General features: G+C 33.6%; 1 pseudogene; it reads left to right on the top strand.

Moving 5' to 3' along the window:
- Window positions 1-9,894: 9,894 nt before the first annotated feature.
- LOC149542252 (homoserine kinase pseudogene) lies at window positions 9,895-37,271 on the top strand (annotated as a pseudogene).
- The last annotated feature ends 34,818 nt before the right edge of the window (window positions 37,272-72,089 follow it).

The raw sequence follows: 72,089 nt of genomic DNA on the forward strand, positions 1-72,089 counted from the left end.
TTTCATGCATTAATTTCTGAGACATCATACCAATGGCTTTCACAAAGATCAAAATTCTTAATGTATCAAACTTCCAAGAGTCATAACTTTTGACTCAGGCCTGGATTTTCTCTCAAAGTTTTATAGTGGTTAAAAAAGGGGGAGTTTGATGGCTTGAAAATTGAGCGTTGCTCCATTGTGTCTAGAAGAATTTATCTTTTAGATCCTAGTAAATCTATTTAGACCCCAAAACTCAGTTTTCATAATTTTTGTCTATTTTCTAGAGTTTATTTTTTGTAATAACTTTGAATGGACATTTCCAAATTTGAAGTTTAATTGGCAGGTCAAGTTATCATATCTTAAGGAAAGTCCAATTTTATTTTTTGTTTTTTAGGAGTTAATTTCAAAGGTTACCTAAAATGGCAATATTCAAGATTTTTTAAAATCTACCAAAAAGGTAATTTTCTATTTTTTTGAATTGATCAGGTTTTTCATTTATTTAAGATGCACCAAAGCATTGTAGAGGGAGGTTGGTTAATGCAAGAGATTTGAGTTTCAAAATTTGATTATTGCTTCTATATTGTTTTGTATGTTTTCCTTTTGTAGAATGCATTATTGTAAATATGTACTTGGGTACTACATTATTTGGTATCAAAGTAGGAAGATGGGTGGAAGAGGAAGAGGGAGTGGAGGTGTCACTCCAATGCAAAGATTATTGTTGGATATGCAGAGCTGGATTGAATGACTGAATGAGTGAATCGATAATCAAGGAATATCAATAGTAGAAGGAGAGAACAAATCAGATGAAGACAAAAACAAAAGGGGTGCTAATCAAAATGAAGAAGAATGGTTGGAAGAGTTGTTCTATGAAGATAGAGCACTTTGATCTTTAGAAGGTAAAAATGAAGGGATCAAGATCAAAGTTTTTAACTATGCTAGTAGTCTTAAGCTAGAAGAATTGATTGATTGGCTAAATAAGATAGGGAAATTTTTTGAATGGAAGCCTATGGAGGAGGAAAATAAGATGAAGATTGCATGCACAAAATTAAAAATAAAAGCAACGATATGGTGGTATCTCCTCCAAAAGGAATGAACTAGAAAATAAGAGCAAATGATCAAAATGTGGAGCAAGATGGAGAAAAAGCTACTAGAAAAGTTCTTACCTCTAGACTACTCACAAAACCTCTTTCATAAGATCCAAAATTTGAAAAAGAATTTTTTCCTTGTAGAAGAGTAGACAAATGAGTTTTATAAGTTATCCATGAGTATAAAGCACAAAGAAGATGATAAGAAGATAGTTGTTAGGTACATAAATGGGCTAAAATTTTCTATCCAAGATGAGTTGAGCATGCATCGTAATAGCAGTATGGAAAAAACTAGCCCTGAAGGATGAAGAAAAGTAGAATCAGTAGTATAATCAGAGGAATAGAGGAGGAAGAAGGGGTCCCTCAACACCATTTCAAGGAGGTTCTAATTATGGCTGAGGAGAATTCTCCCAAGGATTTGCAAGAAATATAGATTCTAGACAAGATCCTACAAAAAAAGAAAGAGGAATAGGATTTTAGTGAGGATGAGGTTATGGTAGCAGAAGAGATTAGGAAAATCAATGGTGACCCTTTACCTATTTTAGATGTGGAAAAGGATATAGAGCCATTGAATGCTCAAATTATAACATGCCAAAAATAAATCAAGGAATACATGATACAATGAACCTAGTTCAAATAGAAGAGAAGGAGCAAGAAGTTCCACTAAATGTGGGAGAAACCCTTATAATGAGAAGATCAATGATTAGTCTAGAAAAGAGATGAAGTTCCTGCAAAGAGCTCTGAGGATTTGTGGCTCTGGACTAACATCTTTAGAACTAGATGCACTTCTGGTGGAAAGGTATGTCAAGTTATTATTGATGGGGGTAGTTGTGAAAACATAGTATCGAGAGAAATGGTAGAGAAATTAAATGTACAATGTGAAAAGCATCTTCATCCTTACTGTATTGCATGGTTTAAGAAAGGAAATGAAGTAACAGTCGATAAAAGATGTTTAGTCAAATTTACCATATGAAAATTTAATAAGGATGAAATATAGTGTGATGTTATCCATATGGATGCTTGTCATATGTTGTTGGGAAGGCCATGGAATCATGATAGGAAGGTCATAAATGATGGGGAGAAAAAAACTTACACATTTTGGAAGGATGGATCTAAAGTGGTTCTCATGCTTCTTAAGGGTGAAAAGAAGAATGAAATCATGTTGTCTGCAAAAGAAGTTGTCAAAGAAATGAAAGTAACAGAATGTTTTTATGCACTAGTACTAAAAAGAGGAGAAGAACAAAAAAAATAGATACCATCCAAGGAAATGAAGGTGTTGGATGAGGTTGATGATGTCGCTCCTAATGACCTACCTAATGGTCTCCCACCAAAAGATATATTCAACATCATATTGATCTTATTCCTAGAGAAAATCTACCTAATCAAGTAGCCTAATGGTTGAATCCAATACAATATGCAAAGTTGAATAAATAGGTGACATAGTTGATTGAAAAGGATCTAATCAAAGAAAGTATGAGCCCATGTGTAGTACTTGCATTGTTGACTCCAAAGAAGGATGATACATGGATGATGTGCAGTAATAGTTGAGCAATTAATAATATTACCATTAAGTACCAATAGATGAATTAGTGGGGGCTAAGTATTTTAGCAAGATTGATCTCCAAAGTGGCTGCCACTAGATCCACATTCAAGAGGGAGATGGATGGAAGACAAAATTTAAGACAAGAGATGGTTTTTACAAATGGATGTTTATGTTTTTTGGGCTTTCGAGCACACCTAGCACATTTACATAGTTGATGAATACAATGTTGTGAGCTTACATTAGTAAGTTTATTATTGTTTACTTTGATGATATTCTGATATATAGTAAAAGAAAGGAAGAAACCTTACAACACTTGAGGATCATCTTGAGTGTAATAAGGAAGGAGAAGCTCTTTGTAAACATGAAGAAGTGTAGGTTCATGCAAACTATTTTTCCCTTTGTAGGATTTTTCATTTCTCAAGCTTGTGTTCAGATGGATCCAGAAAAGGTAAAAGTAATCCTAGAATGGCCCATTCCTTCTAGTATAATAGGAATACAAAGTTTTCATGGTTGGAAAATTTCTACTGAAAGTTTATCCAAAACTTTAGCAGTATTGTAGCACCCATAAAAAATAGTACCAAAGGAAGGGAGTTCACATGGACAACGAATGCTGAAGAGAGATTTAAATTCTTGAAGAAAATGGTAACTAAATCTCCTATATTGACACTTACAAATTTTTTGAAGTAGAATGTAATGCTTTACATGTTGGGATAGGCATTGTTTTTAGCCAAGCAGATAAGCATGCATCCTTCTTTAGCAAGAAATTAAATCAAGTAAGAAATAAATTTTCCAATTTTTCAATCATGAAGACACTAGAGGCACTATCTAATCTCACATAATTTTGTGTTATTTATTGATCATATTGCTCTGAAATATCTCAACACACAAAAGAAGTTTTCAATTCAAGTTCATTTTTGCCACCATTTTTCTTCAAACTCAACTTAAGTTCAATTATTTTTAGTTCATGTTTCAAAATATCATTTTCTTAGTTCATGTTTCAAAATATCATTTTCTTTTAGGAGATTTCCTACTTCATCATTGTCACCAGTCTATGCAATTTATTCCTTTCCATATTTCAGATCATCAATCTTGTCTTTCAGTTTAGTAATGAATTTTTTTTCATCTTCATATCTATCTTTCATGTCAATCTGCTCAAGAGCTTCTTCAAGGTTTTTCTTCACCTATTCCATACCTTTATGGATCTTACTCAAGATGTTAAAATTCTTTTGAGTAACCTGGCTCTGATACCAATTGTTAGAATTAGATAATATTAAGAAGTTTGGAGGCAATGAATCAGTATTGTACAAATTTTCTCCCATAACTGAATATTGTTAATTACTTTATAACTTGCATATAAAAGTAAACCAATAATGTTGAATAGTAAATATAACCATGCACATAAAGAACTCATAACACCATTATTTGTTAACTAGGGAAACCCTGGCAAAGGGAAAACCATAGTGGGGATGATACCGACTAGATGATTCACTAAACAATAGGATCCTATTAAGGATATTGACCCTGTTAGGAGTTTGTGAAGTACATATAGTGTCTTGAGTCATTGGTAGAGGACTAGGCCTTGTTAGAAGCCTCAAACTTGTTAGTAGTTTCTTCAAACCTATTAGGAGTAGGTAGAAAAAACACAATCTATGCAAAAAGATCCCACTACGGTAACATGCAATTATACAATTTAATTCTTCACAAGAATAGATATACATACAATACTTTCTATCTATTGTATTTCTCACTTTCTCTAATCGTATATCAAATGTAGTTCACATATCATCAATCAAAAATCTCACATAGATCATATGTCACATAGTACACCATATATTGCACACTATTTTCTCTTGCACAACATATTTATCTTCACAAGATCAGATCTTTACTTATACCTCCCATTTTCATAATTCTTTTCTCAGTCAGATTTTATGTCTTGACATGCTTGACATAATATAAAATAACTTATGGAATAATATTCACATAGTTGGCTCATCATAACCTAGTAATCATTTTGTAACCAAAATAGTTCCTCAAGTTGTACAATCCAATTCTCTACTATTCTATTATGTTAAGTACCCACATTGGTATTTTAGTTATAACTCACATTTTATGATTCATACACACCTGCACACTAGTACACATCATCATGACAATTTCATAGATCTTTCTTTAATTGTGCATAAGCTAACTCTCAATGATTCATCTATACACATCACATCCATTCTTTGTGTTGTTGTAAATTGTCTAACACTTAGGTAATTTTCTATCTCTAAACTCATAAATGAGATGTCGAGAACTACACATGTTTCCATAATTTTTTTTAAAAAAATACATTTATCTGACCATATTTCCAAAAATTTTCCCCTTTGGAATTGATGGCAACATTTGGGAAAATTGACTAAGTCAAAAAATTAAGGCATACATGGTTTTAAAAAAAAAAAGTAAGTACACAAAATTGCTTTCAAAATATAACAACTTTGTTCATGTTTTGATGGATCATTACATTCCTTATATCTCATTTACATTGATACATAAGCACAATAGTGTACTCCCCCTTACTTATACAATACATACAATTTTCCTTTAATATAATACCCTCCCTTTGACGTCAATGGAAAAGGTGTCAAAAATAAAATTGTATCAACAAAATCTAGGTGGCTTGCTACTGATCAACTTGATATTCTGGAAAAGCAATCTACACATACAAGTTTCACTCTTTCCATTTCCTTCTTCATGTTCTCCTCCACTATATCTGAAATATTAATTAGTGTGCATAGTGCATAAGATGCCACTATAACTATGCTCAAGTCAATATAGGAAAATTTTTCATAGGAAGTCTTAGCTATAAGACATTCATCCAATTGCCTTTGCAAAATGTTGATCTTTGCTGACAAAATTTCTCTAAGACTAGAGAATATCTTTGCTACCTTCTCCTTATTAGATTCTAGGTCTCTGATAAAATTGTGTATCTTCTCAACTTCTTCTTTACAATCTTCAATACTGGTCTCTGGAATATGTAACTTGGCATTGAGTGTTTCAAGTTCACTCAACTTTTCCTTTATTTGGTTCTCAAAATTAGTTAGGTACTTGTATGATAGTGTACATTGTCCATATAATCTCTTCCCTTCATAATTATTCTTTTTTAGTTCATTGATGCTTACATCAAGTGCTTTCAAATCATTTCTCACATTGGTTCATACTATATCAAATAGTGATGCATCATGCTTCGGCTGTGCTTGTATTGAAGCTACTTCTGCTAGAGTTATGAAGTATTCATCAAAGATCTTCACCAACTCTTTGGCCTTTGACTACAAGTTTTGATTTGCTACAATTGTGGTAACTATCTTCTACATTATGTCCAAGACTTAAATTAATGTCTTCTCTAATGACTTTATTTATTTTTTCTTCTCAAACAACTTGCTCGATGAGCTCATCAATCCTTGCTGGTCTTCACCATCTAATGACACTGATATTTTTTGTTGTTGCTACTACTACTAGAGTGACTGTAACATCAATTGCTTTATGTTTTTCCTTCTCCTTCTCTTCCTCATCTCTCTTCTTCTCTTATTCCAATCTTTCTTCTTCTTTCCTTGCATCTTCTTCAACTTTCTTCCTTTCTTCTTTAATTCTTTTTTCTTCTTCCTTTTACTTTTCCTCTTCTGCTTCTAATTTCTTTTTCTTTTATTCCTTTGTCTTTTTCTTTTCTTCTTGTATCCTTTATTCCTCTACTAACCATTCTATTTCTTTCTTCTTCTCTTCTTATTTCTTCTTCTTCTCCTCTTCTCCATCATCATCTGAACTAGAGTAAGTTCTAATGTTACCAACAATAGTTTGGCCATAAGAAGCAAATTGGTTTCCTTTTACATCTATAGCTATGTGCATACTATACACTTGCATGGATAAAGTACCCATAACAATATACGATCATGAAATTACCTATTGCATCTCCTTTGCTTCTTCCTCTTTGCTAGAGGGTGTACTTGCTTGGACATAGACTAGGTTGTCAGGCTTTGACTGTGCACTCACCTTTGACATTGTGGTCATGCACTTTACAATTTCTTCCTTTGTTTCCCTCCTTTCATCCTGATAAAATCCTCTCATCAAAATAATTTCTCTTCTTTTCTTCCTTAGCAAGGGCTTAATACCCTTCAAAATTTTGTCTAAGAACTCTTCATCATCCTGTGTATGTCATTATCTCTAGCATCTACTAACTTTGATCTGTAGCATTAAGTCACCATCTTCATTGAGCACTTGTCGCTATCCCAAATTCTCATTCCTAGAAACTTCTTTGTAGCATAGAAGAATAGATGAGTAAGTAGGGACTCAAATCTAAAAATATCACTCTTTGTTTTCTTCAACTTTGCAATGTTGTCCAACAATTACAATCTGATAATCTTGCACAAATTGACTTTTCTTCCTTGCATTGCAATTACATAAGTTGCATGAAAAAACCTAGCTCATACTATGTTAACTCTTGATCCATGTTTGAACTTGTACCCTAATATTTTGCTTAATAGCTCTACTCCTTTGTCTTGAATGGATTCTACCATGATGTTTCTTCCATCAAACCTAGTATTTAGATTCATCTCCACAATCTTCCTTACATTCTTCTCATTAATAAGATTGCATCCTTCATTACTCAATCTTGTGACCTTATGAATTAGGTCATTGTCAATAGCAATCTATGCATAACCTAACTACAACATATCATCATGTACCCTACTCAAAATAATTTGGTTTTAGTCATGATTGTCAAATTCTATATATAAAAAATACTTTTCTAGATTTAATCCATCTAGGTGCACATACTCAAACTTCAAGGATAAGTCATTGTCACCCAATTTTCCTAAATCCTGATGAATATCTTCATCACCAATACTTTCTATCTTGTAGTGGATATAACTTCTGATATCCTCAACATGTAAAACATTTTTTGGGACTTGCAAAAATGCACCCATTGGGTCATCCAATAGTGATACAAGCATATGCTTCTTGAAAATATACCATGGTCTATCATTCACATCATACATATTCCAACTAGCCATTGAATTACAATGCTAAACACAAAATAGCTAGATTCAAACTCTGTAGAATACCTTAAAATCATTATTTAGGGCTTCTGCAACTTTTCGCTTCACAACCTTCACTTGACACTTCAATTCATTTTCAAAACACTCTTCAATTCTCTCAAGACACTTCATATGAAAAAATAGTACACACAATCTTTCTTCTAATCCTTAAATCATTTCAAATTGCACTGCACATTAAATGTCTATCTACCACAAATTCAAATACTATCTTTGTTTACTAGTAAGCTTGATATTTCAATTATTTCTCATTGCAATCATATCAAGATGTGTGAACTTGACCATAGCCTTCTCTCTATGTCCTCAACTCTCTCTCTAACTTCAATTCTAGCCAACTGATGCATTGCCGCTACTGAAACTATTTAATTTAGGTAGGACGAGTCACAAAAAATCTATGACTTCAATGTCTTATTAGGTGCATCAAAATATTATTCCTCCAAAACTATATAAGGGTTTTCTAGATCTTTAGTTGTCACAAATGCTTCTTTGAATTCATCAACTTGTTCCTTAATTGCTTTGTTCTGACTATTGTCACTGCTATTATAATTCCTTCTATCAATTCTGCAATATCTTGGTGCATTAAATTCTACTACCTTATGTCCATAACCATGACATTTATTGTTAGATTAGGTGAAAAAGTAATCTCCCAAGAACACCTGCATGCATAACCCTGTCAAATGGATGAAGCAAAGAACAGAGGCAAGGAAAAATCATGAAGGCCAAAAATCTAGATCCATCTTATGGACATGCAAAGAGCAATATCTCATATAATCCAATAAGTTAATGAATAAAATGCAAAGAGGTGAATCCTTATAAAGGAATCATGAAACCTGAAAGGGGAAACTAAATCCTAAAAAAAGCTAGGGTTGCACAATATAATTAATAGAATATTAATTATATGCACCTACAAGATAGCTTAAGCAAACCAGGGTAATAGGCAACTTAATTAATTAAGTCAAAGTGATTTAATTAATAAGTTAGAACAAATAATTACTCTAACACCCCCCTTTAAGCGAAACTCAAGAGGTAAGCTAACCTAGCACAACTATGAAAAAGAATTGGGTCCCGACAACAAGGCCAAATCAGGTACCCAATCACAAAAAAATCTCTATAAAGAGGAGAAATAGAGAAAACCACATGGGAAAAACCCTACTCCAAAAAAAGATAGCAAAGAATTTTCTAGAAGAAGGAACAAAGAGATCAGAAGAGAATCATTGAAGCATGAAGAACCACAAAACTCTGTCAAAATGCTGATCTGTAGAACCTCCATGGAAATAGAAGGCACGAACCATCAACCAAAGGAACCTCCATGGAAATAGAAGGCATGAACCATCAACCAAAGAAGCATAGAATAGCAATATAACCTCCCCTTAAGGCAAGTGAGGTGACAGGCAGCTGAAAAGATGGGCCAAAAATATCCTACAACATAGGAGTCAAACACATTGAGAGTGAGGTACAAACACAAATAAAGGCATGTGTCATCAACAATGCATGAGAAAATAGAGAAAGAGGGCTATAAGTAGCAAACAACTATCACCCCCCATGGCACTTTATAAAATATTGCGAGTACAACGAATGACAATGATGAAAAGGATCCCGAAACACAAGAGTGGCACTTTATCTCAGTACGTTGCATAAAGATGCTTACAATGAATATAAATAATGATAAAAAAAACATAAGGCTGAAACAACAGAAGGTAGAGCCCAAAACGAAGCAACTGAAGCAACAAAATCGATCTCCAGACCTAAAACAAACAAGATATCCACCAAAATGCTTAAATGCAAAAGACTGAATAGGATGTGCCTAGAATAGAATCTGGAACAAAAACCAGCATCGCTAGGAAGAGCACAAAAAGAGCTTTCCATCAATATAAAGAAGTCCAAAATCAGAGATTGGAAGCTCAAGAATCACCTCCCGGAGTGCAAAACAAAATATCTGGCTTTGACTGCCAAAATAGGCAACCAAAATGCATCCAAACCCAAAAACACCTATACCAACATCTCCCTCTAGGAACCAGCTTTCTGACACATTTTTTAGATTGAAAGAATACGTCCGTATGCTCAAGTTATGGAGAAAAAAACCTCCAAGGCCTCCGGATGCAAGAAAAAATTATTTTTTTAATAAAAAAAATAAAAAAATAAAAAACTTGTAAAAAATTGCACCACCATAGGGGTGGTGGCAGAGCGGTGCTGGGCGATGAAGCTATGGTCGCGGAGGGTGGAGGTCCGCTTCGGCAAAGCCACAGCAAAACCACAGGCGGAGCCGCTAGCGGTGGCCGCTAAGCAGGCCACCAGTGGTGACCGTTGCGGTAACTGCAGTAGAGCCGCTAGTGGCCAGATAACCACAACAGAAAAAAACAAGCTGCAAATATATTTTTGCATTTTTTTTTGAAATTTTTGCCTCATAACGCGTGCAAGGGGTCGTATGGCCCTGTCGAATAAATTTTTTTGGCCTCCCAAACCAATGGTGTCCAAAATGGACAAATTTTATATGGATTTTGGGGTTTTTGGGTGCTCTGAGTGCAACGGTGATCTCTGTTTGAGCCCAAAGTGACCAAAAAAAAAGGTCCCCCCTAAATCCACATAAAAAGCTTCTGAAACCCTTGAAAAAAGAAGCTTCTGAAATGCTTCAACAAACCATGAACAGCGAGTGGCAAGCTTGCTCTAATACCATGTTAGATTAGGTGAAAAACTAATCTCCCAAGAACACCTGCATGCATAACCTTGTCACATGAATAAAGAAAAGAACAGAGGGAAGGAAAAATCACAGAGGCCAAAAAGCCAGATCCATCTTATGGACATGCAAAGAGCAATATCTCATATAATCCAATAAGTGAATGAATAAAATACAAAGAGGTGAATCCTTATAAATGAATCACGAAACTCGAAAAGGGAAACTAAATCCTAAAAAAGCTAGGCTTGCACAATATAATTAATAGAATATTAATTATATGCACCTACAAGATAGCTTAAACAAACTAGAGTAATAGGCAACTTAATTAATTAAATCAAAGTAATTTAATTAATGAGTTAGAACAAATAATTACTCTAACATTTATAACAATAGAAATTAGTAATAAGTTTAAAATACTTACCTATGTAATCTCTTTTCATGTGTCTAACCTCAATACATTTGAAGCATCTACCTCTGGACACACATATTACTTCCTCAGGTGGTTCGTCTTGCCTAGATTTATCAACTTTCTCTATTTTCTGAGGTTCATCATGTTTTGCTGACAAATCAATTAGTTCTAATTCCTTTGATACTTTAGAAGATGTGCTTGATTCTACCTCACTCAAATTAGATTCCTTAGGGGATTCAATATTTGAATCTTGTTCCCTGCTTATTTCAACTTTTTTAGTTGATTTCTCTCTAATCAGATATCCAATTCTTGTCTTGTCGTAAGGTTTTTGGTGAAATATCTGTTGATCTATCTTCTCACTACTAGAATAAAGTTTCTCTAATTGTTACTAGGCTTGTGTTAATTCTCCTTTCAAAATGATATTATACTTTTGTAATTCTTCATGTTCAATCTTGATAATATCTAGTTCAGATGTAACTTGACTTAAATAGGATCTAAGTTCTGCATTCTTAGTTTTTAGTTTAGGTTCACTTTTTCCACCAGTTTTCTTAAGACTCAAGTTCAATGATTTTTAGTTCATGTTTCAAAATCTCATTTTCTTTCAAGAGATTTCCTACTTCATCATTTTCACTAGTCTATGCAATTTATTCCTTGTCAAATTTTAGATCATCAATCTTTTCTTTTAGTTTCGCAATGAAAACTTTTGAATCTTCATATCTATCTTCTAGGTTATCTCTTATTTCATTAAGACGTAAGTTTTCTCAAGAGCTTCTTCAAGTTTTTTCTTCGACTATTCCATACCTTTAGGGATCTTACTTAAGATTTTAAACTTCTTCTGAGAAACCTTTCTTTGTACCAATTGTTAGAAATAGATAATACTAAGAAATGGGGGAGGGGGTGGTGATGAATTAATATTCTACAAAATTTTTCCCACAGCTAAATATTTTAAATTTCTTTATAGCTTGCATATGAAAGTAAACCAACAACGCTAAATATTAAATATAACCATACACAAAGAGAACTCATAACACCATTATTTGTTAGCTAGGGAAACCCTAGCCAATGGAAAAATTTGGTGGGAATGATACCCACTAGATGATTCACTAAACAATATGATCCTATTAAGGATATTGAACCTATTAGGAGTCTATGAAGTACTTATAGTGTCTCAAGTCCTTCTTAGAGGACTAGACCTTGTTAGGAGTTGGTAGAACAAATTCAATTTATACAAGAAGAGCCCACTGCCCTAACATATAATTATACAATTCAATTCTTCACAAGAGTAGATGTACATACAATACTTTTTGTCTATTTTATTTTACACTTGCTCTGATCATATATTAGATGTAGTTTGTATATCATCAACCAAAACTATTGTATAGATCATATGTTGCATAGTACATCATATATCACACACTTCTTTCTATTGCACAACACACTTATCTTCACAAGATAAGATCTTTACTTATACCTTACATTTTCATAATTCTTTGCTTAGTTAGCCTTCATGTATTCACATGCTTGACATAGTATAAAATAACTTATGGAATAATATCCACATAGTCTTCTCATAACAACTTAGTAGTTATTTTTTAATCAAAATAATTCCTTAAGTCATACAATCCAATTCTCTACTATGCTATGTTTGGTAATGTTAATACCTAAACTAGTATTTCAATCATAACTCACATTGTATTGTTTGTACACACCTCAGCATTGGTACACATCATCATGAAAATTTTATGGATTTTCCATTAACCATAAATAAGATAACTCTCAATGATTTATTCTTACACATCACATATGTTCTTTATGCTGTTGAAAGTCGTCTAACACTTAGACAATTTTCTATCTTTAAATGCATAAATGAAATGTTGAGACATGTTTCCATAAATGGTAAAAATCAATACATCTATCTGACCATATTTCCAACATATATTTTTGACCAAGATATACCTTTTTTTTGAAACATAAGTGTGGAAAATAAAATTAGGTTCTTGATGCCTTGAGGCAGTGTGCTACACTATTAACCACAATGGAAACATAGGTCACTAGTTTTGATGCTACTAAATTGATGATGATTTTTGGGAAATTGTAGAATCCCTAAAGGCTTCATCTTATAATAAGTTGGATCATGTGAAAGGTGACTATTTTATGAAAGTAAACAACTATGTATACTAGAAGGATCTATGCGGGAAAACATTATTAGGGAATTTCACAATGGTGGACTAGATGGACACATTGGAAAGGAAAAAATAATAAACTTGGTTAAAGAAAAGTTTTATTGGCCAAAGATAAAGAGGTAAATCACTAAATATGTGGAAATGTGTAGAATCTATCAAGTTTCTAGAGGACATTCACAAAATACCGGATTCTACATCCTTTTACCAATACCCATTAAATTGTGGACTGACTTGAGTATGGCTTTTTCATTGGCCTCCTGCACACTCAGTGAGGTAATGATTCTATTTTTTTGTTTGTTGATTGATTTTTAAAAAATTTCAACTTTATTTCTTGTAGAAAGAACAATGATGCAACTAGAATATAAAAACTATTCTTCTTAGAAGTTGTCTGTTTACATGGTCTTCCAAAGACCATTACCTCTAATAGAGATACTAAGTTGTTGGGTTATTTTTTGAGGACTTTGTGGAGAAAATTAGGAACAATTTTACATTTTAGTAGTGCCTATCATCCTCAAACTAATAGGAAAAAAAATGTATTCAATCATAGTTTGGTGATCTATTACATTGCATTGTGGGTGAGAAGCCTAAATAGTGGGACTTGGCATTACCCCAAGAATTTTTTTCCTACAATAGTTTTGTTAACAGATCCACTATTAAAGCTTTGTTTAAAATTATCTATGGTGAAAGCCCTCAAGGTGTTATAGATCTTGTGTCACTTCCCTTGGGATACAATATTAGTGATGATGGAGTTGCCTTTGTTGAACACCTTCACTAGCTCCAACAAGATGTCAAATAAAAGTTAGAACATAGTAATGCGAGTTACAAGATTTCTACAGATGCTACTCAAAGACAAAAAAAAAATTCTATAGGTGACTTGGTGATGGTTCACTTGAGGTGTGAATGGTTTCCTACAGGAACATATCATAAATTGAAGTCTAAAAGAGATTAGGCCTTGCAAAATCATCAAAAAGCTTAATGATAATGCTTATGAGGTTAGCTTAACAGAAAATATTGACATCTCCCATATTTTTAGTGTTTTTGATTTATACACATTCCATGGATATGTTCCAAATACAAATGATGTATGGGGACTAGATTGGCAACATCACCTTCCCAATAAGAAGGAAAAGATTGCCAAAATTCTTGACAAGCAGTAACTTTTGACTCAGACCTAGATTTTCTCTCAAATTTTTATAGTGGTTTCAGAAGGAGGATTTTAATAGGCCAACAATCAAGATTTTCTCCAATATGTCTAGAATAATTTACTTTTTAGATCCTAGAAAATCTGTTTAGACCCCCAAAACTCCATTTTCATAATTTTTATCTTTTTCTAAGGAAAAAAAAAAATTAATAACTTCGAATGGACATTTCCAAATTTGAATTTTAGTTGGCATGTCAAGTTGTCATACCTTAAGGAAAGCCCAATTTTATTTTCATCTTTTTAGGAGTTAATTTCAAAGGTTACCTAAAATGACAAAATAGAAGATTTGTTATAATCTCTGAAAAAAGGTAATTTTCTATTTTTTTCAAATTTAGAGAGTTTTTAAGTTGTTTAAGAAGTAGAAAAGAATTTTAGAAGGAGTTTGGTTAACGGAAGAGATTCAAGCTTCAAAATATGATTATTGCTTTTGTATTTTTCTATATGTTTTCCTTCTATAGAATGCATTATTGTAAATAAGTACTTAGGTACTACATCAATTCTCCAACATATCAATCTCCCTTCCAATAGGTTAACTAGAGAGGTCCTAAAGGGATGATATTTTTCAATACTCGATGCCTCAAAAATTATGGCAAATCTTAGCCTACATGGTGATAAATAAACTTAGTGCCATGCTATTATTCCAATCACAAGCAACCATCAATCCCAAAAAGTTGATTATTCCTATTTTTGTAGTATGGCCTCCAAATATTTCATACGAGGAACTTGTAGATGGAACTAGTGGATCTAGTGATGAAAATCTTTTAGGAACTAGTAGCTTTGTGCCAATTTATAAAGGGATTCTAAAGAATGCTACAAATCTTGTTGCTATCTCAATTCAAAATATGAAAATGCTCATCACAGTTTCAACTAAGAATGGAATTTATTAAAGAGGGTTTGACACCACAATCTAACTAAAATTATTTCAATATGCTCCAATCTTGATTTTAAAGCCTCAATTCTTGCATTCATTTCAAATGGAAATTTAGAGAGATGACTATATAATTCAAAAGGTGTTGGATGTAGATTGAATTTGAGTGATTTTATAAGGACATAAATAGATATGCAAAGGACATGACATATCTACATCATTATTTCTGTGTTCAAGTGATTCACTGTGAGCTCAGGCCCAATAATGTCTTATTGGGAGATGACATGACTACATATATAGCTAATTTTGGCATTTCTAGTATTATTTTTGGCAAAATAATAGATTCTTTGACTTCTAAAGATGCACTTAAAGGGTCTATAAGCTATATTTCTCCACTTGTATAGATTTCTCATTATTGTATTATGCATTTTGTTAGTTTACTTGATCTTATAAACTATCAAATGCTACAAATAAATTAACCCTCTTCAATATGATTTATCTATTCTTATAGAGTACATAATAGGAGAAAAGCCTACTACAAAGGGATATGTATATAGTTATGGAGTTCTAATTCTAGAACTATTGATAAGGAGGAGATCAACAAATGATATGTTAATCGAAGGACTCAATCTAAACAAATGGATAGAAATACATTTTCTTAATAAAATATTACATGTGGAGGACAATTATTTTATTATAGATGCCCATGATATAGAAACATCAATCATAATAGAATGCCTTACCTTATTTATACAAATTGGGTTGTTTTGCATGAGGAAGTCACCTGCACAACAACCTAATATGATTGAGATACTTGAAAAACTACATAAAATTAGAGGTTCCTTTCTTCATACCTCTAATTATCCTCAATTACTAATAGACATCTCACCTTTTATTGACAATACAAGAGGTACAAATATGGCTGGTTCAAGGAACAACAAAGGATTTTCTATATCTACTTCCTAGGTTTTTCTATATATATTTTTAATTTCTTGTCTAGCCAAATAGATAACAATAATGTTTATGTGTGATATTTTGTAGCAAATACTATATTGCAAGGCCAAAAAATAATTTTCATATTGTGATACCTATTGTGATTTCACAATGCATGCTCCATTTCAGTTAGAAATGGCGACCCCCTACTTTATTTTGGGCTTTCTAGATCCCTAATCAAGGGTCTGAGTCCTTTTTAGGGTTTTATCTAGTATTTTTGGTCAAATCCAGGTCTTAGATCAAAAACCTAGATCATAGAAATCATTATTCTAGGGGATAAGTCATATTCGTAAAGAAAAATGACACACCAATGCACCTCATTAGGTGCTCTAGTGCACCAAACATTGATAAAAGTATTCCCCCTTGGTAATGTGCACCTACATAGCTACACAACACCAAAGGGTGCACTGGGACCTAGGTCTATAAAACCTAGGGATCCCCTACCCTCTTCACTCTTCATTTTCTTCTTCTAACTCCTATACCCACACAAGAAAAACTCTAGTAGGTGTGTTGTTGTGCCATCTCACCCCCTTTCACTTGCACTCACTCATATAAAATATTAAAACACCAACTTAAGGTGTGCAGCTACACACCTTTTACCATGTAATAAAGCCTTAAAAACTAAAAAATTTAAGAAACTTTAAAAAATATAAACAAAACACCAATTTAAGACACACAATAGTGCACCTAATTAGGTGCGCTACTGCACACCCTTAAATGAAAAACATGACTCACATAGGTAAATGCACCCCCCATAAGGTGCACTAAATGCACACCCTTTTGTGCCAAAGTGTATATAGGGTGTGCATCTATGCACCCCATATTTAAAAAAAAGCTTAATCAAGGGACAAGTGCACTTCAAAGGTGTGACAAGTGTGCCCTTTTCTACATATAAGGGATAAAATTAGGTTTTTTAGATTTTTTGAGCAATTAGGTCCTATAAGTTTTGTTTGTGTTTGTATTAGAGTTTGATTTATCAATTTTTCTTCAACTCCAAAAAAATAGACATTATTTTTGTGCAAATTCAATGGCTTCTTCATCATCCTCCCTTGCTACAAAGATGGTCCCAAAAATCATGGTGTTCAAGCTTCAAGGCATTCTAACCAAGTCATGCTTTCAAGACAATTATTCAGAGATTTGGGACACTGAATTGGGTCATACAAATTGGAATGCATTCTTGGTATTGTGAAACAAGCCTATGAATAGGTCATCATTAATATTCACTCTAATCTAATTAGGACTTGTCAATGTAGCATCACACCCAACATCGATACAGTCCTCAGAGATGATTATGAAACTCATTAAGAATTATGTTTCTGAAGAAATGGTCATGAAGATCATAATGGGAGAAATCATCCTACATCTTTAACCCAAGAACATAGAAAAGGTGTTCCATCTTTTGAGGGCAGATCAGTTCATCAGATTAACCTATCACTAAGAAAAAAGATGGTACAAGGAACATGTAGATGATGCATTTGAAATCATTTAGTTCTCATACCTTATTGAGAAGATTCCTCTAGGACATCAAGTAGGAAAAGTGGACATGACAAGGGGCTACATGAAAGAAGATATTGGATATTCTATAATACTCTTGAGTAGAGTCATGGGTTTGCTAGCATTAGGACACTTGAACATATGGATAGTGCATTTTATTGAAACTATCAAGATGACAAAGATGCCAATTGATTGGGATTCCATTCTTAGTGAGAACTAGTACTGAAGAAGCTTCCAGAACATAGGAAGGAATATAGTATAGTGAATGATGCATTTATATTAATAATCATCTAGTTCATTGAGCAAGATTATGTTAAGAGGATGTTAGAGGAGGCAGCGAAAAAGATTTCAGAGGTTGGAGCCTGTTACATCTAGTATCAAACATTCACCTATTTGATGGTAGCAGGTATAATGATCAATCCCAAGAAACTCCCTAGGTACCCAAGTGATAGACTTATATTGTTTGAGTTTGCTCGAAAACTCTTGTCTGCATAAGACAAAGTACAAAAGCAACACAAAATAGCATGGGTATGGCCTATCACTATAGGACTATTCAATGTGGTCCAAAAACAAGATATTCTATCATTTGAGCTTGAGTGGGATTAATATCCTTTGGAGAAATATAGATCTCCTCCCCCTTATTTTGATAACTTTGGGAGAGTGCAACATCTAGTTGGAAAGACATTTTAGCATGAAGATGCAATTGAGGATCACTAGATGAACGTAGTAGATGAGTATGATATCTATATAAGTGGTTGTTGTAGGATGAATCTCTATCTCGAAGGGATTTCTTTGAGGATAAAGGTTCCTTTGAAGATAGCACAAGAGAATATTGAGGATGTTCTTGTTCCATTATTTAATAGGGACAAGATTGGTGATCGAATTATTATGAATGCTAAGATTAACAAAGAGGAATACTTAGATATGAATCATAGGGCAGGGCACATTATCAAACTGACAAACGATTGGATCAAAAAACATTTCAATTTGCATCCAATTTCTCAAGTAGTAGTCTTCCATGCTCAAGCACTCCTAGCAAGAGGTTGAGGATTTAAGGTTACAATGCTTATATTTATAGCTTAGTCCCATGTGACGCCAGAAATAGTGCACCAACTTGACAAAAAATTTGGATATTATAGGGCTTAGAAAGCTATAGGTAAGAGGAAGATAAATTTTCCTCAACAAGCTAAGCCAAATAAGGAAGAAACTCAAGCACCTCCATAGCCAGGGGAAGAAAATGTACAAGGGTTATAAAATATTGAAGCTACATAGACCTAGGACAAACCCTAAGTACTGCTAACTGAACAAGGCCAAGGAGAATTTGAAGCTAAAGTGCAATTGGTGTCTCCACCTCAATAAGAGGTACAAGCCCCCTCTTCCTCTCCTAAGAGAAGAAAGACTAAGAATCTAATCAAGAGGAGACAAAAGGTGATTAGGAGATTTATTCCTTTCCCATCAGTCTCAGAAGTTATCCCAAAAGAAGGGGAGGAAGAAGATGATGATGCAGATAAGGAAGATAACCTTCCTCTGAACTAGAGGACCCATCTTGCTAGAGCCATAGAGTCAAAATGGAGAAGAAGCTCCACAATTACACCACCATCAATTCCTAGGTAGCCCATTCAATCTACAACCTTTGAGGATGAAATGAAAAAATGGATAGATGAGCAGGAGGGTGAAGGGATTGATGTCTTCAAGATATCAAATTTTGATTTTATGCCAATTGCAACTGAATTGGTGGAAGAAAAAAGAGATAATCCAACTAATCAACCTCACTAGGAGCATTGGAGTCAGTTGCCTCCTGAGCCACAAGGGCCTGAAGTAGCTCCATCATCACCCATTCAAGTTACATTTTGTGTGGATAAAGGATTGGCTACACCTTTACCTTAGAAAAATGAAGAAAGAAAAGTTTGAGCTAAACAGGAGGAAGATCAACAACAAATACCCACTGATGAAGTGTTAGAGGAAGGGAAAATATGTGAGTACCCTCAACAGGCTTCCAAAGACAAATGGGTGAGAACTATGGACGGCATGAATATAGAGACTCCCAGTGTGAATCTCTCATAGAAGGAGAAGACTTGAGAGGGGGGAGATAAGGGAAAGATCATAGCAGAGAAAAATCCTTCATCATCAAAAGAAAAATCTCTGATGGAGCATATCCCAAGATTGCTAAGAAAAGAGGTGATAAGAAATAAGAGGCAACAATTACCTACTAGGGAAGAGGATAGGATAGAATTAATTGAAGTTCTTAGGAAACTTGAGTCACCGGCAAAGGATGCACATGTATTAGCCTTTTTTATGTGTGATCAGAACCATGACTTATTTTCTCATGTGGCTATCCCTCCTCTACATGCACATGTTGAATAATTGACTCCAAGATATTACCAGATCAAGGAAGTCATGCTTGTAAAACATACATTGGACATGACTAATTTGATGGTGACAATGGGAATTAAAGAAGTGTTTAGGCACTTAGAATAGGATGGGGTAGAATATATAACACTTTGGAGATAGAATGATATCCTAAAAGGATATCTAAATGAAGTTTTTGGTCCTTTAGATGCTGCAAATCCTGAGGAAACTTTGAACGCAACACTAGAGAGAAGGGATAAGGGTACAATACAATTAGACCCATTTTTGAAAGCTTGCCAACAATGGAGAGAAAGTTTTGAAGAAAAAAGTGTACAGATTATACATGGAAATCTTAAGCTACTACATCATATGCAGGATAATGTTGATAGGCTAGTGGCCATTTTGAGTCAAGATTTTGGTTTGATGGTTGAATTACATACCTATGGGCAAGGACTTGCAAGCAGTACGGTCAATCAAAGGCTAAAGGTATTGAATGTTAATGGAAGTATATATAGTAGAGTAGTTAGATAAAATTGATTATTAGATAGAGAAGATTGTGGATGGCAATAAAGTAATGGAAACATTACAAGTGGAGATTCATAAACTTAAGGATCAAACCCAAGAACAAATTTTGGAGGCAGAGAAACATTATAAAGATGCCTATTTAGACATTTTTGAACATGATTCAAGGGACAAATTGATAACTATAGAAGTAATAGTTGAGAAATTTTGGAATACTTTTGAAGAAGCCGCTAATGATGATGACATCAGAGAAGCATTCAAAATGGTAAAAGCATTATTAGAGTTGGATGTGAAACTCAAAGATTTTGCTGAGATTCGCATTGAGGTGGGAAACCATAGGCAAAAACTGAAGGATAAGTATGAAGCCTTAGATTTTCTAGATACAGCTCAAGTTACTAAGATTATCGAGAAATTCAAGGGCAATTACCCAAATATAGCTTTGGTATAAATGGGAACAAAACCCAATAGCCTGAATTTCAGTTTTGACACTTGGTGAAATTTTGCATTTTTTTAACCTGCTTCCTAGGTGTGTAGGTGCACCAAGTGCACTTTTTCAAAGGTGCATGTTTTTTGTGGTGTTTTGGAAGATTTTTGAAGAATGGGGAGGTGTGCCAAAAATTAACTACCAATTCAAAATTTAGAGCTTTCCATGCATCAAAAATACATTTTGATAGTAATTTAACTCCTACATACACCTAGTGAAGATGGAGCTTCTATTTTTGGCTCTTCCAGACACTCCTATATCATCTAATGGCTTTCTCTTTCTTATTTTTTCATGATTTCTTTGTTTCAAGACATGTAAAGGCTCATGTATCCAATTAATGATATAAATATGGAAGGACTCCTACTAAGCACTAGTTAGAGAGTCAGTTTGTACATAAATAGATTTGTTTTATTAGTTTAGAAGCATATGACTGCATATAGATATCTCTTATTCTCAACAAAAATTGAGGAGAAGATTTCTTATAAATTTAGGAAGGTAATATGTATTCCAAGCTATTATTTTGATGCAATAATATATGCTTTTGGTGCTCGCATTTGGAGTTTAGTAATGCTTGTGTAAGTGTGTTATATTTTGTAAATGTTTGTTCATAAAGTGTAATTGAGGCAACCGTTTTATTGCATTATTTTGATTGTGGAACCATTTAATTTTGGTGTATGTTATGGTTTTAAAAATTCCACTAACATACTTAGTTTGAGAAGAGATCATCTATATTTTTCCTACATAGTTTTTTGTCTCACATGAGTGCACTTTCCATGGCCTTGCAATTTTTATGAAAAGTGAAACATCTTACGGTTACTGAATTCCCATCAAAAATTTCATCAATGGAATTAAGGAAGTTTTTCTCCTACTTTGATTGGTTACCTACCAATCTTTTCAAAGACTTGATTCATAGACATGTTGTTTTCATAGTTTATGTCTATTAGGAATTTACTGTTCAAGTTATTTGCTTAAACTTCTTGTTACCCTATCTTCACTATTTTTTTTTAAAAACACTTGGTTATGTTAGGAGTTAATATAGTCCCATTGTTAAATAAAATTCATTAAAAAATAGAGAAATAGAAAAATATATTTCTTTTTATGTGTTTTACTCTTTTGAAATAGGAAACGAATTCTACATCTTATCCAAAGTTTTTATAACCAACAAAGGCCACCCTATGAAAAAATACATTTATCTTCAACTAAGTCGATTCTAGTAGGTTACAATATCACCTGAAACCTTGGAGTTGATCCTAGATCAACTTTTCAAGAAAGGAATTCGAAAGCATTCCTCCCATTAAGCATCATGCAAAATAACAGCTGAACAATACCTATGATATGTAGAATATTTTGAGATAATTTATTTCACATTTGAAATTGACAACATAATAAGATGTATATTTAATTTACTTTTAGGCTCATTAATTATATAATGTCAACATTTTTATAATATTAATCATTTCATATTTTAATTGGAGAAATATGTGATTGTAAAATTTTGTATACATTTTTTTTTTCTTTTATTAGATTTTCTATTTATTTTCATAGAATAGATTAATATTAAAAAATAATGACATAATCTTGTGTAAAATTAAACCCTATCATTTATCTCTTAATTTATTCTTATACATTGTAATCCAATATAATCATTGAAGACTTGTATTTACTAAATTTCTTTGTATGTCAACCTTAACATTAGTGTTATCTATCTTGATTTGAAAATTTGCATATCCAATGTATTTTCCATTGTCATGAACCTAATCATTAATTATATAGATGATAAATTCTAATGTTAGTCAGTTTTTGCACATTATCATTTTTATCTTTGGTTGAACAATTAATTTTTTTTGTCATTTAGTTTTATGTGCTAATATTTGAGGGCACGTACTTACATTTATGCAATATCTTTTTAACTGTAGCCATTGTTCACAAACTATTTGAATTAAGGGAGAAAAACTCCTCAATTTTGTGTAGTTATAAAGTCTAGATCTTTATGATTATCATATAAGCATATGCATTCTTGAAGAGTATCATAATTATATACCTACTTTTCCTCAATTTTGTATAAATACAAAATCTAGATATTCACGATTACCCTATAAGCACATGTATTCTTCAAAAGTATCATAATTCTTTACCTATTTTTTCAATAAGTTTAACTAATAGAAAATGCGCCCTTTTAATATCAATGATAATTTTCTAAATAGGTATTCAAATATCACTAGTCTTAGATATATAGAATGAAAAAGAAAAATGAATAAATTAATCATGCAAGAAATAGAGCAAAGAGCCATATGAAGGATGGTTGAGTTTATTTATAAAAGATAAATACACAACAATGGAAAAGACCTATTATTATAGATTGAATTCAAGGAAAACAACCAATTTAAGATAAAATTTAAGTATTTGAAAAGATAGAGAGATGCCATTCTTAGAATAGGTAGGATCTATTTTTTTAATTAATGAAATCATTCTTCATTTGCAAAGCTAACTAGCCATTTTCATTATTTCTCATTTTACAATATAGCATTTAATTTTAAAATGAATTAGGGCATATAATATACATACAATAAATACTTTGTAAAATTAATATATTTTTAATATGATTTGAAGAGTATTGCTTAATGCAAAAAAAAAAGTCTAAAATAGTTTAACATTTTATTATTGAGATTGAAGATACCATCATTATATTATATTTCAAAAATACCCTGAAAGAACAAACTATTTTAGATGGCATAATCCATTGTAATGCATTGTAACCAATTATGTTTTAATACCTATTTACATGACTTGCACTCCATTACCTATTATTATAAAAAGGTAGATGTGAGCAATTTTGTTGAAATCCAGTTGAAAAAAATCATTGTTAATAAGGGAGATTATTGAAGAAGAATGTTTTCAATCATTTTTTTGTCATTGATGTCAAACCTACCATTTGTTGGAGAGATAATTTCTTATAAGATCTAAGTACTATCACTTAGTTGATTGATGAAGAGGATTTAATCAATAAGATGTAACAACAACACCTTGAGGAAAGGTTGAGTTATGATTATGTAATGAAGTACAAGGATCAGTTAAGACACTGGAATGGTGTATTGATAACCTACTTGAAGAAACAAAGGTTGGCTGCAGTTAGAAATTTTAGAAGAACAGGTTATAGTAAGACTATCTGCAATGCTTGACAAAAGTTGATAGTGGGAGCCGAGAAAAGTTAGTTCATGCCAAGCTAAAAATTAGTTAGTGCTAAGAAAAAGAAAAATCTAGTGTGTGCCAAGTAAATTTTTTTGTGCCAAGCAGGTTCAGGTGCTGAGTGAAAATGCAATAGGTGTCGAGCATTAGTTAATTATAGTTGATGCTGAGTGAAAATGTAATAGGTGTTGAGCAACATAGTATGTGTCAAGCATTAGAAGGATAATAGTGTCGAGCAGCTTTACTATTTGAAAAGTCAAAGATTCACCAAATTTGAGCTGACAACCTTATTACATTAAATTTTGTGAACCGGGTGGAAGATAAGGATAATGAGCTGGTGGTACAAACTTTGAAGTAAACTATTTTTAGGCAATTCTAAGTAGATTCTACATGAAATTTCTAGAAGGAAGAAGATAAGGTACATATACATTGTATCTTACCTAATCTATTCAAACCCTAATTTGGACGAGGGAAAATAGAGCAAGAAAATTATTCTAAATTCCTATTTAAGGAATGACTCATCATGAAGATAAGTGTAGAGTGTGTGGTGTCAAAGAAGAAGGCACTGAGAAGGTAAGAGACAACCAAGGAAGAAAAGAGTACAAAGACTCTTCTTCGACAAGTGACCATAGGTGTGACTGAATTGGTATAGTGAGCAAGAGACTTAAATAGATAGAAGCTTGAAGAGTGAGCAAGCTATTAGAAATGTAGAATACTAAAAGCCAAGCATAATTGTGGACTGAACTAAGATCTAAAACTAGCATGATAAGTTGTAAGTGATATTAGATCAACAACCCTTATTGTTACATTCTAGCAATCATATCAATTTGGGTAAAATCCTATGGACTTGAGTTTTCCTAATAGCCATTGAGAAATCCTTTAACATGGTGAAATTCCATGTGAATGATCCAAAGTCGTTTAAGTAAGCTCACTTCTAATACAGTGAATGAAATCCTTTAATCGGGTAACACTTAGTAGTGTGTGTTGTAACCTTTAATAGGGTTGGTCTTTCACAGGACATCACTTTAGAAGAGTGAGAAAGGAGTAGCATGTTACTACTAGTTTTTCCCAAATTGGGTTTCCATATTAAATCACTATTGTATGTGTGTTGCACTTTCATGTTCATTGTTCCATATTGATTTATCAATAACTTTCAAGTTTGAATAGTTAGCTTGGATGCTTGAATAGTTTAATCGGTTCACTATGCTAAGTGAAAAGTTTTATTAGGACATTAGGACCTTGAATAACTAATTCACACATCCCCTCCCCATAGTTATTCTAAAGTGATTCTAACAATTGGTATCAAAGCTATTTGGTAACTTAGTTTCAAGGTACTAGAAGCATAAAGATCAAGATGTCTAAGAGAGAAGTTCCCAAGCTCAATAGAGACAACTTCGCTACATGGTATAGTCTAATGAAGCTTCAGCTTGGAGAAATAAGTGACCATGCACAAACCTCAATTATAGTGGAACATGTTGATCTAGCCAGTGTGCCTATTGCTAAATATATGAAGAAAAAGAAGAAGCATAATCAAGCAATGTTGGAGATTGCATGATATTAAGGGATATAACACTACATTCAAGATGTGGGATGCTATATCAACTATTTATGGAGGAGATAAAAATTTCCAAAGAGCCAAGTTATAAAGCCTCAAAGGAAAGTATGACAATGAGAATGGAAAAAGGTGAAAAATTTGCTCAATATGTTTCTAGACTAAAAGAGGTTGTAAGTGCAATCAGAAGTGCAACTGGTCACATTGATAATGAAACTATTCTATGTAAATTCTTAAGAATATTATTACTTGTCTATGCTATTAGACTATCTGCTATACAGGAACTAAAATGCATTCTAGGAAACAAACTAACTCGTGAAGGTTTTGTAGGATGACTCACTACATTTGAACTATCCAATTTTGACAACTACAAACCTAAGAGTCTTGAATCTACTTTTGAGACCAAGCTATTGTTGAAAGACTCTAAAGAAGTAAAACCAAAGAAGAAGAAAAGAAAGATAAAATATGCATCCAATGATAGGAATAGAAATAAAGAAGATTTTGAACAATTGGAAGCACTGCTAGCTAGAAGATTTCATAGAGGCAAAGGTAAATTCAAAGGTAAGCTACCTATCATTTGTTTTAATTGAAATGAAGTTGGTCATATTGCAGAAAGATGCACACAAAAGAATAACTATAGAGAAGGAAACAAGTATAAGAACAAAAAAGAAGATGATGACAAAGATTACAAAGACAAAGGCAAGAAGTGCTACCTTGTTGAAGAAGATGATTCAGATAAAAATGATGATGAAGTAGTCTATGTTGCTATGAAGGATGAGTGTGATGAAGATGAGGCAACATCAATTGTAACCTATGTAAACAATAATGAAAAATGGATCATTGATAGTGGATGATCCCATCACATGATAGGAGATAAAGGTAAGTTCACTACCTTAACTCAGCATAATGGAAATAGTGTTAGGTTTGGAAATTATGCTCCATGTCTAATAAAAGGTAAAGGTTACATTAAGCTCATAGAGAAGATTATTATTCAAGACTTTATTTATATTAGATTTCTTTGTGCTTAAACATTGATATAAGTGATATACATTTAGATATGGAAATTTTCATATCTAATGTATTTTCCATTTTCGTGGACTTCATTAATTATTTTAAAGTTAAATTCAAATTCTGCTCAATTTTTGCACATTATTATTTTAATCTTTGGTTGAACAAGTAATAATTTTTTTGATTTAGTTATGTGTGCTAATATTTAAGGGCACCCAATTACATATATGCCATATTTTTAATGTTAAAGTATTTTTCACATATTATTTGCATTGAGGAAGGTAAACTACTCAATTTTTTGATTATTCTATGGACATATGTATTCTTGAAGAATCTCATAATTTATTACCTATTTTATCAATGAGTTTGACTAGTAGAACATGTCTCCTCTAATATCAATGACAATTTTCTAAAGGTGTGTTAAATATCACTAGTATTAGACATTTGAGATGAGAATAAAGAATGAATAAATTTATAATGTATGAAATGGAGTTAAGAATCACATAAAGGATGACTAAGTTTATGCATTGAAGATAAACATACAAAAATGGATAAATCCTATACTTTTAAATCAAAAACTAGAAAAATAACCAATTTAAGATAAAAGTTGAGGATTTTCGAAGGTAGAGAGATGTCATTCTTAGAATAGGTAGTATCCAAATCAAAGATTTTTTAATAGCTACACATTTCCATTATGTGTCATTTTAACTCTTGTCTCTTGAACTCTTCAATCTTCAATCAATTTTAACAAGATGTCTCCAAATTGTGCAACATGATTTGGATATTATTCTTATGTCCTATGTTAATTGAGTATATCATCAAAATGGATAATTAGAAATGTCTCTTTGAAAGTGTGCAAGATGTCATTTTTATATTTCATTAACTTTTACGAGTGCATTGGCTAACTTGAAGGGTATGCAATTAATCACTTGAATATGTCCTTAATTGGGAGGCATACTTTAGAATTTAGGAATATTCAAGAGGCACTTCTTTCTATCTTGACATGAGGTCAATATTGATGAAGTGTTTTTCTTTCTAAGCATATTTCAAAATGTTGTTTATTTGAGGAATATATTTCTCTTCTTTAGAAAGATCTTGTTATGAGTCCTCTTGTCAATGTAAATACATGTCATCATATCTTTCTTTTACATGAGTTTTGTGAGACTGCAACAAGGTATAGCGCTTAGTCATGTTTGCCCTACTATATAATTTTCTTAAACTAGTGTGCGATTTAATTAATTTTTTAGTTGACCAAATATTTTTTTTTTCCAAAATAAATACATTATATAAACAACAATAAAATGAAATACCTTAATTATGATGCCATACAAAAAAACCTTGAGGATGATGCCATTATAATAACATCTAAAAAATTAACTAAAATGTAAATCTTATCAAAGGGGACATGTAGTTTTTTTTTTCAAAATTCCAAAAGTCCCCTTGATAAATTTTTAGCAAATACCCATTAGAGTGATTTAATTGAAATGGAGATTTGATTGGAACTTATTTGTCGACGAACCAAGAACATATTTTATTTGTACAATAGTTTGATTAACTTTTGTGATTATTAAGGAAACATTGGGGGAAAGAGTCACTTTTGCATCCTATAGAATTTCTTTCTAAATGTGTTGATAGTCATCTAAGGGCTAGATTCATGAATTCCTTATTGCTTCAAAATAAAGTTTTCCAAGAAAAATATCCAAGACATTTGATTTTGTTGCATTATTTAGTACATTCACATACATTTATGCTCTAATGCATTGTCGATGATAACACATCTTTCTCTTAGAAAGATTTTATGTTTCTTATCTCTAGGAGTACTCTTCAATGATGGTATTTCTTGTTGAAATTGTCATTTAGGAATATTAATTTTACACTTTTTTATCAATCTTGCAACCATTACATGCATGACCTTAATATTTGTTTATCAAACTTGCAACCATCATGTGCATAAGAAATTGTGTCATTCAAAGGAAGTTTCCTATTTTATACAAGGACACATATTGCATCGTTTGAATTGTCATTGGCACAGTTATTATGATTTAATATATTCTAATTCACATTCTCATTCAAAGGGTAATTACTACTAATAAGTAATAATCTATCCTTCTATGCTTCTACATAGTTTGATAGGTTCACCAATTATCATGATTCCTCAATTAGTTTTCACTATGATTTCCACAAGTTTTAGTAGGTGGGAAGCCTTTAAAAGTGCACAACTCGTATTCATTATTAAAAAAATATCTTAGAATAATCATGGTCAAGCTAAGTTTGAAAGGTAATGGTCTAGCTAACTATTAAAAATAATGGTTATGCAATGACTAGTTCTTATAACATCATGTCTTTGTATGCATTGTAATGCTTCCTTGAGCATCTCTTGAAGGTCAGACTTGTCTGCCTACATAATTTTCCATATAAGATTATTTAAATTGGTGATGTAATTTTAAATCCCACACATGTTATCAATATTTGAATAGAAATAACTCTAGGGATGAACATTAAGTCTTTGGGAATTTAAAGCATTATAGAATGAGGTGGTTATTGCAGTCCACCCTGAAAAAATAAAATATTTAGAAGGAAGAATCCCCTGGAGGATTTTATTTTTTGGGTATTTTTGGCATACACTATGGAAGAAATTAAAGATAGATTTGAAGTTTAGTTCATCACATCATCCACAGGCTGATGGATAGATAGAAGTTGTGACTCATAGTTTAAGAAATGTGTTGAGATGTTTGGTTGGAGATAAACCAAAAGAATGGGATTAGATTTTACCACATGAAGAATTTATGTAAAATAATTCTAGCAATAGGAGTAGTGGTAAATAAACATTATAGATTGTATATGAGATAATTTTTAGAACTGCTTATCAATTGAGGCAATTGGATAAAGGAGAAATGAGTAGTGCTGAAGCAAACAAATTTTTTGAACATTTGAAGAATATCTATGAAGAGGTGAGGAAGCATATTATAAAGATGAATACACAGTACAAGGCTAAGGAAGATGTGAAAAGAAGGTATAAGGAGTTTCAAATTGGAGATTAATTCACGGCTCATTTGAGGAAGGAGAGATTTCTAGTAGGTACAAATAATTAGCTAAAAATGAAGAAGTTTACACCTTGCAAGGTAGTGAAAAGGCATGATTATAGAAATGCCTATGAAGTAGAGTTTCCTGTTGAGCTGAATATTTTACCATTATTTAAGATTTCAGATTTGACAAAGTATCATGAAGGAGGTGATAGAGGTGAAATTGTAGAAGCACAATGGAGTATTTGAGTAGCTAGTTTAACTAGAAAGGAAATTGAAAGGATACTGGATAGTTGTGTTGGAAAAATTACAAGGAACAAAATATATGAGGAATACCTAGTCAAATGAAAAGGGAGGCTAGTAGAAGATTCATCATGGCTAGCAAGGGAGGAGGTTAACCATCTTGGTTTTCCTCTAAACACCTGAGATGTGATGGGTTCACTTCTCAAATTACCTTGGGTGTTTGTTGCAGGAGCATCCTTGGTCTAAGAGAAATCTTACATCAACCAAAAATGTTTCATTTAAGTTGTTTGAATAAGGGTTGTCTTAATACAAGTTTATTGTCTATGGAGGCTTTGTACTCACTAAGTTAGTCATACAAGTTTAGAATGTCCTAATTTTAGAGGTGGAGGTTCACCTTAGTCATATCAACCTTCTAGTTGAGGCTCAATGTCATATCATAAGTATCAATGAAGTTATGGTGGATTTTTTATATAAAGTTTTGGTACAAAAATTTGTGCTTAGTTTTAAAGGCCTAAACATGCCTGAATGAGGCCTAAACACTCGTAGGATGGGAGCTTGCACTGATTTGAGCTTGTAGATAATAAGATGAGGATTCTGAAAAAGGTGTTATAATAGAAAATTAGATAAATGGTTTAAAATTGTGGCTTTTCAAATTTGGGCCAACCAAAACTTCCAAGAAAAATGTTGAAGGTTTATTTGGCCAGCTCTATATGAATTTTTAGGGTTTTTCAGCCCTAGGTATTATGTTTGAGTCTCTAGAACCTTCTAAGGCGGTATAAAATTACCTTTTTAAGAAATGCCAATAGATTGTTGAGGACAACTCTAGGTGATAGTTTTTTGATTCATATTTCAAATTAATTTAATCAAGGAACCCATGTGGGTTAGAATATTATAATTTTAAATTTTGTAAATCTATAGTTGCAGCAATAATAAGAAACCCATATTTTATTCTCACAAATTATTGTAATTTCTTTGTTTCTCTTATCTATTTAAGGTATTAAGTAGAGAACCCTTCATAAAAAATTTTGTGATATGAATGGAATTACCTATATATGAGCATCATTTTAGTGAAGGAAGTAGCCACAATCATTGGAGGGAAGCTCACATAGAAAGTAGTGTAGGAGCACCTAGAGTTCTAAGCAAAACCCTAAGATATATTGTCTTGTAAGTGAATTTTTCAAAGTAACTTGTGAATAAGGATTAAAATGAGTCCCTAGAGTGTGTTGGAATCTTTATTAAGGTCACTAGAATGTGTGAAATTTTTTTTTCTGAGGTGTGTCAAGAATTGTCAAGTACTATCAAAAGTTGGCAAGACAGAGAAAAATTGGTTAGATTCAAACTAATCTCAAAATGTGTGAAATAGAGTATAAATAATTTTAATTAGTTTAATCATGCACATGTAATAATTATACACCAATTTTCATTATTCATGAGTGGTAGAAGTGCAATATTGTAAAAGTTGTAAAAAATTGTCAAAGATGACATTAAAACTTTGCAATGTTGTCATGAAAATATTTGACAAGAATATGAAAAATGGGTACGAAGTGGTTGTGGGAAAGATTTAATAGTTGAGGCATGAGTAATGGAGCTATTTAATACCATATAAGATCTCAAATCAAGGTTTGAGACTTTTATATGCAAACTTACTCAATAAAACTTGGCTAATTTCCTATAATTACTATCATAGTCATCTTGCAACAGAAGTATCTATATATGCCAATGGATTGACTTGAGTTTATTTGTTACATGGTTATATAGGTATTTTTATAACTTTATTTTTTTTTAATTTTTAGGTTAATGTAATTTTTTTGATAGGTGCAAATAAATAAATTCCATTGTGACTAGTTTACTAGTCCATATAGAGTAGGACTTAAAATGGCATTAGCATGAAATCCAAAAGTGGGAAATATACAAACTCTTCGAAAATACTAGGGAAAATTTTAGATTTTATAAATATGGAATTTTTAGTCAATAGTTTTAGGTTTTTTAATTTTACAACTAATCCCTAGGTGAGACAAGGGGTACCTAGCTAGGAGACTTGGTAACCATAGTGCTAGGATAGAGGGTTTGATGGATTAATAATTTTAAGTCAAGTACATGGAGGTGTAAAGGGAAGTATAAAGGACATGTTTGAAAAAGGAGGAGGCAATTTGAATTCATTTTTAGCATGTTGGGAGATTTTGAGGCCATTGTAGTCCAAACAAGTTTGAAACCTTTGGTTTTAAGCCTAATTCAAGAAAAGGGTTGTACAAAAACTTTGGGGTTCTAAAACCCTAAAAATCCTTTAGTACTATAAAAAGGGTAGATGGAATGGTGCTTTTTTTTCGGCATTATTTTACAAGTTTCAAATTTATTACACTAAAACCTCTTTAGGAGGCCTAAATATGCCTAAAAGGGCTAGTAGCACTCTACTAAGGATTTCATAAGATCAATAAGGTAACTTTGCATAGTATGAACAATGTGATACAAGATAGCATTGAATGGTGTTGTATATAAACCCATCCATCCAAGGCATCAAGGATCATGTCCATGCAATACTAAGTGATGGACTTAGTGAATTGGGTCTAAGAAAGGAAGAGTGGTAGTAAGGAGTATTTGCTTTCCAGTAAGGTCTTTAGGGAAAGGGGAGTTGGAGTAAGATATATTATAGTGTAAGTTCATTGAGATGTCCCTTGAAATTTTAGGATAAATTTCTTCAATGAGCCTAGAAGGACGTAGGGCTGAGGGCTCAAGAAGAAAGATCTCCCTACCAGACTAGTATCATAGTCTAAAATAATTTTGGCTAAGGTATATGACAGAATTTGGTAGTGATTCATTGGGTGATACAACCATGGTAAATAATTAAGATTTATCCAAGGAAATGATAGAGAAAAAAAAGAAGAATACAATTCTTAGAGAAGAACTAGCATCCCTAAGAGATAAGCTAGGAAAGGTAGAACAAAAAACTGAGAAGGTGAGTGAAAATTTGAAAGAAGAAGAGGATAATGGTAAGGAAGTGGATGAAGAGGATTAAATCCATAAATTTGACCCACCTATGTATCAAGAACCATTCCTAAAATCCATAAAACCACTGAGTGAAAAATCCCTTTAGGGGATACCCTTGTTTAGTAGAAAGATGTATCCTAAGCTAGTGATGGAATGGATAGAGGGAATGGAAAATCACAATGAGTGTGAAGGGGTTACTCAAGCCCAAAAATTTAATTTAGTGAAGCCTAGATTGAGGGGACCAACCTTAGCTTTGGGAAAGTTTCTTCAAGAAGAAATATAAAAGGAGGGAAGGAATCCAATACCTAATTGGAAAGAAATGGTAGCAAGAATTAGGGAGAACTATTTACTAGAGGATTGTAAGATTCAACTACATGAAAGGAGAGAAAACCTAAAAGAAAGAGACATGGATGTGGTTTCTTATACAAAGGAATTCCAAAAACTATGCCTCAGATCAAAATTTCAAGAAGAGGATACCATCACAATAGCTAGATATTTGAATGGGCTTAGTGTTAGAAAGTAAAGTCCACCAATATAACTAAGACGGGGGTGTGAATCAATTATTAGATCAATATAAGTTTTATCAACCATAAGTATGTTCTCAACATAATCAACAACCATAGGAAGATACACATACATAATAACACTAGATATGTTAACTAGGGAAACCCCTGATCAGAGAGAAAAACCCGTTGGGTATAGTACTGACAAAATGATGTACAAATATTAATGTTCCTTGTAAGAGGAAGGACTCTATTAGGAGTCTATATAATACATTTAGTACATATCAAATCCTATTAGGAGAGTTTGAATCCTTGCTAGGATGTTCCAACCCTATTAAGAGTTGTGACAACCCTATAAGGAGTTGTACAAGGCAAAAGGATCCACTATCCAAACACATTGTCCAACCAATCTCTATATTATTCCTTGTAGAATAATATAATGTAGAATAACCTGAACTTCTTCTCTATCCTCTTAACTAGATTAAACATCTTGTGATCTCAATACCAGATCACCAACTTTGTATCCAATAATCGCTTAGATTGATTACTCACATTTACCAAATACTTTGCATGTCACATAGTCACATATCTATATCTATATACTAAATTAAGGAAAACAATCTTATTTTTATACCACATCCACAAAAGAATTCCTTGAGTCAACCTTAAGGGTTTCTCAACTAATCATAATAAGACCTCATTAAGATAAACATTTATTTTATAATTACATAACACTATCGGCTCACAATATTCTCAAATATTCCACATGTGTGATATCCAACCTCGGGCACTCACTGAAATTATCATCAGGCTATCTTATTTCACTTTCTAACCTAATTCATCATGATTCTATCCATGTTAAGGGATACAATCCAAACATCAGAAACTACTTCTAAGGTACTCTTTAAGCACACTATTGCCTATAACTCTTGAATAACTCTTGCATATCTGTAACTCTTTACATTAGCACTTGTCCACAACATCAAGACATAATGTAGAATATATCCTCAAATGTGCTTGAACTCATCATTAATACATAGTTTGTATGACCTCATTCTCTATCTACTACTCTACTAGTATTTACAAAAATAATACTATGTTGACATCAATGACAAACACAGTCATGAATGTAATATGTCAATCATGCTAACAATCTCTCAAATTATTAGGATACTCCCCCTAAGGAATACCATCAAAATTCATGCTAATAATCTCCCCCTTTGGCATTGATGGAAACACATATGAAAAATATCTAAATTCTAAGAATAAATCCAACTTTTTTGTTGCTCTTGCTCTCTTCTTTTCAAATCATCTTCATCAATCAAATCTCAAACTTGTAGAAACAACTATCTATTAATCCTTCCTCATTCTTAGATGGATGGAATAAATTGTTGATACTTCTCCCCCCATTGATATAATAGAATGTGATCATCTTCCTTCAGTACATTTCTCCACCATACATTCTCTTCCTATATACATCTCCCACATACTACCACAAGATGTTTTTAATGTAATCTCTCCCCCATTGACATCAATGATCATAAAGGAATCATTATGTCAATCAACTTCTTAAATTATTTAATGAAATCAAGTGTCCAAGGACACTATTTCATACCAGCTACTAACAGTCCTTGGTGATTCTGCTCAACCATAGATACTCTCCAAGGACTGTTAGTGCTATGGAACTATCAACATTCAATCCAAATAAACAATAGTGCTATGTACCATTGGACTTATGCACTCTTTGCATCATCTACATAGAAGCGGGTAGGGAATAACCCTAATGAAAATTGACAAATATTTAAATGTATCCTTAGGAAACAACTTAATAAAAATATATGAAATCTACTCTTTTGTATTAGCATACTCTAATCTCCTTTCTTTCTCTGTAACTTTCTCTTTTGAAACATGATACTTAATTTATATATACTTAGTCTTAGAGTGTAACACAGGGTTCTTAGACATACTCATTATACTTGTATTATCACAATGTATGGTAATAGGTTCTGAAAACTCAATCACAATGTCCTTCAACATCTATTTCATCCACATGATCTGATTATAATTTTTTGTTGTTCCTACATACTCTACTTCTACTATACTTTATGAGATATAGTATTTAGGATTTGATGATGAAAAAATCTACAAACCATGGATATCTTACATGCAAATAATTTGTTACAAGGAAGAAACAGATGTAGAGAGATAGAGAAGAGTTTTCTCAACAAACAAGAAAATTGTTTTCGCTTGTGCAAAATAGAATGAATACATTTACAACCGATCAATCCTTATGAAGGAGATTGAAACCTAAAAGAGAAACCTTAAAAGGTAAATGAAATTTAATAATTACTAATTAATTACTAAATGGAAATGCAAGGTGCATAAAGTGGAATACTAACAAGGAAGTAAAAGTATTTTAATAAATTAAATTAAACTAACTTTTTACTCTAAAACCCTCCCTTGAGCAACAATGCAGCTACAAATAATGCAAGGAAACTACAATGCTGAAAGAAAACTTGGGTTTCTACAACAAGGCCTTATGAGGTACCCAATCATAATCAAATCTCTATGAAACAGAGAAATAGAGAAAACCCAGTGGGAAAAACCTTGCTCTAAAAGGAGATAGAAAAGAATGCACAAATGAAACATATCAAGAGACTCTTTGAAGACTATAAGTACAATGAAATCCCCCATGATAAAAGCTTGAGACTCCATAGCCCCACCCCCCCCCCCCCCCCCCCCCCCCCCCCCCACCTCCCCCCCCCCACCAGAAAATGGCAGAACTCCTATGTCAATGAATAGACCAATGTGGCTCCAATCTGAAGGAAATGAAGGTACTGGACAAGGATGATAAAACCCATGTATGTAAGGTATAGCTAAAAGTCCTAGCTAATGCTCAAAGGAGAAAGCATGAGAATTCTGAAATGGAATCCCCTATGGAGGTTGGTTAATAGGTGTTTTGAATCTATCATCTAAGAGGAGATGTACATCCTCTAATATATACTCAAAAAAAACATTAGGTTCAAACCCTAGTCCAAGATTAATGCCATTATTGCAGGGGAAAAGTTTGTTATAGATCATGTTAGTGTACAGGTGAATGAAGGTGTAGATCCTAGAAAAATTGTGATTGTATCGATATATGGTGATAAAAATAGACTTAGTCATGATCCATTGAAGAATTGTACTAGGATTGTAGCTAAAGCAACCATGGAATTTTTTTATCATATATTTTGTAGGCTTGTCACTTTGTCTTCGCAAAGGTATGCCATCAAGAAGTTGGCTTGGCTTAAGTGCGATAGTAGCTATAGTAGCTTTGAATGGCTTATTTGGGCATAAATTAAAAAATGTAGACATTGTTGTGGTTGGATTGAAATTAGAAGAAATTGTAAGTGGCTATCATGCAGAGACTATTGCCCCTTCTTTGATTGGTGGTTTTTATCTTCCATAGAGTTATAGTGCACTTGATCTTATCTCCCTTCCATTCCCTAATGATAAAGAGCTCCTCTTTGTTCTTGTTACTCCTTTGGAAGCCCCAGAAGAAAAATGCATGTAGTTCTTCAAACATAAATTACTATGAAGGATCACATATTGAATTATAGCCAAGCAACAACTCTTGTCATAGTTGTACATCAAGGGGATCTGTGTCTTTTGGGAGCTTCACTATCATCAAATTCTATAGCCAAAACCAAAAGGACCCCTCTAATTCTATAAATGTTGGCAATTAAGAAAGTTACTTTTGAAATAGGTTCATTTGGATGCACTATAAGTGGAGCTAGGCCTACTTTTGTAGATGTCACAGACACACTAGAAAAAGAAAAAGCTATTCTTGAAGCCATGGTGGATATGATAGTAAGGAAGGAAAAATTAGAAACCTATGTAGCTATTGAGAAGCTTTGATACCATGTAGGATTTAATTATGAACAAATCCATAGACCTCAGATATCCTCCATGCAAATAACCTTTTGCAAGGAAAAAACAAAAGAAGAGAGAGAGGAGGAGAGAGAGGAGGGTTTTCTCAACAAATAAGAAACTTGTATTTGTTTGTGCAAAATAGAATGAATAAATTTACAACCAATCAATCCTTATGAAGGAGATTGAAACCTAAAAGAGAAACCCTAAAAGGTAAATGACATTTAATAATTATTAATTATTTATTAAATGGAAATGCAAGGTGCATAAACTGAAATCTTAAGAGGGGGTTAAAATAAATTTAATAAACTAAATTAAATTAACCATTTACTCTAACATAGTCTTGTTTCTTGCTCAGCCAAGAAACCAATCTTTCTCCAAGGAAAACATCTCCACCACTAGTTCTTTTTCTAACATCCATATTCACAAAGGCTACACCTAAGGATGCAAATGAATATCTTAGAGGTAAGCTAGGGGTGATACCCCTATCTCAAGCTACTTGAAGAAATAATAGTGGTGCCTTGCATCAACTGAGTTGAATGAGATACTTTACGACTTAATTTAGTAGATCTTACTTTAGGAACTACCTAAAGTAGGGAAGGAACTAAAATAGAAGATTTATAGTCACAAGTAAGGTGACTGAGGGAGAACCTCATCAAGGAAGACTTAATTGTAAATATCTACATGAATATATGACAAGTCTTTGGCATTTTTACTAAAGATGGAGAGTTTTATCAAAAAAGAAGAAGATTTTACTCTAAATATCTTGAAGGAAGATTTTATCTAAAGAAGAAGAAGAGAGATTACAAAGAAAATACTACCCTATACATAGGAAGGACACATGTTCATAGAGAATGACACATACTAATAGGGGAGAGATTTCAATAAAAGGTATTAAATTTCTTTCTGGTATTATTGTTGGTATTAGTTTGCCCACTAGTAAAATTGAACTTAATTTTTTATGAATTTTGGTCAAAATTTCAACCCAAGTTGGTTGAACTTTCTACCAAGTACTTCATGGTAAATTTTCTCATTGAAATTTTGACCAACTTGCAAGTTGGTTGAAATTACAACCAATACACTCATCGAAAAAGTTTAATTTTTGCTAGCTCTGATTTGTCATTGTTGGTCAAAATTTCCACCAATGTTTGGTCAATTTTTTTTAAGAATTGGTGGAAATTTTGACCAATTCTTGTTAGAAAACTATCAAGAAATTGTTGAAATTTCTACTAATGTTTGGTTGAATTTTTTTAATAATTGGTTGAAATTTCGATCAAGTCTTGGTAGAAAACTATCAAGAATTGGTCGAAATTTCCACCAATATTTGGTCAATTTTTTTATATAATTGCTGGAAATTTTGACCAATTCTTGGTAGAAAACTATCAAGGATTGGTCCAAATTTCCACCAATGTTTGGTCCATTTTTTTTTAATGTTGTATCAAGAAATTGTTTCTTATCCAAGCCATTTAATTTGCAACCTTTTGAAACTCTACAAAAGATAACGTTGGGGTAGGATAATTTCTCCTCTCAAAGGTGTCCTCTGATTATAAAGCATCCATTCCATTATCTATTCAAACTTCTTGCCTTCCTAAATTTGATTCTATTATTCTAAGAGTATTATCGATATTACTGAAATTGACATAACAAATATAATTATTTATATAAATTTATCTCCATTATCTAAAGTAGTCTAGATATAAGGTTTATATAACTCATATTTGTTTGATCTAGATAACATTCACCAATGGTAAATACTTGGCCTCTCATATGGGGGTCATGGGTTAGAAAAATTGGAAACAAATTAAACTGTGCAAAAAAAACTTTTTTTACCAGATTTTTAGTGGTTTTAAAGAAATGGAGATGAAGAACAATTGCTATTTTCATTTTGTAAAAATAAATTGTGTTTTGCACAATCCAAAAATAGTATGGCAGGGCATTCCATGAGGAGCTTAGTCACACCCATATCAACTATTAGTTTAATACTTATAGTATAAGTCAAATGGGTTTTGTACAATAGTTTAATTCATGGGTTTTCCTATTGGAGACCTAGGTTCAAACCCTTATGTGGAACCTATATTGTCTAATTTATTATTTGCTATTACAATTCAATAAATTGGGTTTATTACCCCATCCACTTCTACAAGTGGGAATCCCCAAGGTAGGTTCAAGTCTCATGAGGGTTTGATGGAAGCGATAACCTTCATTTGTGGCATCTAATAAAAAAAAATCCCTACATCTGACTAATGTCTTTTACTTTTATTCTCATTTCAAGGCATACAGTTGCTTAATATGAGAATCAAACTAAAAAACAAAGTCTGCAAAACACAAACATTTTTGTTAAGTTGTTTGCAACCTATTATTAAGATAACAATTTATAAATAAAGTAGGAAATGAAAAATGATCTAACACTCTCAATGCTTTCAACTATGGAAGCTCATTTTTACAATTAGATTTAGGCAATATCATTGCTTGATTATCATAAATTAGTACTCTATATTTTAATGTATAGGTAGAGGTTATTGACTCTCCCATGACTAACACTCATAATTCCTCCTCTTAGATATACCTAGCCTTAATATTTAAAAGGAAAAATACTGGTAGCTACTAAAATTCCTTGCAATTTTAATAATTTAGGTAACCTTGATAGCAATATTCTATAGGGATACATGATCCCTAAATCTCATCATTTCTAAGAGGAGGGGATCCTCAGAAGGCCAATGTGCCATGGAAATTCCATCTCCTCTCTTGGGATGTGTTCATCTAAGAGGGGATATTTCTAAGGTGCCCTCCCCTAATTATAATATTTAGAAATAAATCTGCAATCATAATATAGTTTCTTTTGCAAGTGTGTAATACTAGTGCAAGGAGCTAGATATGATGGGGAATAATAGAGAGAAAAGAATACTCAAGAAAGACTAGTGAAATGCTCAAAATACAAAAAAATGAATACTTAGTGCACAAACTTCTTTACATATAAGGTGGAGTAAAAAACCCAAATAGCTTGGATTTTTCCATAGACCCATAGAGCTTTGATTGGATGAAGATCATGTTGTATAGTGTTTTTGGTAGGAAATTTATATAACAGTAAAACATAGAAACAAAAAACATATAACAATATGAACACAATATTTTGTGACCCAAAAATTGTCCAAATAGAAAGTAAAATTGGGGTGGGGATGATACCCAAAAAACTTCAATACTGCAATATAAAGTTGGCCTATTAAGGCTTACAATGATCACTTCTGATGATTTTCCCTATTAGGAGCAATAAGGATTGCTAGGTCCACCTTGTTAGAGGTTTTAAAAATATACAATGAAGTATGCACTCGGTAAAGAGATTTAAAGAAAAGACTGTTAAGTCTACCTTGTGAAAGGATTTGAAGCTAATTCACCTATTAGGATGAAACAATAGATCTAACTTACAACTGAATTGCTAATTAAGATCCTTGAAGTAATTATCACCTCTATGTGATAGATGTAACTTGACTGCTCCTAATATGACCTTTCAATACACTTTAATTTGTTGTTGATTCACATTCATATTCTTTTTCATTTCATTCACATTCACTCTTCTCAAAATCACTACACTTGGGTATGATATAGTATATTACATATATACCCATCTATTTCATATAATTGCAAGGTCAGCCAATACACAAGCTAACACCAATATTACAAAGTTGGCCCAAATTTAGAAACTTGGGTTTTGAAAATTGACTTGGTGGCTTTGTGATACATAGCATCCACTATCATTACTTGACATCATCATGCATTTAGTAGAAGTAGAGGCTCGGTCCATACTAATCACTTCAACATAGTTTCAAACCTAGGATACACTGGTGACATGGCAGATGCTATGTAACTTGGTAGAAACTAAATTCCACATTGACCATGCCTGCACTCGGTAAACACTAATCATCTCACCACTCGGTTAACACTTCACTTCACTAGAACCAATGACTCGATAGACACTACAAAGCTCAACAAATACTAAACTTCTCAATCTGAATTGTTGGGCATCATACTACCTGAATCCACTTGGTAACCACTAGAATGCTTAGTAGGAACTATGAAACTTGGAAAACATTGAATTCACTTGGTAGCCACTTGAATTTCTCAAAAAACATTGAAGACTATTCAAAGGGCTTAGTAAGTGTAAAAAATCTAAATAAGTGTTGTCACTAATTAAAAACTTGACTTATTGCCAACAATGTCCCCCTTTCACATTAGTGAAAAAACCACTTATCTGTTAAAACTTATATACAGTGGTGTGATACTTAGCTATTTTTTGATTTTTCAAAATTTGTCTTTGTAACTCTATTATGTACTTTTTCATATATCTCCCCCATACAATATACATATAGTGTCATACTCATGATATATACAACTATCTTTCCTCAAATATATACATGTCTCTCTCTCCCCCTTTTTTACAATAATAACAAAGATTTATACACAATCTACTTATATAGAGACACCAAAGTGTGAGAGAAATTTAGAATATACCTTAAGTATAAGAGTTAAGGTCTTGTCCTAGTTTTCTTGCAAAACTTTGCTGGTTTCAAGTGGAACTTGTACTTTTGTAGAGAGCTCAATCATATGATCTACAATTGAAAAATTATTGTCATGGATCAATGTTTTAGAATAAGCAATGTGCTTCTGCATTGTATCCATGATAAGAAGGATCATGTTCTAGATGTCAATGAGTGTAGATTGGATCCTTGCTTCCTCTCTCAATAATTATACTTGCATATCTAGTAAAAATCTGATCTTCATATGGTGTGTAGAGCTTAAACTAGGGTCAAGTTGCAACTTCTTTGCACTAGCCTTTAGATCATCATCAATCTTATTTAATTTTCTCTTTATTTCCTCTGTATGTTTGGTAAAATAACATAACTTTGCAAAAAGAGATTTTACATTTGTGTAGGAGGATTCAAGATTTGACAAAATTGAGGAAAGTTCTGCCTACTGAATAGCTATTTGTTGAGCAATGTGCTCAAGAACTTTTCTCTGAAACTTCTTCTCTACTTTCTCCATTAGTTTATCTTGGCCACTAGAATCTTCATTGAATTTTCTAACTACCTCTTCTAATTACAACAAAATATGTTGAGAAGAATCAACATTGACACCTATAGCTTTTGTCAAAATATTCTTAGCACTTTCAATGATCCTGAATTCTCTATCTCTCTCTTCTCTTAATTGCTTCTGTTTGGCTTTCTTTTCAAGAAGCTAACTGACTAATCTCATATGATCTATAACTAGCATTGTCAAAATCTAGTTTTGGAATTTTAGTACCCTTCTCTAGATCGATATCTTCCTCTATTTCCTTTCTACTGATCAAAAGTCTTGGTTGAATCTTTGGCTCTACTTCTAACATTAGTGCTTTAGATTTTGGAATAGAATCAATAGTGGAAATAGCAAGGCTAGTAGTGAAAAATTGTATAGTGCCTACTAATGAAATACTTAATGGAGTACTTGAAGAATCCAAAATAGATGTATTTTCCAAACTTCCCACAATTGAAGTATTTACAGGTGAAGTACTGATAGAAGTATTTACAATTGAAGCACTTACTAAAGTAGCCAAAATTGAAGAATCCAAAACTATACTTACTACTAGAGAATTCAAAATTTTGGAACACTCTGTATCCATTTCAAAGATTGACTCAATAGCTAAAGGATTCTGTAACTCAGTAGATGAAGTGGTAGACACTTCTATCTATGATATGTTAAGCTAAGAGGTAGTAGGGAGTGATTGGACATTTGATGTATCACTGGTTGTCACAATCAGAGCTATTGAAGCTATCTCCAAGCTTAATGATGTTATTTATTTTTGCTAGAGAGCGAGGAAGGGAGGCTATGGCAGCTATAGCTATATTAACTGGATCACTCTCTTCTTCTTCTTGCCTAGCTTCCTCTTTAGCTTCATCCTCTTTTTCTTCTTCATCATCCTTCATCAACTCTTGATAATCTTCAACATCAATGGTGATACAAGGAGTATTGTCTTCATCATTTTCTTTATCCTTGTCACTATCATCATCATCATCTTTGACCTCAATAGGATATTCACTTGGTTTGTGAAGATGGAATACATTATTCCATAAGTTTTTTGCATTCTTCACAACATACTCAATATCTTTTATTAAAACAAGACAAGTATTGAACTTCAAAGTCATTTTTCTCTCATTGTATTTTAATGTTTTTTTCACCTCTACATCTGTTAAGTTGGGCACCAACTATTTTAGTGTTTGATCATAAATTTCTTTGACAGTCAGTATGGTGTTCTCCCATCTAACCTTGATGTTATCCAACAAAATTATAGGGACTTGTGATGCAAACTGACCAGGAGAGAATTTCCATCTACCTAACTTGTCCATTATTAGATCTTCAACTTCTTTTTGTTTTTCCAGAGTCCTAGTCTCATATTTGAGTGCTTTGAAGTTGTTTATTCTAGCACCTTCTCTTGATTGTTTTAGTCTTTCCTAAAATGTGGGAGGAGGTCAGTTGAAGACAACATCACTATCATATTTTCCTACTTTCTTCTTGGATCTCCTTGTGAATACTGCAGTGGAAGGCTTTGGTGGCTTGGTGACAATCACCTTGTCTTTCTTCCTTGGTGGTTCTTCTTCCTTTTCTGATTCCTCTTCATTTTTAGATTCCTCCTCATCTTCACCTTTTCCCTTGATAATCATAAGAGGGGCACTTTTTGTTTTCAACTTTTCTATCCTCCTCTTTCCTTTGTTTACTGCCTATTGAAGCTTAATTTCGAGCTCAATTCTTGCTTTAGCCTCATCATAGGTTCCAAAGAGAGATGCCTTTTGATCTATAGGCTCATTTACTAGGGCTTCAATTATTTCCTTTTCCTCATCAATGTTAACCTCATATGGAAGAGGTTTTACCCACACAATTCTGGGCCTTACTGCCTGAATGTATACTCTGTCACTATCAACCATAAAACAAACATCATCCATATAATCTTCAACCAACATTTGTGGTATCCTAAACCTGATGTTCATCTTTTCTTTAAAAGATTTAAAATAATTATCCAAGATGCTATCAAAATTTTCACTCATTTCAGCTATAAACTCATTGATCTAATATAAGACTAGTGTGTCTTTTCTCCATACAATTGTGCCTTTAGAGGGGAAAAACTTTTCAACATAGAAAAACAAGCATGTCAATAGTGAACTAAACTTGTATGGGTTATTCTTTGAGGTTCTTATGCTTTCCATATTCTTGTTTAGCTTCTTCAACATCAAATCTACTAGGTCATATGACAAATTCCTTTTAACAACCTTATAAGCTAGGTCAACTGCTTCACATGACACACTATTGAGTTGACTCGAGCTTTAAATATTATGTACTATCATATAAATGTCAAATTTGAGTTCTATGTCAGATATACTATTAATTTTCATTCATCTGTCATCCCACTTAGCTAGGGTTTGCTTCTGTAACTTATCCTGACCTAGGGTTTTGTTGACTTTAGCCTTGGTAAGCATAGGGAGACCAGTAATATGATGAATCATTTTCTTTGTATTTAAAACTAGCTACTCTAACCATAATTGACCATTATGAACTTATCTTAACTTATACCTAATCCATTTAATTTGAGAGTTTCGTGGCAGGTGAGGAATGTGGGTTAAACCTTTCTCTTCCAAGTGTTTATGCTTAGGTTTATGAATTCCATCCACATAGAGTTCACTGAGGGCATTATCCATTTCTAGGGTTCCTATCTCCTAAACTACACATTTAAAATGAGTTCAAATGTCATTGATAAGAAGTACCCTAGGTGGTATCTTCAACTGAGCTCCATTCTGGTTGAGGGTTTTTATGATTGCTGGCACCAATTTGAAGTTAAGAGCTTTCCACTCAACACCTCACACCAACATTCCTAATCCTTTCTTCACCTTGCTGCTACTGCTACTGGATGCCATGATAATTTAGTAAGCTAAGAAAAGTATTCAAAAAAAATTTAGCTCCAAATTCTTCTCAAGATCATTGGGATGCTCTGCAAATTACTCTATTCACAATACACTGAATTCACGATGGAAATGAAGTCAATTTCCTACCTTTTGATGAAAACCTTCCCATTAATGCTTAGTATAATGAGGGCCATAATGACATAGTGCATGATATCCTATCATCCACTATCTATATAGATTGCTTGGTGAAAGCTTGTAACTCGGCAACCAAACATAACCTAGTTACTCCTGATTTTGCTCATTATGACCCAACCTTACTCGGTGATTACTGATGCTGAACTTTTGTGATCCCCTTGTATCTAGAACACTAATTTGGATATTTTCTTTCTTTCCAATTCTAGAACTATTTTAGATGTGACCATGATAATGTAGTTCTAGTTCTTCCTTAAGAACTTAATTGGACTTCTTGAGTGACATGACTATCATCACTTGAACTAGCTTGCTTGGTAGATTTAGGAATCCACTGCTATCTCATCTGCTTCTTGATACTATCTACTTTTTCCTCCTTTTCATCTTCAACTCTACCTATATTCATCCAATTCTTAGCTATATGACCAAGTCCAGTACATGTGTAACATCTTGTGGTAGTATCCTTTCTTCTCATGTGATGTCTAACACAATTTATGCCAACGTGTCCATATTCTCCACAATAATGACATCTACACCAAGTATTGTAGTCTCAACCAAATATTACCTTTACAAATTTTTCAACTAGATCGAATGGTTTAGATCTACATTCAGATGCCTTGTGACCTTGTTTCTTTCATTTGTGACAATTGCCCTCAAATTTTGGTTTCTCCTTGCATTCATTAGCTTTGTGACCATGCTGACTGCAATTGTAGCATTTTCCATTAAATTTTTCCTTTCCATTACTCCAACATTTATTTTATGTATGACCCATTTTACCATAGTAATTTCAAGTAGGTCTTTGATTCCTTTGAGCACCTTGTTTGGAGGATTCAACTTCTTCTTTGTATCCAAGTCCTGCTTTAGCTTTTTTCCTATAAAGATTTTTCTCATTTTGCTAATTCAATTGATCCATGTCTACTTGGGATTTCATTATTCTCTCATTGAGTTTCTTTTCATAATTTAGATTAACTTTCATCCTTTCATTGATTTTCTTTTCAGTGTTTTAAGTCATTCCTTAACCTTTCATTTTCAAATCTCAGACTCACGATTTCTTCATTTGCATTGGAGAGATGACTGATAAGACTTTCTTGCTGAAGGGATTGATTTTGAATTTCATTGTTCCTTACCTCCAAGTTTTATTTTTCCTTATTTCTCTATTCTAAGATTTCACACAATCTTATTCATTGAATTTCTTGTTCTCTTTTCAATTTTCTTACTTCTTCTTGCAGAGAGCCATTCTTTTCTAAGAGTTCTTTGATTGTATCATTTGCTTCATCTAAATTGCTTGAGGGGAAAAAATCTTCAATCTTGTCTTCAACATATTGGTGGTCATTCATATGATTTGTAAGTTCCTTTCTTCTTTTTAGAGATTGGGAAAGATGCTCTTTTTCTTTCTTGAGTTGAGCTATGGCCATCTCCAGATCTAGCTTTTCATTGTCAATAGCTTTATCAAGTCTAAATATCTCCATTTTCCTTGATCTTTGCACAAGCTGTCAAATGTTATCCTGAGAACCACAATGCTCTGATACCAATTTTTGAAAATATTCAAGACTAGCTAGGTTACTAAGAGGGGAGGGGTAAATTAGTAACCTCAAAACTTTTAACAATTTCAGCACTTAATAACATAATCAAATTATCATCAATAGATCTAATCTATTGCATGCATGAGAAACTAAAAGTATATAACACTATGAACAAAATATTTGGTGACCCAGAAACCTTCCAAATAGAAAGTAAAATTGGGGTGGGGATAATACCCACAAAACTTCATTACTATAGTATAAAGTTGGCTTATTAAGGCTTACAAATGATCACTTCTGGTGATCTTCCCTATTAGGAGCAATAAGGACTACTAGGTCCACCTTGTTAGAGGTTTTGCAAACATACAATGAAGCGTGCACTCGGTAAAGAGATTTCAAGAAAAGACTAAGTCTACCCTGTTAAAGGATTTGAAGTTGATTCACCTGTTAGAATGAAATAGTAGATCTGAATTACAACTAAATTGCTGATTAAGATCCTTGAAGTATTGATCACCTTTATGTGATAGATGTAACTTGATTGCTCCAGATATAACCTTGCAATACACTTTAATCTGCTACTCATTCACATTCGCATGCTTTTTCATTTCATTCACATTCACTCTTCTCAAAATCACTACACTTGGGTATGATATAGTACATTAAATATATACCCATCCATTTCACATAATTACAAGGTTGACCAATACACAAGTTAAAACCAATATTACAAAGTTGGCCCAAATGTAGAAACTTGAGTTCAAAAAATTGACTTGGTGACATTCTGATACATGATGTCCATTGTCATTACTTGGCATCATCAAGCACTTGGTAGAAGTAAAGGATTGGTCCATACTAATCAGTTCAACATAGTTGCAAACTTGACATATACTACTGACTCGGTAGATGTTGTGTAACTTGGTAGAAATTGAATTGCATATTTACCATGCATACACTCGGTAAACACTAATCATCTCATCACTCAATTAACACTTCACTTCACTAGAACTAATGACTCGGTAAACACTATGAAGCTCAAAGAATACTAAACTGGTCGGTCTAAACTATTGAGTTTTATACTACCTAAATTGACTTGGTAACCACTAGAATGCTTGGTAGGAATTGTGAAACTTGGCAAACATTGAATTTTCTTGGTAGCCACTTGAACTACTTGGCAAGCACTAAAGACTATTCAAAGGGCTTGGTAACTATATAGAATCTAAATAAGTGTTGTCACTAATAAAAAACTTGACTTAATGCCAACATATCCTTCTTAATTTGTTTAAGATCATAAATCAGTCAAAAAGTCTAGTCACAAAAGCATTCCAACCAAATTCTAACTTTGGTTTCTCTTTCGACATTAGATGGAAAATGTTTCCTCTACGATTATATTTGTGATCCTCTAACACTCACTCAATTCAAATGGAAAATGATGAATACCATAGGACATAGGTGTCTTAAGCTTTCTGAAGGAAATATCAAATAAGTAAGGAACATAGAGTATCCAATGAAACAAACTATAGAGAACTAAGTATCATACATCTTTGGACGTGGTGAGGTTGTAATTTAGAGCACTAATAAATTTTGATATGATAAAATATTAGAAAAGGTCTATGCAAAAAGAAAGTCAAATAGTATCTCATCAGAATAGTATGTACACTTCCCTACCTGTAGAAGCACTATTTGTGTCTTTCCAAGAGATCAAATTTGGAACTATTTACCCTAATCTAGTTCATAGCACCTTCGCTCATAGCATCATACAAATTGAGTCAATTTAGTATTTTCTCAAGCCCAACTCGGCATGAATGAGAGAAAGATGTCTTTACCAAAATCACTTCCATTAAGAAAACTATATACCAAAATTGAAGCTAGAAATATATAATGCTACAGTAACTATCTTACTTACAGTCATCACAATAAGTGCACTAAGAGCAACAAAAAAGACTACGGACTTTGGATGACACATTTCCAAGAGTGCAGATATAATGCAAGTCTCATCTCTAATCTTATATGGAAAAAACATGTAATTAGCATACTAGAAGTCTTAAAAGTCATACTGCAAGAAGCAATTATGGTGCAATGATCTTAGTGAATTCAATTTAAAAGAAAAATGTCCAAAATAGAATACTACCTCACTAACAATGACCATAGACAAACTTGCAAAAAAACCATCAAGAACACCTAGTCTAGGGTATTCCAAAGCACCATTAATTATATGAAAAATTGCACTACTACAATTCAATGCAAGCATGGCACTCTCTGCCTACATTAGCAGAAACTATGATTTAAAAGATTTAAGTAATGTCTTCCCTATAGATAATAAAACCATTTAACTTCCAGTTTATGAAAAACATGCCAAATAATAAACAAGGCATTCTATAGGAAAGCACAACATCCATTACTTAGGTAGCCAAAAGTTGAATCAAATCACACATTTAATATCTTCGTAAAGTAATATCTTCACATTTATTCAAGCTATTTGTTGGATATTAGAAAAAACCTCAAATCTATTTCTTAATAACATCCTTGATTTTCAACACAGATGCGATAAACATCATTCCGATGGATGTGCATATTTCAAGACTTAAAAAGTACCTCAAATGACAAGCATGCCTCATTTAATCAATAATAACAGCAAACTAAATGCCTTTCAAATTGGACTAACATTTACCTCTAATGTTTCTTTTGAAAGAGTTATTTTTTTTGGATGACATAAGTCTAATTTGGTTGAGAAGGCCATGGAATGGGGGTGATGTGGCTCCTCATTGTAGCTAGTTCACTATCCACTAGTGAAGATGCTTCATTCTAAGAATGAGAATCTTGAAATCAAAGAGAAAAATTAGCAGAGATTGGGATTGATAAACATTGTCTTTTAATGAGGAAAACTACATTAGAACTATAGTAATTGGACACTCTCTAAGAAAACCATAAAGACTAAGTGGAAATTGAAACAAAATGAATTGGAATGGACTACCTCTCCAAGTTTTGATGGCATACCTCCAACTTTAGCTAAACTCTCCAACTTTCGATAAACTCAAGAAAGGTAGTCAACCAAAATATGGCTATAATAGGACTCTTTTTAAGAAGCTAAGTCTTTTCCCAGTTTTGGCTTAACCTTTTTTCACACATTCAAATCTTCTTAGTAAATCATTCCATCTCTAGTCAAAGTTCTATGTCAATTACAAGGATATATTAGCACACAATTTAAAAATCTATAGTTTAAAAGAATGACAATTATAAAAACAACCTTGACTTAACCTCTTTACTAAATCTATCATGGCCATAAAAGCACTTAGTTGAAACAAAACACAAAGTAGCATTTACAAACCAATTTCACAAATGAAGCTTGACGATGTCAATCACACAGTAGTAATTCTAGAGATGGTCTGACATTAAAGGTTGAAACATGGTTCATCTAGCTTAAACGGGAATGAAAAATAAAACTTGATAGGCAATTAATTTGTTGAGCACATATATTGGTAGGGTCATCAAATAAGAAGAGCTAAGTATCAGAAAAAAGTCATAGTGATCTGTGGTCCCTATTAAAGCTCATACATACTTCATATTTAGCTTTAAAAATTAAATCTGAAAACTTATGTAATGAATATTCATTAGGGAAAAGCCAAAACATGGGAACTTGTTTTAATGAATGAGCTCAAATGCATTTTAGGTCTATATCCTATGTTAAACTATATCTCTAGACTCTAAACCATCAACTTAAAGGATTTTACTAATTAAATTATGTTCTAGCAAAATATCACACTTTTTCCTATAATGAGATAAGACCAAATCAAATGATTGTATATACACAATCCCAAAATAAGACCATATAGAACTTGTTAAAAGGATGGTAACATATTTGTAAATCAGTAAATAGATCAAGTTTGTATATACCCAACCACAAAAGATGAAGAAATATGCCAATAAACATACATACTTATTCCCTAAAGATTAACAATACCCACATCCAACAAAAGAAAATGATGAGAAAAGAGTTTATAGTACTTTAAAATGCAATTATACACTACTCAAACCTTGTTATAGTCATGCAAGAAGAATTGACAAGTCACAAAAATACCACTCATGAGCTATCTGAAATTACAGAGCTAGGAATTCAACACTCGATTCCCTAAAACCTGCTTGAAATAATTACAGTCAAATATTGGCTCAATGACCAACCACTTTCACACCTTACAAACATGTAGAGATAAACAATACTCCACGTTCAACAAAAAATATCATTACAAGAATGCTTGCAATGCTTTAGAATGCCCGCTATACATTAATCAAACTTTTATTGTCATTCCAACAAATCTAATGAGTGAGAAATACCCCTCAAAAGATATTTCATATTATAATGCTTAACATTCATCACTTGATACCCTAGAACCTACTTAAAACAAGTACAGTTAAAAATTGGTTTAAAGGCCAATCATTGTATAAGTATGGAGTTTGTATAAGGTTGTGATGTTGTCCCTTAGACTAATGGTGTTGTAATTCATTGTCCCTTAGACTGATGGTCTCGTGCACATCAATAAAAAATCTTCATTTATTTTGTCACATCATACAAACATGTAGTTCTTGTTAGCAAGAGACACTATTGAGACAAATTGTATGTCATCATTGATTGCAACTACACATCATTCTCTTGGTTACCTAACAAGATTTTGAGTTACCGATTGTACACTTGAGAAAACAACTAAGTATTGAAGAACAAGACATTTACAAGTACAATTTTTGGATCGGTATGGGAACATGTTTAAGAATTATGTATTATGTATATGATATGATTCTATAGGCTATGGATACTATTACCAAATGATCGTAGGTTTTTGTGATACAATATAATGGAATTTTGATACTGTGTAGGTTTATAATTTTATTAGATTGATCAGCAATCCTATTAGATCAATGATCTGATTGGTTTGATCGTTGTGTTTGGTAGAGCTCTCAGTACACTATCATATACATCTCTAGAAAAGGTTAGCATGGAAAATTAGCCTTTATGTGATTTAATTTTACTCTCTACCTATTGGAACCACCTGGGTAATATTTTTGGCTTATGATCAAGTATATAAGATCAATTTTTTGAATAATAACATAAGCAATGTGATGAGAAAACTTGCTGATGTGTTTGTACTATGTTATTTATGAGAAATTCATATTTCTATGGTTAGGTTGATCAAATTGCAATTATAGGGAATTGTTGAGGCATAAACTATTGCTATTTTAGATTTTGGATTGCCCATCTAGGGTTATAGCCCTATTTTTGTAATCAATTGGATTGTAACCCACTCATTTTTTATTTGAGCAGTGTGCTCTAGGTTTTAAGCCTAAATGCTTATGCATCCACACCTTTTGTTCTAAAACCTTTAATAGGGTTAATTACTTTTGCAGAGTAATATTTGTGGTTTCCATCCCCACCCTTGGTTATCCCTTAGCTAAGCTTCCAAAGCCAAAATCATGGTGTCATGAATTCTTGGATGTCTACTTTGTGGTGTGGTAGTTTATATCTTATTGCTATTGTTTTATGATTATGTAATCAGTTTAAAGTACATAAAAACTGCAGAACATAACAATTGGTATCGAAGCCTTGAGCCTTAGAGAAAGCATATCCATTTAAAGAAGGTGCTAATGGGTGAATTAGGTAGTAGTGTTCAAAAACAACTCCTAAATTCTCTTAAGGATGTTGAGAAGTCAAATGCTAAAAAGATGGAGTCGAAAGAAAAGCTTAAGGAAGTTGACACTTTATTTAGACTCTCAAAGATAACTGACCAAATCTAGATCCAAGAGAAAGGGACTTAATTCATCAAATACAAGTGAAAGGAAGCACCAATGATTCATCTGACAAAAAAAATGATCAGTATGGGCAACTTGTGAATGAAAGAGATAGTTTGAAGCATGAGAGGGAGATCATGGTTCTAAGGCTATCCAAGGAAATTGAAGACAGGAAAAAAAAATGAAGAAAATGTTGAAAGATCATTAAAGAAGAAATCTGATGAATGCCATAAACTTTTAAATCGGTCAAATGCAACTTTTTTTATATTAAACCAATCATAGTGAGCAATAATTTGAAACCTTAAATTGAGATTTTAGGAAGTGAGTTCATTGCAGCTAATGAATTCAAAGAAAGATTCAAAACTAGTTCAATAAATCTTGATGATCAATTGGAAAGAAAAAGACTAGTTGGAGATGCACATAGATTAGGTTATGAAAAGGGTGAATGTTCCAAATATTTTGAGGAGAAAGTTAACTAGAATGAGCAACCTAAAGAGAAAATTAGAATGTAGTATATTAGAAAGTGATTCACAAGAAGATATTTTACTTGCAACAAAGTTGGCCATAGGGAAAATCAATGCAAGAACAATACCACAACACCACCTTTTTCTATTTCTTTCTTTAAAAATTGGAATTATGGTGATAAATCATAATAATGAAGAATGAATAACAAACCTATGAGTCATGAAAATACCACTTATTTCAAATGCAACAATTTTGGTGACAAAGCAAAGCACTGCAAATTGATGACCATATAGCTAATCAGAGGTATGGGAATTAAAATGTTATGTTACAAATGCAATAATTCTAGACATGAAGATAGAAATTGTAGATATAAAAATATTGTAATAAGAAGGAATGAATTGGTTGAGAAGAAAAAGCAATTGATGGTGATGGAGTTAGGAAGGAAATGAATAAGGCCTGGGAAGAAATGAATAAATTAATGCTACACGTGAGATTGCACCATCTAATTGATTAAGTCTAAAGCCTAGGGAAATTTTAATAGAAAATTCTAAATGCACCTTTATATTTGCATAATCAATATGAGAATTCCTTACAGAAAGAGAAGAATTCATATGAGAATCTATGTTATCAATATCATTGAATAGGATGGTAGTCTTGAGGATTGCAAGAAAATTTCATATTATTGGTGAACACAACTTTAAAAATTAGGGTACGAACAAAATTTATTGCGAACTTGATTTTGAGTTGATTAGAGGGATAAAATGACATATTTGACTACCTTTTGGTACCTTGCTACCTAAAAAATAAGCTTGGAAGCCATTTGAGAAAAGAATTGAAGCATGAAAAGGAGATTTTCTAGAAAACCTAGTTATTGTTGAAAAAGGTATTTATCACTTCATATCTTTGTGAATTGACTCATAGAGATAGTTACATCAATGGTAATTGATATTAAGGGAGAAATTGATATGAATTTAAGAAACATCCATGCAAATCCACCAAAGATGATCCTAATTGAGAATTTTTTATTGTTCCACATAAAGTTTTACATGTTGAGGATAGAAGGGCATACATTCACTATAAACTAGAAATCAGGAGATGCAAATGTTCGCAAGCAATATGAGTGTTGGTCTAAATAGGTATTTTCTATTTACACTTTACTTAAGTTTACTTAGGTTATTGCATTATTTTATTATTTTGCATTATTTTATTATTTCTCTTTACGAGACACTTAGGAGTTTGTGCGTCTTCTATAGTTGTCATGTAGACAACATAGAAGTACGCAACTCTAATTATGCACATGGTGTCTACACCACAGGAGTTTGCATCATTCACTGAGTTGTCATGTAGACAACATAGTTTTTCACACTCCTAATTTAGCACATGTTGTCTACAACATTGATGTGTGTGTTTCACCTTTGTAGGTTTATCCTCTCGTCATCACACTTACTTTTGTGCATAATGGAGGATAACCCATATCTGGTGGACATGTGCCTAGTTGTTGGACTTGTCATGCTGTTGATTCTAAGGCATTCTAGATTCATCTCAGAGGCCTTTATATTGAGGCACTCTTAGTGTACTTGTACATAGAATTGAATACTATACAGTTATTTTGATCATACTCTATTCTAATTTGTGCTTGTGTTTTGAGTTCCTTGGTCTTGGGTAAATTCTATCTTAAGGTAGATTCTTACATGGTATCAGAGCTGAGGGAGATACTCATCACATAGCCTTTGGAGACTTCATTGCTTCATCTCTTTAAAGGGATCCGATTCAGATCCGGAGCATTAGCTGCAATTGGGAGCATCTAGAGCTGAAGCGAACCTCACAATTATGTTCAGAGTGATGATTCGATGAAGATTGACTATAAATTTTCCTATTTAAGGCCATAGTCAACCGAAAGGCAAAATTTTTTCTTGCAAATCAGAACTCGAAGGCCCGATCTACAAATCTAGGTATGGTCTTATTTGATTTGTTAATTTTAATTTTCAAATCTGAAATTCTGCTATTTTCCTGCATTTTTTGAAATTTTGTTTCGAAACTATGTTTTGCCCACTCAGGCATACAGGGAAGAATTTTTTTTAGCTAAACTAGGTAGTGACACCCCAGCTCGGCTCTATTATTTGTTGGCAGAATATTATTTTTTATTGTTATAGAGATATTTTTAATTTCAAATGATAGGTCGAACACACCCTTCGGCTAAAGCCTCTACAAATTCCCCAATGATAATTAACCCCAAATAATTTTCGGCAAACAAATAACCATTTTGCAAACTTTCGCAACCCCTTTCACATTTTTTGGCTACACAATCCACTGGCAACAATGAATACATAGGCTACTAATTTTGTTTAATCCCTATTGTGCCTTGGTTTTAAAAACCATTCAAACTCAGTGCATAGGGAATGTGGAACTAAACCCACAAACCCCGACATCGCAAACTCTGACATGCATGTTCGCAAAGAATATTTCAGCGTCCTCAATGAAGTTTCATCACCTACACAATGAATTCAGTAGCACCAATCTAAATCAAAAACATGTACCAGCTCTCTCAAGAGCCACCTCTACAACTCGTTGCCCAGTCAGCGTAAAGTTGTTAGCCATGTCAGTTTCTAGCACACGAATACGTCAGCATTTAGCTATCTGACACGGAACCTATTCAGTGGCATCCACACTAGCAGACTAGTCAGCCCTCCATACAAACGTGGTAGACACGTCATTCGACACTATCATCTAGCCATACATCCATGTGGAACACAGTCAGCTATCCACGTTTCCTGATCCATACGAATTTGTATAGTGACATGTCATCGATAGTACAAGGTGATTTCATTAGAGACTTACCAAACGCTGACATCAGCAAACCATGAGTTTAAAATTGACGACTGTCTAACCGTCATTACAGGGCATTTTTGAACTACTAAGACAACCATTTGAACATCAAATTTAACATAGTGTTTTCCTCTACAAACCCCTCTTCAGATGCATTTTTGATTTAGCAGCCCAACTTCAAACAGCCATAACTCGATAATACGGACTCCAAATCAGTGGCAATTTTTTTTTGGTTTTTTTCTAGTTTTGGTGCACAGATTGGTCAAAAATCATAGTTTTTGGCAACTATACCTGTCTAATCTTTCTTTTTTCCACTTCAAAGGCATCGTACAGGCTCATCTGGACTCCTTTTCAGGTTCCATTTTTTTGAAAGTGTATATTTTTTAGTCTAGTTTTCAGATCTACAATCAGATTATAGTCTTATTTGGATGAAAGTATCACTTTCAGAGATAGGTCTTGTTTTACATTGTAATGCTTCAAAATTGATGTATTTTTGAGCTACATTGTAATAGTCCAGATTTGTACTCTACACAAAGGTTGTATTCAAAAAAATCAGAAAGCCCACTTTGTCCATTTCAACAAGTGGTCCATTGTAAATGCACTATATATAAAGTGCCAAAATCTTTTTTTTTTGGGGGGGGGGGGGGATTTTTTGATTGAGTGAAAAGGGGGGTTGTGTACTGTGATTGTGTCTCCTTTATCTTGTGTTCTTGCATTATGGGTTCTTTTTCAAAGTTAACTCCATATTACTATTCTACTTGGAAATAAAATATTAAAGAGTGATTGGTAGAAAAAGGTTTATGGTGTTATGTCATTGGTGCAACCAAGAAACCTCCTGCTGATGTTGATGAAGCTTGTAAAGAAGACTGGGAATCCAAATAAGAGATGGCCTTAGGAACCTTGTTGAAAAATATCTCTGATCCTATCAAATTTTACATTAGGAAGCTTATAGATCCAATAGATGTTTGGAATAAACTAGAATCTTTGTATGGGACAGTAGATGAAGACATGGCTTACACAATTGAGGATAAACTTCTCAAGTTGGATCCTAGAAATTTTGATACAATTAAAGACTATCTTACCCAAGTAGAAATGTATAGGGCATAGCTGAATGATTGTGGTGAACCCATCAAGGATGGAAAGATGATCAAACACATCATGACTCATCTTCCACCTAAATATGCTCCTTTTGTTTCTAGCTTTAATACACATAAATTAACAATGGGTAGTACCTATGTTAAGCCTTCATTTGAAAAATTCTCAGAAATGTTGATCTTAGAACATGACAATCTAGTGGGTATGGGAATTCTCAAGTCTTCCAAAACTAAAGCTTTGGTAGCAAATGAAGGAAATTCAAGTGGCAAAAACTCAAACAAGAAGCAGAAGCAATGGAAGGCCAAACCACAAGACGACACACAACAGTCTTCCTCAAAAAAACAATCTTCCACAAGTCAATCTTCTTCCACTTAACATTCTTCTTCACAACAAGGAAAGTCTTCTTCCAAGAACAATCAAAAGGGGCACAATTCCAACAAGAAGGAGAAGAAACCATGTTCCTATTGTACGAGGAATGGACATGAAGAACATGAGTGCAAAGATAAGTAGATCGATGAATTGGTTAACATTATGCGGAAACACAAAATTGTTGTTCCAAATACCTACAAAGACAAGGGTTCTTCATCCACTTCAAAGGGAAAGGGCCAAGCTTTAGTTGCAAGTACAAACAATCCGGAGGAATGGGTTCTAGATTCAGGAGCATCTGATTATATGGGTGCTTCAAGGAAGCAATTTTCCTCTCTAAAAACTTCAAATGTACCTTACATCTATGTGGGAAATGATACTCAAATTAAACTAGAAGGTAAAGGGAATATTGAGTTAGAGAATGGTGTCTTCAAGGATGTACTTCATATTCTCCATCTATCAAATCACTCACTATGGATGTGGCAATAAAGTAGAGTTCCTCCCCGACACAGTAGTGGTGAAAAATCTAAAAGATGATTCAATGGTGGTGACTGCAAAGGAAAACCATGAGACTAGACTTTATTCTTTCTCACATTTTGTGCCTAAGTCCACGTCTCTTTCCTTATTGACTCATAGAAACACTTAAAGTAAACTATGGCATGAAAGATTTGGACACCTTAATTATTGCTACCTTCAACAATTAAGCAGCAAGGCAATGGTCATTGGTCTACCTCAAGTCAAGTTTTCAGAGGGAGTATGTCCAAGTTGTGAAATAGGTAAACATCCCAAAGAGAAATATGACAAGGAGAAGTCTTGGAAGGCAACTGTTGTTCTAGAATTGGTACATAGTGATGTAGCTGGCCCCTTTCTAGTATCTTCTTTTGGTAAGGCCTGCTATGTTCTCACATTTATTGATGACTTTTCAAGGTACACTTGGGTCTTTTTCCTTGGTCTTAAGGGTGAAGTCTTTGACAACTTTTTCACATTCAAAGATCAAGTTGAGAAGAAATATAGGAAAGCCATCAAGATACTAAGGATAGACAATGGCAGAGAATATGTGAACTCTAGACTTATAGACTATTACACACATGAGGGGATAGATCTTCAACATTCAGTTGCATACATGCCATAGCAGAATGGTTTAGCTAAAAGAAAGAATAGAACCGTTAAGGAAATGACTACTTGCATGCTTCAACACAAGTCTCTCGATCAAGTGTTTTGGGCTGAAGCCATGTGCTGTGCCAACTACATTCAAAATAGAAGTTCACATAAGGCCTTAGATGGAATAACACCTTTTGAGGCATGGTGTGGAGGGAAACTAGGTGTTAAGAACTTCAAAGTTTTTGGTTGTCCATCATGGGCTAGGATACCTCCACAAAAGCGAAAGGCATTATAACCACAAAGAAAACCATGCATATTTGTTGGATATCCTGATCATCTCAAGCCATATAAATTAATGGATATAGAGACTCACAAAATCTTCTATGAGAGGAGTGTTCATTTTGAAGAGACATGTCCTCGTTTGGCCTCTTCAACTCCTCCTTCTTCCTCCTATGCGGACAGTGATCATAGTGATGTAAGTGACTTAGAAGATGAAATTCCTTCAAAATTGACTCGTTGAGACAACCTTTGTAGGGTCAACAAATAGTTGAGGACATTCCTTCATCTTCTTCCACTAAACCTTGTTGGGCACAACAAACTCTTGATGCAGCAGGTTCATTGGTGGGAAATCCTTCAGACACTTAAAGGACTAGGTCACAACACAACTCATTTCCACATGCATACATAGCCATTTCTTCAGATCCATAGTCTTTTAAGGAAGCATCACGGATTCCAGAATGGGATATAGCTATGGAGGAAGAATACAATTCATTGATGAAAAATAATACATGGGACTTAGTTCCCCTTCCTAAGGGAAGAAAAGTGGTTCAATGCAAGTGGATCTATCGAACCAAATTTGCAGTGGATGGAAGTGCTGATAAACATAAGGCTAGACTAGTTGCTAAAGGTTTCTCACAAGTTCCAAGTATTGATTATACAAAGACTTTTGCACGAGTTGCCAAGATGAACTCCATTCGCTTGACACTAGCAATTGTTGCAGCTCAAGGATGGGTTGTACATGAGATGGATGTTAAGAGCACATTTTTGAATGGTGAACTTCATGAGGAAATTTATATGGAGCAGCCATAGGGGTTCATACATGATTCTACTATGGTTTTTAGATTAAAGAATTCTATTTATGGTTTAAAGTAGGCTCCTCGGGCTTGGTATGCCAATATGGATTCATTCCTCCTCTTAGTATATTTCAAAAGATGTCATTCTGATTCAAATGTTTACATTCTTTAGCAAGATGACTCTCACTTGATCGTAGTGATTTATGTCAATGACTTGATCATTATAGGGAGCACTGCATCCATCATAGCTAGTGTCAAGACCTCAACACCTCTCTTTAGGATAGATTTTCCATGATAGACTTAGGTTTTCTACACTACTTCCTTGGCATTGAGATCATATAGTCTTCAGTAGGGATTTCACTTTCACAGCCCAAGTATGCTCTTGACTTGCTTTCAAGGATTCACATGAATGACTGCAAGCCTGCTCCTACTCCCTTCCTATCAGGTGTCAAGCTAGAGGCTAAGTGCACTACTCTACTTGTTGATGCAACATTATACAAACAATTAGTTGGGAGCCTTATCTACTTGACACACACATGCCCTAATATTGCCTTTGCAGTTGGTATGGTTTCACGCTTTATGCAAGAACCTCATGAGCTTCATTGGAAGGCTGCCAAACGCATTTTACACTATATCAAGGGTACACATAGACATAGGATTCATTATGTAGTAGGTATAAGGCTTTAGTTGATTGGATACATAGATTCAAACTATGCAAGAGACTTAGATTCTTGAAAGTCTACTTTTGGGTACATATTTCACCTTGGTTTTGGCCCTATTTGTTGGCAAAGTAAGAAGTAGAACAATGTTGCTCTTTCTACCACAAAGTATGGTGCTTTCCTCTGATTTCCCCTAGCCATACAGTATCGATAGTTCTTTGCAACCTCTATGTCTATAGTATGATGTATGGTGATCTTTCCCTTCCAATTGCTTCTCTATAGTGAAATTTTACTCTTTGCTGACCATATGGACTCAATATATGCTTCCTTTTGAGGGGTTGCCAATGTAGCTATAGAGGCTCTTTGGTTATAGCATATCCTGGAGGAGTTTGGATTTGATCTACCTAAGCTGATAGTTCTTCATTATGGCAATCAAGTGCCACTAAAATCTCTAAGCATCCACTTCAGCATCAGTGGACAAAGTACATTGAGGTTCACATGCACTATATCAGAGAGCTTATACATGTGTAGATCATTGCCCTTCAGTACTATCCTACAGCAGAGCAGGTCACTGATATTTTCACCAAACCCTTCACCGAGGTCAAGTATAGTCATTTACGAGATTTCTTGGGGGTTTGGGATGCTGTAGATAGGGGAGTCCCTTGACTTCTCTCTTCTTCTTTTGGGAGGGATTTTTTCCTCTTATGAGGTCTTCTCTCTCTCTCTCTCTCTCTCTCTCTCTCTCTCTCTCTCTCTCTCTCTCTCTCTCTCTCTCTCTCTCTCTCTCTCTATCTCTTTGGAGGATGGTTTTTACCATGAAGTTTTCCCTCTTTCTCCGCTTTATGAGAGATTGCATTGCATCATTTTAGCATTGCTTTTGTACATGGGTACCTAACATGGCCTAGTAGTTGGGACCCATTATGCATTAGTGAGCTTAAGTGCATTCCACTAAGTTGCACTTAAGGGGGGGTGTTGGTGTAAATAGGTATTTACTATTTACACTTTACTTAAGTTTACTTAAGGTTACAGCATTATTTTATTATTTTGGATTATTTTATTATTTCTCTTTATGAGACACTTAGGATTTTGTGCATCTTCTACAGTTGTCATGTAGACAACATAGAAGTACGCAACTCTAATTATGCACATGGTGTCTACACCATAGGAGTTTGCATCATTCACTGAGCTGTCATGTAGACAACACAATTTTTTGCACTCCTAATTTAGCACATGTTGTCTATAACACTAATGTGTGTGTTTCACCTTTGTATGCTTATCCTCTCATCATCATACTTACTTTCATGCATAATGGACGATAACCCATATCTGGTGGACATGTGCCTAGTTGTTGGACTTATCATGATGTTGATTCTGAGGCATTCTAGATGCATCTCAGAGGCCTTTATATTGAGGCACTCCTAGTGTACTTGTACATAGAATTGAATACTATACAGTTATTCTAATCATACTCTGGTCTAATTTGTGCTTGTGTCTTGAGTTCCTTGGTCTTGGGTAAATTTTACCCTAAGGCAAATTCTTACAATGAGTCATCATGTGTGAAAGGAAATTTAAAAGATGAGTATAGGAAAGTAGGAGACATAAAACTAGCATAGTATGTTAACATTTTCAATTTTTCATTTAACCTAAATGGATATGAATCGTATTGAGTAGAATTCATGATCTATTTTTCTAGCTTAGAGACAAACCAATAAAAATTACTAAGAAGGTTTTAGAAGTAGTGACAAGCTTCAATGCATGAGGTGATGTATCTACTCTAAAAATTACTAAGAAAGATTTGGTTACACAATTGAAAAAATTGAAATGGGATTGAAGAGCTATGATCGAAGAAGATATTAAGTAGGAAGATGTAAAATTTGAATGCTATGGTACTTGGCTACAAAGTTTGGAAGAGTAGCAAGATAAATTCTATTTCTACTTCCACTATACAGTGCCTTAGAATGTTGAAGGAGAATGCACAAATAGATGTTTGTGAACTCTTGAAAGAGAAGTTGATGGAGAATTTGAAGAAGATTAAGAAGGATATTTGTCAAAAAATACTACTCATGAAACATGGGTCAATGAAATTGACTCAAAAAACTACATTATCACGATAATTGTTGTACCTAAACATTTACAGAAATTGGTGTTACTCCTCTATCACAAAATCCTTTTTGAAGAAATTTTGTCATTTGCATGACTATTATAGAAGTTCACCTTTTAACTTCATTATAAAAATTGTATTTGTTACACAAACACTAATCTAGCTGATGTTTATCTCATTGTTCCAACTCATGTTTATTTAACTCTATAAATGACATCAAAATTTGTCAAGTGGTTCATTTTTACCCAAATAGAAGATGTGCCCCATATAATATCTCTCCTTGTGATGTTACAGAGTCTACAAATTTTTTTCACCCTCTATATCATGCTATAGTGTCATATAAGGTAATGCTCTAGATAATAATAACATTTAATAGTTTCTGCAATATTATGCCTTAAACCTGTTAAAACCCTGAGCTCAATAGTTGTTATTTCCTCACAAAAATGGCTTGGATTTCATGCATGAGGTAGCAATAAGCATTCATCCATAAAAAAAAGCAAACCTATCACTTTTTCCTACACTCCTTGGTTCAAGGAAGGCATGCATATTCATCCACCACCTAATAGGCCTAAGTGAACAAACGCAGATTGATGGGAGCTATTTACTACCTTGAAAATAAAATTTGATTAAAGAGAAAGCCACAAATTTTATAAAAGAATTATTTATATCAATTTAATTATTTTTAGTTCAAATAATAATTTTTAAATGTAAATATAATTTTTAATTAAGGTTACTAATTGGTATTATGATTAATTATTGATATTACAAATGTATACTTATTTTATCAATTTCTTAGATATGTAGACATTTGATAGAGATTTTTGAAAGATATATAAGCTAGTTTATATTGAATTTGTCCCAAATTTGAAAATGGTGATTCCAACATTAATGTGTTATGTAATGGGCACATACATTTTTAAACTAAACAATAATTAAGTATTATCAAATAGGCGAAACTTGAAAAGAAACCCATGCATTGATGAACTTATAATCCAAATGCCTATAAATTTCAATAAGTTAACCTTAAAATTTGAAGCGAGTAACAATCACACATATTTTTTCCTAGTAGAGAGCATACATAAATTCAAAATACTCAAGGATTACTTACCATTACAAACTCAACAAATGTAATACAGGTTGAATGAATAGAATCCCCAAGCAGTCTTAAACAAGAAACCTGAATGCAAGCTTAAAAAATAATCATCAGCCAAGTTTAAAGTTTTCTCAAAAGTATCAAATAAACAAGAGAAGGATGTTTTCCTAGCACCCACCTCACCACAAAGTAATTCAAAAAACATCAATATATTTGATTGTTAAACCTGCAAAGCAATTGAGAACCTACCATTAACTAGTGATCCACACACTTATTATAACAGTACCAACATGACACAATTAGTGCAATTTTGACTTAGATATCAAACACTAAATGTCATTGAATCACTAAACCTCACCTTTTTGTCAATGTTTGTATAGTATATTGTACAAGCACACATTTCCTACTCATCTTTAGACTATAGATATAAATTAAAACAAATGAAATCTACTAAACTACAACTATAATGCATCCTACAAATCATTTAGATTCATTTGCATCACAAAAATATTATAGGTATATGTACCAACTAGAAAATTAAAATTAATTCCACCCTAACTCTTGCCACATAATCCCATCCTTTTTGTAAATAAAAATAAAAAGGATGGATCACATCACTCACTTTTGAAAGATATGTAAGGTTAACTAGAAGAATTGTAGTCTTTGAAGGAAGGATCCTAACAGGATAATATCCTAGCATGCTTCCTACAAGGCTCAAAGCTCTTCTTGCACTGTCTACAAACACAAACAAGTAGAGCAATATTGTATTCAAATTATAGTCCCAATGAATGTAAATTTGTCCATGCACATGACCAATTGAATTGAACTACACTAAAAAACAAATATGGGACTCACATTCATTATGAAACTCTACAAAAGAAAACCAAAGAACTAAATTGGGGTCACTGCATATGCCACAATCAATAACAATTACATCAAGAATAAAGTACCCTATTTAGAAGAACATGTTTCATCCATGATCCATGTTGCAAGATTACTAACTAGTAAGTCAATATGTACCATAACAAAAATCCTACATTTGATGACTTGACCCTAACCATGTAGCATTTGTCATAATAGAAGATACCTACAAACAACTATAGGGTGTTTATCATATACAGCCATTAGTAAGAATTCCCATTAACAAAAAACCTAGAACATGCAATGCATAATGAATTAATTAGTATCCTTATGGTTTGAAAATTAATTTGTGTTGAATTTGATTGGAAGATCAGGTGAGCTAACTACTAGAAGACCTAGAAAAGTTGGAGGATTGATTGGCTTGAATAGGGCCCCTGACCACATATTATTGTTTCAAGTTCAGTTGATTAGCCTTGTGGCCAATTGGGTATCCAGGTGGCCAGGTGGTTAGGAACTCCAACTATAGCCCCCCCAACACTATAGTTAGCGGTGATTCCCATTCCCCTTTGTTGTAGTAAGGGTTAGCGGGAGAAAATTGGTCAGTTCCCAGAATGGAGGAAGTTTCCAACCCCAATAGAAGGTGGGTAATCATCAGATGATAAGAGTTTCTTACCATCCTCTTGTCATCTCCCCCTGCTCTGGTGCAAACTCAAGCATATTATTCAATATTTATTGCTTCAAAATGCATGCACAGGTCAAATGGGAAGGTCATAGTCGTATGGTAATATATATCAGGATCTAGAGCAAGATGAAAAACCTTTTACCTCAACTAGTCAATGAGGTCCAGATACAGATGATCAAGAGGAATCATTTTGATAGATTTAGAGCCAAATGTGAGAGATGGAGAGTCCAATGTTCCAAACGAGGAACCAGTGGTGGGAAAGCAAGCGACACTGGCATGGGTGGACCCAAAGTTCTATAGCTCTAGCTCCTTCACATGCTCAACAATGAAAAAAAAAATTATTTTTTGTTTTGAAGTTAAGCCTATGTTGGTTAAGATTTTGACCAACACGAGCTTATATATTTTTTAAAATACCAACCTAAACCTTTTTAATTGATGGTTAAAAATTTGGATAGAAAAATGAGGTAGCAAAAATTAATTTTTATTCAAATCCCTCTACATGTTTTCCATGGCTAAGGTTAGTACATTACATTTTATTAACCAGTCACTTCATATGTTATGTTCTCTTCATTAGCAATGAAAGGTATGTGGTACATCACGTCTGTCATATAAGGGTTGAAGTATCTGACTAATAAGGCTTAGAGCACTATGAATATTATCTTTTGAATTCCTAAAAATGTCATAAAATATTTGTATTAGAAAATTCCCTCCCATATCTTAGTTTTTTTGTGAAACATTATTTTCCCTTTCCTCCCATTAGAATATGATGAGTTGGCTTCTAAATCTTGAAGGTCATTATACAGGGCACAAAAGGTCACATTCCTATGAAACTTCCCAACTGCCCTTATTGAGGCTTGATGCTCTTTAAGAATCAACAAGCTTCATGATCAATTTAAATATGGTCCCACTCCTATGAAACATCCAATTGCCCTTATTGAGGCATAATCCTCTTAGGAATCAACAAGCTTCATCTTCAATTTCATATTTAAAGATGAAAGCACTTGGTTGTTTAGAGATTCCAAGGTTCAAAATTCTTAGCAATTATTTCATAGATGTTATTTTCATTTTAATTGTATTTATTTTCATTGCTTCCTAGTCTACATATACTTGTGAGAGATTGTCACACCCTATTTTCCAAGCAAGTGAGCATTTTTTTGTTTAATTGTTATTCAAGTGTAATTGCTACAACAACAATTTGAGGGATATAATTTTTGTACTTTCCATGAATTCATCATTTTTTGTCTTAAAATGTAGTTTGTAGTAACCAATGAAAAAAGATGCTAACAAAACGAATGCATAGCATTATAAATTATAAAGGGTCTATGCAATTCACAACATTATAAATTATAAAGAAATGAAAACCAACAAGAAAAATAATGAACATAACCTGTTCCAGTTGATTCTAAATATTTTACCTATTGACAGCTTCCTCAGTAAAAATCATTTTTGTGTCACCCATAAATTGGAAGGTAGATAAAGATCAAGTAAAAGGGAAAAACAAACAAATAGAGAACATGAATATAATTATGCACATAAAAAAAAACATACATACTTTTTCGAGAGCATGTGTCCTAGCTATGTCCATTTCCAAAGGATTGTCCCAATAGGGTAGTCTAGGAGCAAGAGAAAGTATTCCCATGAAGGATGTTGGTGGTGTTGCAATTACCTAGGGTAGGGGCATAATATCTACACTTCATGCTCTAGGAAGATAATGCCCCATTTGGGGTGTCATTAGCACCAATCTTCTCTCTCTTGCTTTTTGAACTGAAGCATTCTGTCTTTGGTTTATTTTTTTACCTTCAAATCAAATCATACTCAGAAATGCAATGAATGGGCTGCTCACAAATAAATCATTGTAATAGAAAATTAGGTTTATAGTAACACATTCTAAATGTAACAAGCTTAAGAAAACTATCATTGCATTCAAGCAACATTCGAGCCACAAATTCATCTTTCCAATTAAAATGAAATTGAAGAAAGAAACTCCCAGTGATGAGCAAAGGCTCAAAAACCCTTTAATACTCATTTAAGTCTTTGAAAATGGTCCCTACTTTCCTCAAAGATACACCCTCTTTGGTAATATTCTTACTCCATTCTTTGTATTTGTCCTACCAAAGTTTTTTTCAAAAATGTTAATTTTAGTGAAAAAAACATTGCACGAGTAGTAAAGTGCAAAGTGAGTACTTTGGAATACTTAATGAGGTTGAAATAGTCCCAGGTTAGAATGATTTCCCAAAGCTTGGCATGATGATCTTGAGAATTTGCATCCTCTTTGCTCCTCCCATTGCCATCTACACTGCAATCACTCAATTTTAAATTCTATTACAAGTGTACAAGTAAACCTTGGCTATGATTTTAAATCAATAAAAGTGAGAAGAGATATTTTCATAGATGAAGATAGAAGTCATGGCTAGCAATAGTGAGAAACCAAAAAGTAGAGACAGAGTGAGCAAAAGGGAGAAGTTGGGGTCACAAGTGTAAAATAAGGACCGACAAATGTAGAGAAAAGTGCAATGAAAGAGATAAGTTGTTTCTCTACTACTCTTCTTTAGTTGAATAGAATCTTTGAATTTTATCTATTTTCTGTGCTAATATTCCTTTTTGTAGCTACAGTAATTTAAAAAATGTATAAATGCATCATGAAACACAAGAAAATAATGTTTGATAAACAACATGCAAACAATTAGATTCATACATCATATGTGAACAGATTCATATCTACCTGTAGTTGTAAAGCTAGTTGCTCCTATACTCCTAACTGTATATGAGAAATGTTAGTATGCTAATAGAAACCAAATTTAAATAAAGCTTCTACAAAATTAAAAAAATTCATAAACTTCAAGATAGACTAAGATGAGCTCTCAATTGAGAATATGAGCTATTAATGGGCTCTATCAATGAGAAGCTCTCTTGTTGAGTAGCTTTGTCTAAATAGATAGGATGTATGCTCAAGCTTATGCTTCAAAAAGGGCTTCAAATGGAGTTGGCATTTGGGTGTCAAAAAATGCTTTGGGAATGGTGTCATGGTAATGGCTCTGTCAAATGGGTAAGGGCACACATTCTCAAACTTGAAAGTTTTTGGATCATTTCCCTCTTGGATGATCTTCAAAGCTATTTTCATGGCTTTCCATTCTGAATTAATGGGTGATGGTTGGGGTGCCCCCAATGTAGGAGTGCCTTGAGGTAGGTATGCACTAGATGGGGCCACTGAATATGGATGGATGTAAGGGATTTTCTGATAGGGATTGTACATTTTTTGGGCAACTACATGGTGGATGACGGTTTTCTGAGGGGGAGGTGGCGCATAGTGCTGCATGTGCTGTGAGGCTTGCTATTGATATGGGATTTGAGGTTGGGATTGAGGAACATAAGCTAGCTATGGGATAAATGAATTTCTTTGTGGAGGTAAGGTATAAGATGGTTGTGAAGCTTGGGGAAAGGATCAATGGGCTTGTGGGGTTTGACCAAGGTATGTGGGTTGCGCCCCCAATTGGGATGGTACCTGCAAATAATTGGTTGTTGGCTGGATTGGTGGCTTACCTCCTAGAAGTGGCATTGAAAAGTAGTTGGTAATAGGAGGTAATGGATTAGTTGGTGGTGGAGGTGGTGGGAATTGAAAGCTAGGGAATGGAATTGATGGGGTTTGATAGCTTGGTGGCTGGATTTGGAAGCTTGGTAGAGTGGTGGCGGGAGCTTGGGTCACTTGAGAGCTGGGAAAAATATTGGTAGTAACTTGTGGGGTTTGATAGATTTTTGGAGTGAGGGTAGTAGCTTGTGGATTTGTGGCTGATGGCACTGAGCTCCCAAGACCTAATGGAAATGATGGGATTGTGCTTTGGGCTATGGTGAACAAGCTGGGGGTGATGAAAGGTTGATTACTTGGCCCCATGGGCGGCATCCCTATTGTATATTGCCGAGGTTGGCCAAAGATGCTAACACTGATTTGGGAGATGGGTCGATTTGGAAGGCTGGGTTGGGGAGCAGCAGCAATAATAGTGAAGGGCATGAACGGTGATGTGTTTTGGGTAAAGGGGGTTCAGAGTGGAGAGGTATGAACCAAGGATGGAGTGGTGGTGGCTGGGTTGGCTTGCGGCATGGAGATTTCAACTTGGGTGGATGATGGTATGTTTGGGTCTGTTGGATCATATGAATTGGCTGGAGGCTCTTCTTTTGGCATATATTGAGAATAATTTGGATCATAAGAGCCTATGGGTGGTGGTAGCTGCCCAAACAATGGGTGAGATGGATCTAATAATGGAGGGGGTCTTCCAAAGTCAAAGGTTCCTACATTGTCCCATCGAAAATTAGCCATGATTGTCTCTTTGTTCTTGTCTATAATGGCGTTTACCAATACTGCATTTCCTGGTTGGTTCATGAAAGCTTCAATGTCAGTAGATGATGGCATAGCTTTCTCTGGGCTGAAGGATGGTTGAGTGCTCAAGGGGGGTGAGGCTGTTTGATCCAAATGATAGGGATCCATTGTTTATTTCTTCTTGGCTAAGCGAGTGACGGGTGGCGTGAAAAATGCTCCTAGGGATGAGATGTAACAAATGTTGGTGGATGCAAAAGGGAGGAAGGATTTTCTATGCAAATGATTTCCTAGGTTGAGGCAAAGCTATATGACAAAACCTAAGGAGGATTGGGTTGGGGATTCTAACTTTAAAGATATGTTTCCAAAGCACAAAAGGTCTACTTTCTTATGTGCAAGCTTGGTGGTGATTGTGTCAACTTAAGGATAGACTGATGATCCTTTAGGAAGAACACGAGATTGACCACTTGTGGATCCCAACCTTTAGCTCAAGGTGATGAGGGATAACAAGTGGCAAAGCTAGATTACCCTAGACAAAGCTTTGTCAAAGGGATAACCTTGGTGAGATTGGTGGTTTTGAAAGATTTTAGGAATGGCAAACTTTTAGCAAGGTGACAACAATTTTTGAAGGCTTGGATGTGAAGATTTTGGATTGCTGGCTAGATGGTTTGGTCCTAAATGAGATGGATGAGATAATAATGCTTAAGGGGATAACCTAAGATGGCTAACTTTTCTACAAAGATGACTCTAAGGTGAAGCTTATCCAAGAAGGTGTGGAGAAACAAGGGTGTCTAATCATAGGAATCATGCCTAGTTGGTAAGGCATAAGCAGGATTAACTCCTGGATGTTGGCTAAATTTGATGGTGCACTCTAACTAGGCCTCTTGAAGTGCTTCGTCGACAGCTTTATCCTCTGCTTTGTGGAGTTTGGCAATTCGAGGACTTGGTGTTAGTTCTTTTCTCTTAGCTGAAAGTTCTTGGTATGCCTGAGATGGTTTGAGTTTAACTCTGTGGAACTTCTGTTTGGGTTTGGGTTGCTCTGACATCAATTCTTGAATTTTCTTGGCTTTGAGAGACCTCAGTTATTTTGCTTCAACTTGTTCAACTTCTGGAATAGGTAGTGACTATGCTAAGTATACCCTAAGCTAGGATTGACCAAGTTTGGCAAACATTCATTCAACAAATAAAAAAGCAAGCAATAGATAGGAACAACCAGATAGAAGTTTTTTATTCTCAAAATGTGATACTTGCACTGAGGAGTGTGTATGTTTTACAAATGTTTTGATCAGTCACTTCAAACACATTAACATTCTAGACGGTTGTCTACAAGGCTGATAGTTGGTTTAGCTAGGGAGTCCTCAATATACCCAAAGGTACGTGAGGCCCAAATCTGTAGATGAAACCAACAAGATGTCACACAGCTGAGAGGAGCGGTAACCCACTTCTCCTCTTTCACTTCTCAAGGGTATAAAGTTCCTTGAGGCTTAGCCCAAGTGACAAAAATCTTGATTCCAAGAGAGGTGTCTTTGGATTCACCTCCCAATTTTTTATACTCCGCCGGAATGCTGGAGTTGAGGTCATCCAAGGGGTGATGAAATCCCCAAGCAAGCCTCCTAAAAAGAAACAAGGTTTTGTATCATAATCTTATGCACCCAAGATGGCCTCAAAAGACGACAAGGGGAGAGAAGACTTGGATGACCTTGGGCTAAAAAAAAAACACGCTTGTTCTTTTACCAACTGACTCTTATGTGTGCTAATCTAGACTTTGCAAGCACTCATGTTTAAGAGACAATGTTCAATTCCAACTTGAAGTGTCAAAAAAAGTAAATCAATCAAAGAATGCAAACAAGAAGAAGAGTTAGGGTCAACCAAAGCAAACTCGCGTGCCCGGAGGCCCTCCACATCAAGTATCAATTAATTTCCTTTAAAGCATTCAAGAGTTGGTGTGATTTTGTTTTAAGCCCAAAGCAAAGATGTGTGAGACTCGATTTGTCAAGCGCGCACCCAGAGGCCCTCCACATCAATAGTTGTTCAATTTTAGTGCCCAAACTTGAAGTGTAATCGATTTAATCTAGAGTTTTGGTCATTTAAATTTTTTGATAAAGTTAAAACAAATGTTCAAAGACCAAGTGAGTGAGTTGGATTGTGGAACATTTAACACCTTTTTCAAGTAGACCCATCCCCATAAATGGCACTGAGATTGCAACCAATGGTTGAATTGATGGGTGATTAGAAAAGAGGTGAGTCCAAGGAACTACTCAAATTGATTTTTGCAAATTTTTATTTAACTTAAAAAAGTTTCTTAAATGTCCAAAAATCAAACTTTACCTAAATTGCATGTGGAAAAGAGATTTGTTTTGTTCAATTTTAGAAGCTCCAAATGAAGTGTTTGATATTGCAATGGTTAATTGATCATTGGCATTCAAGATTGGATTTGTTGTTTTACTCATGCATTCAAGGAAAATTTGATTTTAATCCATGGCATTCAAGAGTGTGTTTAGCAACATGCATTCAAAGACAAGTGATTAAACATTCAAGTTTTTTACCTTTGAGCATTCAAGATTGAGATTTTGTGTGTTGTTTTAAGAACTTTGAAGTGCATTTTTTTTAACCTTAGATCATTCAAGATTTTTTTGGACTCAAAAGTGAAAATTACTCTTTGGACTTTGGTTTTCATTCAAGATTTCATGTTCTAGTTTGCATATTTTAAGCCCAAAAATGATATTCCTAGATTGTTTTGATGCATGAAAAACCTAACAAACATTCAAG

Source organism: Cupressus sempervirens, chromosome 8 (assembly GCF_028749045.1).
Source record: "Cupressus sempervirens isolate cs-2001-9-10 chromosome 8, ASM2874904v1, whole genome shotgun sequence".
In the NCBI taxonomy this organism is placed as follows: Eukaryota; Viridiplantae; Streptophyta; class Pinopsida; order Cupressales; family Cupressaceae; genus Cupressus; species Cupressus sempervirens.